The sequence below is a fragment of the Vicia villosa genome, unplaced genomic scaffold (assembly GCF_029867415.1).
Source record: "Vicia villosa cultivar HV-30 ecotype Madison, WI unplaced genomic scaffold, Vvil1.0 ctg.001605F_1_1, whole genome shotgun sequence".
In the NCBI taxonomy this organism is placed as follows: domain Eukaryota; kingdom Viridiplantae; phylum Streptophyta; class Magnoliopsida; order Fabales; family Fabaceae; genus Vicia; species Vicia villosa.
In genome coordinates, this window is record NW_026705673.1 from 41,243 (window position 1) to 113,331 (window position 72,089).

At 36.3% G+C, this 72,089-nt stretch overlaps 2 protein-coding genes and 1 long non-coding RNA gene across 3 annotated transcripts; 2 read left to right on the forward strand and 1 right to left on the reverse strand.

The window, feature by feature from the left end:
* Positions 1-24,580: 24,580 nt before the first annotated feature.
* Positions 24,581-28,737, forward strand: LOC131635987 (serine carboxypeptidase-like 51). The gene is made up of 13 exons (XM_058906621.1): positions 24,581-24,825; positions 24,926-25,020; positions 25,108-25,215; positions 25,478-25,727; positions 25,891-25,934; positions 26,361-26,428; positions 26,548-26,653; positions 26,822-27,036; positions 27,139-27,208; positions 27,458-27,508; positions 27,766-27,818; positions 27,905-28,037; positions 28,368-28,737. Exons 1-13 carry the CDS (start codon positions 24,699-24,701, stop codon positions 28,434-28,436), a joined length of 1,389 nt encoding a protein of 462 aa, XP_058762604.1. The 5' UTR covers positions 24,581-24,698; the 3' UTR covers positions 28,437-28,737.
* A 14,405-nt stretch (positions 28,738-43,142) lies between these two features.
* Positions 43,143-45,416, forward strand: LOC131635995 (uncharacterized). Its single transcript, XR_009293925.1, has 3 exons — positions 43,143-43,357; positions 44,013-44,137; positions 45,091-45,416. It is a non-coding gene; the product is annotated as an uncharacterized LOC131635995 (long non-coding RNA).
* A 22,307-nt stretch (positions 45,417-67,723) lies between these two features.
* LOC131635979 (uncharacterized) lies at positions 67,724-68,738 on the reverse strand. The gene is made up of 3 exons (XM_058906614.1): positions 68,547-68,738; positions 68,365-68,448; positions 67,724-68,272 (listed from the first exon to the last, which is right to left on the reverse strand). The coding sequence occupies exons 1-3, from the start codon at positions 68,736-68,738 to the stop codon at positions 67,724-67,726; spliced, it is 825 nt and encodes a 274-aa protein (XP_058762597.1).
* Between the last annotated feature and the right edge of the window lie 3,351 nt (positions 68,739-72,089).

Genomic DNA, 72,089 nt, shown 5'->3' on the forward strand with positions numbered 1-72,089 from the left:
CATGGTTCTGGCCATTTCTTGTAGAGTCATATTCTTTCGCTCTACAACTCCATTTTGCTGTGGAGTTCTAGGGCAAGAGAAATCATGGGCAATACCATTTTCTTTGAAATAAATCTCAAAGAACTTGTTCTCAAATTCGCCACCATGATCACTTCTGACCTTTATGATTTTACACTCTTTCTCAGATTGGATTTGAGTGCAGAAGTCAAAGAATACTGTATGAGACTCATCCTTGTGTTTCAAGAACTTTACCCATGTCCATCTGCTATAATCATCTACGATGACTAATCCATATTTCTTCCCTCTGACAGATGCTGTTTTGACTGGGCCAAACAGATCAATGTGCAGAAGTTCTAGTGGCCTAGAGGAAGAAACAACATTCTTAGACTTGAATGCAGGTTTAGAAAACTTCCCTTTCTGACATGGTTCGCAAAGAGCATCTGATTTATATTTCAGATTAGGGAGTCCTCCGACCAGATTTTGTTTGTTAATCTGAGAAATCTTTCTCAAACTAGCATGGCCTAATCTTCTGTGCCAGACCCATTGCTCTTCACTAAAAGACATAAGACAAGTTACCTTCTAATTCTTAAGATCTTGAAGATCAATCTTGTAAATGTTGTTCTTTCTCTTGCTTGTAAATAGGATTGAGCCATCCTTCTGACTTACAGCTTTACAATACTTTTGATTGAAGATTATGTCATAACCATTGTCACTTAATTGACTTATGGACAATAAGTTATGAGCTAATCCATCTACAAGAAGTACATTAGTTATGGAAAGAGAGTTACCAATACCTATGCTTCCTGAGCCAATAATCTTGCCCTTCTGATCTCCTCCAAACTTGACTTCACCAGCGGACTTAAGCACCGGGTCTTGGAACATAGGCCTTTTTCCCGTCATGTGCCGCGAGCACCCAGAGTCCAGGGACCATGACATGTTTTGCTTTGTCTTCTTTGCTGCCAAGGATATCTGCAACAGAAATTATCTTCTCCTTAGGTACCCACATTTTCTTGGGTCCTTTCTTGTTAGTTTTCCTCAAGTTCTGATTGAACTTGGGTTTAGCATGATAAACAACAAGAGGTACAACATGATATTCCTTAGGTTGAGCAACATGATATTTTCTATTTTGTGTCACATGCTTCTTAGTGTGTGTAATGTGAAAGCTTTTAGCATGTGAGGTGAGCCTAATATTATGGGAGTGGCCATACTTGAACTGATCATACAATGGCTTGTATGTGATTTTCATATCATCTATAGATTCAAGTTTGTATGGGGTTTCACCCTCATAACCTATGCCAACTCTCTTGTTTCCACTAACAGCATATATCATATAGGCAAGTTGACTTCTACCAATACCTCTAGATAAGAACTTCCTGAAACTCAAGTCATATTCTTTAAGAATATTGTTCAAGCTTGGAATAGATTTTTTTGAACCAAAAGATGACTCAGCAACTTTTGATAGTTTTAAAACTTTTTCTTTGAGTTCAGAATTTTCTAATTCAAGCTTCTTAGTTTCAGATACAAAGAGCTTTCTCAGCTTTTTGTATTTGATACTAAGCTTAGCCTTGATTTCAAGAATTTCAGCTAAACTGGAAGCTAGCTCATCTCTAGATAGTTCAGAAAATACCTCTTCAGAGTTAGAGTCTGATTCTGATGTAGATTCTGATTCAGCATCCACAGTAGCCATCAGCGCTATGTTGGCTTGCTCATCTTCAGAGTCTGATACTGATTCTGATGAATCTGAATCATCCCAAGTTGCCATAAGACCTTTCTTCTTATGGAACTTCTTCTTGGGTTTTTCCCTCTAAAACTTTGGACACTCACTCTTGTAATGTCCTGGCTCCTTACACTCAAAGCACGTGACCTTCTTTTTACCAGATCTTCTGATTCCAGAAGATTCTCCTCTTTCAGGCTTTTTAGAACTTCTGAAGTTCTTGAACTTCCTTTACTTACTCTTCCAGAGTTGGTTTACCCTTCTGGAGATCATGGACAGTTCATCTTCTTCTTCTTCTGATTCTGATTCTTCAGAATCTTCTTCTTCCGCCTGAAAAGCGTTAGTGCATTTTTTATTCAAAGATTTTAAAGCAATAGACTTACCTTTCTTTTGAGGTTCATTAGCATCCAGCTCTATGTCATGACTCCTCAAAGCACTGATCAGCTCTTCCAAAGATACTTCATTCAGGTTCTTTGCAATCTTAAATGCAGCCACCATTGGGCCCCATCTTCTGGGCAAGCTTCTGATGATTTTCTTGACGTGATCAGCCTTTGTATATCCCTTGTCAAGCACTCTTAATCCAGCTGTTAGAGTTTGAAATCTTGAGAACATTGTTTCAATGTTTTCATCATCCTCCATCTTGAAGGCTTCATACTTCTGGATCAATACAAGAGCTTTTGTCTCTTTGACTTGGGCATTTCCTTCGTGAATCATCTTTAATGATTCAAAGATGTCATGGGAAGTTTCCCTGTTTGATATCTTCTCATATTCAGAATGAGAAATAGCATTCAGCATAATAGTCCTTGACTTATGATGATTTTTGAATTGTTTCTTTTGATCATCACTCATTTCTTGTCTTGACATCTTTGCTCCACTAGCATTTACTGGATGTTTGTAACCATCCACAAGCAAGTCCCATAAATCACCATCTAGACCAAGAAAGTAACTTTTCAATCTATCTTTCCAGTATTCAAAATTTTCACCATCAAATAATGGTGGTCTAGAATATCCATTTCCATTTCCATTGTTGTGTTGATCATTTGAAGTAGATGTAGAAGTGGATGTAACAACATCAACCATATTGACTTTGTGTTTTTCTCACCCTGAATCTTTTTCTAACACGGTTAAGTGGTTGCACCTAGAACCGGTGCTCTGATACCAATTGAAGGATAGAAAAACACTTAGAAAGGGGGGTTTGAATAAGTGTGACTTTAAAAACTTTTAAGATAAAAACAACGAACACAATATTTTTATCCTGGTTCGTTGTTAACGAAACTATTCCAGTCTACCCCCTTAGAGTGATTTACCTCAACTGAGGATTTAATCCACTAATCAATCTTGATTACAATGGTTGTCCACTTAGAAACACTCTAAGTCTTCTAGAGTATACTGATCACACCTTGATCACTCTAGGAAATCAACACTTAGAAACTTCTAAGTCTTATAGAGTCTACTGATCTCACTGATCACTCTAGGAACCTTTTACAAATCAATGTAAAATAAATGTTTACAATAGTATTCAAATGCTTCTTAAAAAGCTATAATCACAACTGTGATATTTCTCTTAAGTTCTAAGCTTATCACTCACTAAATATTACAATGAATGTGAGTTTGAAGATGAAGTTTGTAAGTATTGATTTCAGCAGCGTTTTGGTATTCTTGCAAGAGTTGTTCGTAATTGCTTCTGATCAGAACTTCATATTTATAGGCATTTTGAGAAGATGACCGTTGAACTGCATTTAATGCGTTACGTGACTGGACAGCTTTGCATTTAATGTTTTCACTGTTTTGTCAACTACCTTAAGCCATGCTTTTCTCTACTTTTACTGACTTTACCTTTTGTAGCTTCTAACGTTCCTTTTGTCTGTCAGAGATTAGACTTCATAGCCTGTCATCTAGTACTAACTTAAGATCTCAGATTTTGTGAATACAACGTTTGAATAACCAGAATCAGAGTTACAGCTTGGTGCAGAGCATCTTCTTGTCTTCTGACTTTGAAGTGCTTTAGCGTGATACCATAAGAACTTCAATGCTTCTGCTTCTGATCTCAATTTCTTCTGATGCTTCATAGACCATGTTCTGATTCTGCTTGACCATCTTCTGATGTCTTGCGAGAGCATGTTCTGATGTTGCAATCCTGAACCTTCTGAGTCAGAGCTTCTTAGCGTTGAATTGTGCATACTCCTTATATATTTCCTGAAATGGAAAAGGCATAGGATTAGAGTACCACATTGTCTTATACAAAATTCATATACATTGTTATCATCAAAACAAGAATATTGATCAGAACAAATCTTGTTCTAACACTTTTTTATTTACACGTTAAACTTTGCAAACGACGGATCAGACCTGTTCTAATGAGTGTCAGGAATACATTAGTGAAGTTAGTTCGAACTAAAACGCAATAGAAATCATAATAAGAAAAACACAAGTATGGTGCAATATGGGCTCGTGATATGTATGATTCAGGGAATTTTAGCCATGAATAATGATCAATTCTTAACCTACTATACCTCAGGACCGTGAATAGATGATTGTAAATGCTTGAGGACTGCTGCAACTTGTAATGAGAGCTTGCCTCAAACTTTGAGTTTTTGTTGAAAATTTCTCTAGGTTTTTTCGTGGCAGCCAAACCTTAACCCTTATGCTGAGTCTCTTGGCATATATATAGAGGTAGCATTGGGTCAAACTATGTTGGAAAGAAATCATTTGATTGATGATTGAAAATATTGGAAAATTTGATTTTATTTTGTATGAAAATTGGCCAAATCTTGATCTTATTCTTCCATCCTTGATGGGCACGAAATTCAATCAAATATATGGTCCACTATGTGATTGAATTTGATTAGAAGATTTGACCAAATCAAATCTTTTCATATTTCATTGATTATTTGATTTAAATCATATTTTTAATGAATAAAAATTCAATAAAAATCAAATAATTGTCAACATTTCCTGGAATTGGACTTGGAGCTTCTAGATGACTTGAGGAACAAGATTGGATCACAAAAGATTGGGCCTCTTTGCAAGAAAATTCATTTTGAACCTTATTTCTTTCACATTTTTCACCCAAATTTGTCCAACTTTGACAAGGCATATCTCTCTCAATTTTTAAGATATGGAAGAGTTCTAGGACTTTTTGGAAAGTCCAAGATGTCCTCTATAAGCCACTTTGGAACATATTTTGCATTTGAAGATTTTATCTCGAAGATATGGCTCCTGAAAAAAATAGCTTTTTGCGAGCTTCTAGAAGGACCTGTAATGTTTTGGCTCATATCTCTTAGGCGGAAGCATTTATTGACCTTGGGCCCAACATCAAAGTTGTAGAGAATTGAATTTCCTTGAGAATGAACTTTGGTTGGGGAATTTCTGATAAAGCATGAGAGAGATATGATCAGTCAAAGTTGGGTTGACTTTCTCCTAGAAACCCTAATTTAGTAACTGTGAATTTTGTTGATTTTGAAGCTTTCCTTGATGAATCATGATCAACCCTTGATCAAATGATGAATGTGACTTCAAGATGTTGATGTTGACCAAAAATCAGGAGTTTTGACTATGATTTGACCATAGTTGACTTTCAGGTCAATTTAGTCGACTGTTGACTATTTGAGCGACTAATTGAGCATTCTTGGGAATCAGGGCTTGAAACTTGGCATAGAGGTTCTTTGAATCATATGGGAGGTCATGGAGTACACTTGAGGTATCAGAAGTTGATTCCTCCTTGAGAAGATCAAAACCCTAGTTGGAGGGTTGTTGTTTGGGAGAGTGCTCATTCAGTTAAGTCTTGAGCTTTTGACATTCAGATGAAAATGTGGCGGGCAAATTTTGGGGTATGACAGCTGCCCCTGTTCAATCTTCTTATACCTGAGGATGTAGATTGGCATGTATGCCTGTCGGAATCTGAAGGTAGAAGAGGATTGAACATTAGAATACCCAAGAATTTGCCCTAGCTAAAATAGGGACTTTTGTCGGAGATGGGCTTGAAGATGCCTTTCAGGTGTTTGAAAAATATGTATGATACGGGCTTAAAGATGCCATCCGATCTTGATAATACGAGAGTCAGATTGAGGCGTACATTAGATTGTATCTGAGCTCGATGTATTGAGAGATGTTTGCTGGAGATGGGCTTAAAGATGCCATCTAGCTTGATAAGTTTGAAAGTCAGAATACGTCGTACATTAGACTGTATTTGGAAGGATATACTTAGGATGAGTCGTACGTCAGACTGAACCCAATATATTGATAAGTATCAGAGTAAGCCATACGTTAGGCTGTACTTTAGGAAGAATCATACGTTAGACTAGGTCCAATTGCATCGATAGATGTCTGGAAAGCCGTACGTTAGACCGGATCCAATTTGCATTGATAAATGTCTGGATAAGTAAGCCGTACGTTAGGCTTGCTTTACTTTAGGACGAGTCATACGTTAGACTGGGTCCGATTGCATTGATAAATGTCTGGATAAGCCGTACGTTAGGCTGTAGGATAGGTTGTACGTTAGACCAAGTGCCTGTGTTGATAGTGGTCAGAATACACCGTACGTCAGGTTGTATCCTAGGATGAACCGTACGCTAGACTGAATCCTTTGTATTGAGAAGTACCAGAATGAGCCGTACGTTAGGTTGTATCTGAGCTCGATGTATTGAGAAGTGTTTGTTGAAGATTGATCGTGTCAGCACCGTTCGTAGTAACTGAATTAGATCTTGGAAAGATGATCGTGTCTACACCGTTCATAGTAATAGAATTAGATCTTGGAATATTGATCGTGTCAGCACCGTTCGTAGTAACTGAATTAGATCTTTGAAGGATGATCGTGTCTACACCGTTCGTGATGATAGAATTAGATCTTGGAAAGATGATCGTCTCTACACCGTTCGTGATGATAGAATTAGATCTTTGAAGGATGATCGTGTCTACACCGTTCGTGATGATAGAATTAGATCTTGGAATATAATACCATAACGGGTCATACATTAGGCCATATATGATAGAGGACGTCAGAACGAGTCATGCATTAGACCATATCTGAATGAGAATATTAGATCATATCTGTTGGAGGGTGTCAGAACGAGTCGTACATTAGACCATATCTGTTGAAAGACGTCAGAACGAGTCGTACATTAGACCATATCTGTTGGATAATGCCAGAACGAGTCATACATTAGACCATATTTGACTGAGAATACTAGAACGAGTCATACATTAGACCATATCTAATAGAGAACGCTTGCTTGTTAGAGTTGATAAGTTATTTGATGAAGTTTTGGAATGTAAAAAGACTTGTCAGAATGAATCTTCAGCTTGATTATATCTGAGAGGAGTGCTTGTCGGGATGGAACCTGAAAACAAAGTTAGAAATATGCAATGTCACGATGCATGGTATGTATTATGTAATGATTGATTATGAATGATGTATGTATGTTAAATGTTGTCAATGACGATAGCAAATGTTGTCAATATAATTAATTGTATTAATTAAAATATATAATTCAATATATACCATTATAATCAAGATATAATAATAATAATAATAATAATAATAATAGCCTCAAAATATTTAAATCAACACATTATTTTTATATAAAAATAATTAAAGAAAAAAATTATAATTAATTATATTAATTAAAATATATAATTAAATATATATCATTATAATCAAGATATAATAATAATATTGCCTAATAAATATTTAAGTCAACACATTATTTTTATATAAAAATAATTAAAGAAAAAAGTATAATTAATTGTATTAATTAAAATATATAATTAAATATATATCATTATAATCAAGATATAATAATAATATTAGCCTAATAAATATTTAAATCAACACATTATTTTTTATAAAATTAATTAAAGAAAAAAGTTAATATAAATTAAAAATTTTAATGTTAATAGAAAAATATTTTTAACATAATAATTTCATTAATTATAATATATAGGCTAAATTACACTTTTGGTCCCCCTATTTTGTCCAACTCACGATATCAGGCCCCCATTTTTTTTAAATAGTTTTAGTTCTTCATACCCATTTGTCAACAAAAACCGCTGAGGTGTACCTTTCTTTAATTATGTGGCATTAAATTGGTTGCCATTTCATTTCTAAATAACTAAAAACAAATTAAAAACACATAATTGTAAGTAAATTGCAATATATTGATGTTGAAACCTAAAATCAATTTCCATCGATCTCTTCTCTAATTTTCATCGTTTCCTTCTCCAATTTCCATCGTTACCTTCCAAGCGTAAATCAAAATTTTCCCTACCGTATCTTATACCCTATAGTATATTCTTCCAAGCGTAAATCAAATTCTCCCTATTGTATCTTCTTCCCTTTCCTTTGTAATGGATTCTGAATTTATGCAAATATCAAGTTTGTCTTCTCATTCTAGAAGGAGAAGGATGCAATGTTATTGTGGGTTAGATTCCCCACTTGCAACTTCCTGGACAACTCAGAATCTAGGTCGGAGATTCTATGGTTGTGGGTTATATAAGGTATAGTAAGAATCCCTAATTTTTAGTATTGTTCATCTTAAAATTCTGGGTAATTTCTAAATTTCATGTTATTTTACTTTTAATTTAGTTGCATGGAAATAAAGGATATTCCTTTTTTGATTGGTATGATGAGTAGATACCAGACCGCTCACAAGAAGTGATTAACTCTCTATTGAATAAGGTTAATGAGTTGAAGAAGAAACATGGTTTAATAAAGAAGAGTGATGATGACCTAAAGAAGAAGATCAAGTTATTGAATATTTTGTTGATTATGTCTTAGATTCTGATCATCATGTTGATCACAAAAGCATTTGTTTGAGTATTGTCCGTAACAAGATTATATGTTGCAAAAGTCATTCCTAGCTCAAATCTCACTTCTTCCCTAGAATCAGACATTTTAAATTTGGGATACCTATGTTAATCACCTCCATCTTCACTTCCTAGGGGAGTATCAAGCTCATCTGAATCAATTTGTTTGCCTTCATTAAAATTAGCTGCTGTTGTTGGTTCTTGGTTTGAAGACACTTGGTTTCCAACCTTCTATTCTTGCACAAAGGTATGACTAGGTACTTCATGTGCCCAATCCCAATCTTCTTCCTCTAAGTCATCGAATTCAATATCATCCAAGTCATCATCATCTTCCTGAATAGAATCTGAATCCTCTTTACTAACATATCCACTTTCATCCATTTCCTCAGCCTGCATTTCCCCCTTTCCTCAGTCTGCACTTCTTCCCTTTCCTCTACCTGCACATCTTCCCTTTCCTCAACTTGCACATCTTCTTTTTCCTCAGCCTGCACTTCTCCCCTTTCGGTCTCGTTAGAGTCAATAACGATTGGTTCTTGAATAGGTTCAACATAAGCCCTTAATTCATCTTCCATTATAACGTCTGGTTCATCTACCACATGCTCAACATATATAATTGCACTTTCATATCCAGACATAATTTCCCCAAATTTCAAAACATCTTTGTCATTATTTAAAGGTTTAAGACCATGCTCAAATGAATATTTAGGATCATGATACCAGAGACATTTGAATCTTACATAGCCCAAATTCTTGATAACTTCTTCAATTTCCATATATGACATTATATCAATATCCCATTTCCAGTTCATATCTTCAACCTTTCCATTTACATAAAGCTTGCAAGGATATTAAAGTAATGTACCCCCATGATTAATTGTCAACCTTACTAAATTAGTCTGAGATGATCTAGAACAAAATAACAAAAAAAAAATACATCAACATTAAATTGTTTTTTTCAATATTCAGTAAGGTTAAAAACATTCAGTGAAAGCATATGTTTTAACAAATCAACATTTCAGTTCGTGGTAACAACATTCAGTGCAGTAATCAACATACCTCGCTACAAATTTTGGGTCTTAGTAATGGACGAGGGTTGCCCATAAGTGATAGACATTTCGCAACTGTTACTGATTCACAACAAATGAAAAGAGGGAAGGTATAGGGTTTCAGTATCAAAATATATGAAATACATTTCACAATTATTACATAATCAGACACATACCTTCGATGTGACCCCTGCAATGGAGATGTTCGATTGTCTTCCTCGTATCGTCTTCTGCAGAAAAATGGAACTTCCTCTTCCTCGTTCCTCTTTCTCATTTCACGTTTTTGTTTTCCAAAAAAGTGATTTTGCTTTTTAACTTAACATTACTTTTCAATATATTATTTTTAATTCGAGTTAAGTGTTTTTAATTTAATTTTAATTTATTTTAAGTTATTTTCTATGACATGGCAACTATTTTAATGCCACGTAATAAAAGAAATGTACACCTCAGTGCTTTTTGGCTGACAAATGGGCACGGGGGACTAAAATTGTTTTAAAAAAATAGGGGGTCTGATATCGTGAGTTGGGCAAAATAGGGGGACCAAAAGTGTAATTTAGCCTAATACATAATATTGTAGTCATTTAAAAAATAATTATTATAATTTGTGACAAATAAATTATTACAAAATTAAAATTTTATTTAATCTCTTTATTCCTTATTTATAATAATTTGTATTTAAGTTATTCTTTATTAATAATAATTCACTTTAATTATATTATAAATAAATATTTTTTAAAAATAAAATTAAAATAAATTTGGGATTTTGGTTAATTTGGGAATGTATATCCGAATTAATCAAAAATTCAAAATTTTTTGGGATGTCGTCAAATATGTATATCCAAAATAATGTAAAGTGAAGTGTTTTCGAATATGCATGTCCAAAAGATATTTTAAGATTTTCATGGATGTTTTCCCCTTTATTTAAGTGAAATAAGAAATTTCTTTTGATAATTCATAAATGACAAGATTCAAATATCAAAAGCCTACTCATATGTCTACACTTGCATTGATCATCTCTCAAGTCTTCTTACAGGTAAACCTTTCAAAACTTGCATTTGGCTCCTCTATCATCGAGTTTGTCATTCTCAAAGCCTTCAAGGTTAATACTCACCATTTTAGAACTACATAATAAAGAAATTTTAGGAATCATTTTTACTTTATGAGACTCTAAGAATTTGCTATCTATTGCTTTAAAATATTTGGAAAATCATTTTCTATATGTTGTGTAAATATGTTTTGTTAATGTAATCTAATTAATTATATCATTTTCTATATGTTGTGTAAGTATGTTTTGTTAATGTATTCTAATTAATTATATATTTATGTTTCATTAATTTAAAATTTGATATACACGATTGTTAAAATTATATTAATTTAGATTTTCTTTTAATTTTTATAAGAAAAAAAATTCAACTAAAAGTAATCAAAATCGATATTGGTATATCAATTTTAAAAGAAAATATAAGTAAATGAACGTAGGCTCAAATAAAAGGTTCACTACAAATATAAAATAAATATAATGCTTTAATTCAATTGAAATGGCGTAACACACAAATACTACTATATTCTTTGTACATTTTAAAGGAAAAAAATTGTACTAAGGTTATAGATTATTTTACAACACTAATAAATTATTAATGATATTATTTGTATTATGCTTTTAAATATTTATTAAAAATATTTTTAAAATTTTTAAAAATTGTTTTATTTTATTAACAAAGAATAATTTGTATAATTTTTCACATATTTCATACATTATTGATTATATTTGTTAATATATGTATAAGTAACTAAGCAACTTATATTAAATAATGGAATTAATAATATCTTTCCTTCTCTTTTTACTCAACATATAAATAATACTTCTTTGGTTTGTTTTTATATATTATTTTTTGATTTTAATTAAATAATTGTATTGTTATAATATTATATTCCCTCTAATTTCTAAAAAAGATATTTTAAACTACTGTACTTAGTTTATAATTTTATTCTTTTAAGAATAATTTTATTAATAAAATATTTCATTTTTTCTCGACAATAAATATTTAATATTGTAAAATTTAAAAATTTAAAAATTAAAACTTAAATATAAACAAAAATTGTATGAGTGTAATAAATAAAACGATATTGTTTCTATGCCAATTAAATATTAATTTATTCAATGTTTATTATTAACAAAAATTATTTTTTAAATTTATAAATAATGTATATATCATGTCTAGTTATTCATCGAATATAAAAACTAATTTTTTTCTAACAGAAATGAAATATATTATTAATTAATTAAGAATTTTAAAATTTTACTTAACCAGAAACTTTAAATACACAAATATTTTATAACTTGTAGATATTGGAGATGAGTAAAATAAGCTGGGTAATATTTTTGAAAATTTCTTTAGCCACCTCCCTATGGGGTCACCCCAGCGAAAATCCTAAAATACCCTGCTTCGGAAATGAAAAAAAAAATTTCCACAATTCGGAAGTGCATCTCCGAAAACACCTCACGGGGGGTGTCTTCGGAGATGAACTTCCGAAAACACCTCATGGGGGTGTCTTCGGAGATGAACTTCCGAAAACACCTCATGGGGGTGAATTCGGAAATGAACTTCCGAATTATGCAGAAACTGTGTTTTTTTTATGCTTTTTCTTAAACAGTCTCGCATTTTAATTAAACGCAAACGCCAAATAAAATAAGCAACAGATAAACTGAAAATACTAATATGATAAATCCAATCCAAATAATATATACAAACCGAAAATAATAATAATACTGTGCGAAAGATACAATCCGAAATCAAAAAATAAATAAACCCGACCACTACTGGGTGTGCCTAACCCTCTCACCCTGGGCCCTCCTCTGCCGCCTGTACCCCGCCGCACGGCCCGCATCAGTGACGATCATCTCCATCACGGCGACTGCCTCTGGACCGCCCTGATCAACGATACCTCGATCCAACTAGTCCCGCCCAAGCATCTCTATCTGCTGGCAGATCGGCATGAGATCAATGGCGTGGTCATCCTCGGCCTGCGGGTTCTCCAGGATCTCCTCATGTGCTGGCGTAGGAGTGCCGGAAACGTCGGGTCTCAGCAGAGGATGGGACACCCGGTAGAACCATGTGACGTACCCCTCCTCACTGTGCCAGTCCTGGGTGACCCGAGTGAGACGGTACTCCTCTGGTACCACATGATGCTCCCAGTCCTCCCATATGGCAGTGAGCTGCACTCGGGTCACAGTGTCGGGAGCAGCCTCAAAGGGTGACCTGAGTATCCGCTGCACGAATCCGAACTGACGCATGCACCGCTCAGGGAGATATCGAACCATGATGCCGGTCCCGCAAGCCAACCAGCCTGAATATAGTGCAATGCCGTCAAAGGGGACAATCTGAGCGTAGTCGCTGAACGGCCTCCATGTGACGTCGTCATGCATCGTGCGGTCCAAGTACAGACGATATGGTCCCACCGCATCGTTCCCCCTCTGGAGAACGTATCTGGCGGCCCTGGGCATGGCGTCCACGTACGCATGATCGAAGTGAAAGTCGTGGATGCGGGAGAAGTATGAGATGATCCATCTCTGAAACAGAAACACGATAATGTATTAAAAATAAATACGAAACATAAATAAATAAATACGATAATGTATTAAAATAAAACGTACCGTAAGCAGTGTGCAGGATCCGACCAACTGCCTCGTCCTCCAGTTGGAGGCCTCATTCAGCTTCTGGTAGAGATATGCCAGAGTAGCTGACCCCCAGTTCCACTGGTGAACGGTATCCAGGTCCATGAAATAGCGGAGGTAGGTCACGTCGACGTACCTTGCACTCTTGTCCACAAAGCAAGCAGCGCCTACCACATGCATGTACCAGCACCGGAGAGCGCAGCCGCGGTGGTACTGTGTGAATAGGTCGTCACCCGCCTGCTCGGCATCGGCCGCCGCGTCCAGGTGGTGCTCGAAATAGCGGCTCAGTGTGGTGAACCGGATATGAGGCCCAGAAGTCGTGATGCACTTGAAGTCAGCAACTTCGGGCTCCATGCCCAAATAGAGCGCCATCCACTGACTGGCCTCGACCCTCTGGATCCGGGAGTGGTGCAACAGCGGCCCCTGATGGGCAGGTGGAGAAGACACTGCACGTCATGCAAGGTGATCGTCATCTCCCCCATCGGCAAGTGGAAAGAAGACGTCTCCTTGTGCCAGCGCTCCACAAATGCCCCCTGCATGCCGGTGCTGATGGTGGTGTACCCGGTCATGCAGAGCCCGCTAAGCCCTGAACCTCGCACATGGTCGTTAAACCACTGAGCTGCTGGTTTAAACAGACTAAAAATCTTCCTGACGTGGTTCACCATTTTCAATGGCTCTCTCTTTTGTTACAAAAAAAAACAAATAAGTGACATATATTAAATAAGCGACAAATAAACGGTAAAATTATAAAAAATGGTGACAAATAAACGGTTAAATTAAAAAAATGCCTCTCCCTCCCAGATCCGCCGAGCGACGTGATCGTGGTAGTGAATCAGCACGGAAGTGTCAAAAGGCCCTCCCGGATAGCTGTCCCCCTCCTCATCCTCCTCCCCGGCTGGAGGGTCAACATCCGGTACCCCCTCCGGCTCGTGGTATGGCACTGGCATCTCCTCCTCCTCCTCATCCTCCTCCTCTCGGTGGCGGGAAGAAGATACCCGAGCCAGCCTACTCCTAGACCCTGAAGCTGATTTACCCTCTCCCACGTCCTCGGGTACTCGCACACGTCGTCCCCGGCCCCGCCCCCGTCCCTGTGTCGACGCCAGCTGCGCCGCCGCCCGCTCGCGTCTAGCCGACGCAGTCTGGGTCTCCCTACCCTGTCTGATGCGTGCTGGTTGGTTGCCTGACATGTTCCTGTAAACAATTGAAATCGATTAATAAGCGAGACAAAATAAAAAACTAAAAAATTTGAACTTCTGATACAATTCGGAAGTTCATTTCTGAAAACTGGGATGGAGGTGTTTTCGGAAATGAACTTCCGAAACACCCCTGCGATGGAGTTTTCTGCAACTTCCATGGCAGACCCCAAAATCAAACATAAAACCAATTCAAAAAGCTTCTAAACAACCTAAATACTACTAACAACCAGTCCCATATATCATTTATGCAATTGAAACCCTAAATAACATGCATTTGAATAATGAATCTAACAAATTCAAAACTTACAAATTGAGTGATTTGAGGGCTTTTGAATGTTGTTTAGCAATGTGATTGGAGCCTTGATGCAGCCTTGAAATTCTGTTTGCACAAATTTTCGCCTTTGCTTGTTTTTTATTTGAGTTAGGGTAAATGAATGGGGGAGGGGGAGTGTTTTGATAAATCTGCAGAAATCGCAGTATTTCGGAAGTTCACTTCCGAAATGTTGTTTTCGGAAATGAACTTCCGAAATAAGACAATTTTTTCAAAAAAAATGCGCTTTCGGAGATGCATCTCCGAAAACACCTTTTTCTTGCATTTCGGAAGTGCATTTCTGAAATTAGGGGTAGTATGAGGTTTTCACCAGAGGTGGACTAGAAGGTAGGGAGGTTGGCAAAGAAATTTTCATATTTTTATCAAGTTTTCACCTCATTTTAATAGTTTTGTCCAAAAAATAAATAATTTAAATAGTCAAATCATGTCAAATCATTAAAGTAAAGTTGCATCGATGATTATTTTAGTACTTACCTTTTTGACTGACTTTAATCATATTGATTAAAATAATTTACGAGTTTTGTTTCACCAACTCATATGGTGAAAAAAATATTTATCCTCTTTATATATCTTTTTACTATAAGAATCGGTGTAACAAACATTAAATATATTTTATTCACCTAAAGATTAAACTCTACATTTTCAATAATTATAAAAAACGAAAAATTACAAAAAAAAAAATCACAATATATATATATACATATATATATATATATATATATATATATATATATATATATATATATATATATATATATATATATATATATATATATATATATATGTATATCTGTGTGTGTTATTTTAAAAGAATTATTCGATTGTACTATATTTCAATCCAAATAAGGAACAAGTAGGTGAAAGAATTTAGTCACAATTTAAAGGTGCATACATGAGACAAGAATTTCACAAGATTGCATCACCCTCTCAAAATAAAACAAACATTGATCTTTAGTCATTATTAGTTTATTACGTTTCCAACACGGCACTCTATTTTAAAAACGTGTATAGTACACTCCTACACTATTATTATTACATTTAACAACTTTTTCTTTTTTAAGTTATTATTAATACTCCTTCTGTCTCATAATAAATGTCCTATTTGAGCAATGCGCGGATTTTAAGAAAATGATATATAGTATTCATATACTCTTTTCATACACTATTCCAAAAAATGATGATTAAAGGTTCATAACATTTTCCCTTTTTTTTTCATATAAGTGACCTCTAATACATTATCTTTATTTTAGGTGACTCTGATTTATTTAATCTAAAACGACATAATTTTCAATTACAAAATTAAAAATTGTATTTGTGAATGTTTTTATGGGTCTTGTTAATCAATCTACTCAAAACACTCTTTAAACATATTAAATAAAGAAAATAGTTTTTATAAAAATTATATTTTAATTTCTAATATATTTTTAATATATTAAATATATGTATTTTATTAAAAATTTATTACTTTAATTACTTAAAGAATGTTCTAAGAGTATTTATTAACATTTCTGATGTTATATCTATGTTATATCTAGGGTTAATGAACTTTTTCGTCCCTTTAAATATTTCAAATTTTGTTTTTAGTCCCTCCAAAATTTTCCTTCAAGAAATCGTCCCTTCAAAATTTTCCTTCTGAACTATTGGTCCCTAACGTCAAATTTCGTAGCTAATCGGTGGCTAGAGTCGTAGCTAATCTCTAGCAAATTTGACGTTAGGGACCAATAGTTTAGACAAAAAAATTTGAAGGGATGATTTCTTAAAGGAAAATTTTAGAGGGACTAAAAACGAAATCTGCAATATTTAGAGGGACCAAAAAGTTCATTAACCCTTATATCTATCATGACTATTGACTATTCAATGCCATGTGTTTGGGTCCCCTCCCTCCCATCAACATGATCTTTTATAGTGTGTTTGGTAAAGTAGAAGTAGGAAAGAGAGAAATAGGTGAGAGAGAAGTTGAAGAGAGATTGGTAACTTCTCTTGTTTGGGAAGAAGAGAAATTGGAAAGAGAGATTAAAAAAGAGTGGGTCCCACAACTTTTCCATTTCTCTTCAAATATGAAGAGAAAGTAAGAAAAGACAAATTAATAGAATGAAATGACTATTTTGTCCATTAAATTATAAATATATATTTTAAAATATTATTATCATAAAGGCAATATAGTACTTTTAAAAATATACAACACTTCTCTCTTCTCCATTTCTTCTCTCTTTCTCTTAAAACAAACAATACCTCAAATCTATTTTATTTCTCATATTTTACTCTCTTCTTACACTCTCTCCTATTTATTTCTCTCTTCACAACTTCTCTTTTATACCAATCACACCCTTAGTAAAAGGAGTTTCCGCCACACAAAAAATTTCAATGGTTTATTTAAGGTTTTTTCTTTACCCACCTCTCTACGGGGGTCACCCCCAGCGAAAACCCCACTTTACCCTTGCTTCGGAAATGCATTTTTGAAATATTTTTTTTCTAAATTTTTTCAGATTTCGGAAGTGCATTTCCGAAAAAATCCCAAAAATTAGGATTTTGATTAATTCGGAGATACATTTTCGAAAAAACAAAAAAAATTAAAAATTCCAAAAATTAATTTTAGAATATTAATTAATTCACATTTATAAATTTGATATAATTTATGACTAATGAATAATAATAATTATATATTTTGATATAATTTATGAGTTATGAATAATAATTATTATATATTTGTATTCTGATTCATATTTTAAAATTTAAAATAATTTTAATTAAAAAAATTAAAATAATTTCACTTATAAAATGAGTTATAATTTTTTATTTATATATTTATAATAATTATTATATATTTACAAAAAAAATTAAAAAATGAGTGTTTTAATTTATATATTTATATAATAATTATAATAATTATTATATATTTATAAAAATTATTATATATTTATATATTTATATATTTATATAATAATTATTATATATTAATTATAAATATATTTATATATTTATATAATAATTATAAAAATTAAAAAAATGAGTGTTTTAATTTATAATAATTATTATATATTTATATATATTATATATTTATATATTTCACTTACAAAATTAATAATAATTATTATATATTTCTATTCTGATTCATAATTAAATATGAGTTATAATTTTTTATTTAGTTTAAAAAAATTAAAAAAAGATTTTGTCTTAATTTTATTTAATGAATAAATTTTATATTTAACTCTATATAATTCAAAATTTACTTATGAAATTAAAATGCTTTTGATTTATATAAGTTAGTAAAATAATTTTTAACTTTAAAATTGTTTAGGAAATTTTGATTCACCTTGATTTTATTGATTCACCTTCATTTTATTGATTCACCTTAATTTTATACCTATTAATTGTATTGATTCACCTTGATTTTAATTTTTTAATAATTATTGAATTTTTTCAGAAGTGTATATCCGAAACATTCCAAGACCAATTTGGTCTTGGAATATTTCGGATATGCATCTCCGAAGACACCCCTCTCGCAAAAAGGGGTGTTTTCCGAAATGCATATCCGAAAACTCAAAAAGGGGTGTTTTTGGAAATACATCTCCGAAAACAACTTTTTTTCGTGTTTTCGGAAGTGCATTTTCGAAAATACTTTTTTTTCAATAAAAGTACGTTTTCGGAAATGCATTTCCGAAATAAAGGGTATTTTGGTAAATTCGTCAGAGGTGACTAAGAAGATTAGAAGGTGGGTAAAGAAATTCTCTTATTTAAAGCATGTCCATAAAATAATACTTCTCGTTTATTACTATGGTTTTTGACTAATCAATATTTTCAGTTTATATATTAGATATATTAATTATATAATAAACTTAAAATTATTTATTTATTTATTTATTTATTTATTTGTAATATAGATTAAAGAAAGTATTTCTTTTTCAATTTTATAATAATTATCGTATTTATAAAACATGTTATTATTAAAAAAACGTGATTAAAATTTTTCACCTTCACTGTATGTTTTAAGGTTATGATTTAAATTCTTTGATTTTAAGAAAAATTACGGTCACTTCTCCCGATATTTGTTAAAACAACAGTGACATCACCCTAATATACATTGGCCTCTCCTAAATATACACATATCAAATGAATTTTTTAATGGTAGAGACTAAAAAGCATAGATAAATATCATTTATATTTATGATTTTTTATATTTGATTTAAAATTATAGATGTTGGTGTTATTTTAATAGAACCTCAAAGGAGGTAAGTAGATATTTAAAAATTAGAAGGCATGTCAATCTCATTTTAACATATCTAAATGAAGGTGAGTATAATTTCTCCTTGATTTTATTATGGGATTAACTTTTAATTTGATAGAAAAAAATTTAATAAGTATTTTTAAAATTGAAATATCTTTCAAATAAATGACTTTAGTAATCAATCATTTTTATTTTGTTCATTAAGGATTTATTTCAACTGTATGACTTTAAAAATTATGCTTTTCAAATATAAATTTGTGTTATAATTATAAAATCACATTCATAACTAAAATAAATTAATTAGTAAAGTTATCATTACTTATATGATAGTAAATTCTTAATTACTCTCATTGATTTATTGAGCAACCATATTTAAAATTATGTGGTTCATTAAGTATTAAACATTTCTTACACTAACTTATTATCAATTTTGGAATATGACAATTGAAGATATTTTATTGCCCATTTAAACTAGGCAACTAAACGTTATAGATACCATAAGATATTTAATTGTCCATTTAAACTAGGTAACTAAACGTTAACTATACCATAATGTTTATCTATTTTATTTTCAATGTAATACTACTTTAATTATCAAAATTTCACCTTTTAAAAGTGTCCCGATACAGTTACATCGCTGGCGTCGCAATCTCATATCTTTGCAGTTACGAAATATATCTTTATGAAATGAAATATCTATTTTGTAGATTGTTTCCAAATTCATTTATCTCTATGTTCCAATCTATAAATAAATATACACTTTTGATTGTATATGTTTTTGGAAGAAAAAAAAAAACTATTTGAATAAAATTCCAATAAATCATTGCATTTTTAAAATTATAAATGAATAATTTTTCTTCCATTTAGGGGACGTTTGTTCATGAACTGTAAAATTATTTTCATGAATGTAAGTTGGAATATTTTCTATTCATATGTTTTAAGTTTTGATAAATTATGGCTAGAAATTTTTTATTCCAAGAAACTTATTTTACACATAATATTGTCCATTTCTATTCCCATAGGGTGGAAATAAGAAGTGAAAATTTCTTTAGCCACCTCCCTATGGGGGTCACCCCCAGCGAAAATTCCAAAATACCCCTGCTTCGAAAATGAACTTCCGAAGCGCTTTTTTTTTAAAAAAATTTTCATAATTCGGAAGTGCATCTCCGAAAATACCTCATGGGGGGTGTCTTCGGAGATGAACTTCCGAAAACACCTCATGGGGGGTGAATTCGGAAGTTCATTTCCGAATTATGCAGAAACTGTGTTTTTTTTTATGTTTTATCTAAAACAGTCTCGCATTTTAATTAAACGTAAACGCCAAATAAAATAAGCAATAGATAAACTGAAAATACTAATATGATAAATAAAAAAATACTAATCCGATGAAAATAATATATACAAACCGAAACAAATAAAAATAGTGTGCTAAAGATACAATCCGAAAACAAAAAATAAATAAACCCGACCACTACTGGGTGTGCCTAACCCTCTCACCCTGGGCCCTCCTCTGCCGCCTGTACCCCGCCGCACGGCCTGCATCAGTGACGATCATCTCCATCACGGCGACTGCATCTGGACCGCCCTGTTGAACGACACCTCGATCCAACGCGTCCCGCCCAAGCATCTCTATCCGCTGGCAGATCGGCAGGAGATCAATGGCGTGGTCATCCTCGGCCTGCTGGTTCTCCAGGATCTCCTCATGTGCTGGCCTAGGAGCGCCGGGAACGTCGGGTCTCAGCAGAGGATGGGACACCCGGTAGAACCATGTGACGTACTCCTCCACACTGTGCCAGTCCTGGGTGACCCGAGTGCGACGGTACTCCTTCGGTACCACATGATGCTCCCAATCCTCAAATATGGCAGTGAGCTGCACTCGGGTCACTGTGCCAGGAGCTGCCTCAAAGGGTGACCTGGGTATCCGCTGCACGAATCCGAACTGACGCATGCACCGCTCAGGGAGATACCGGACCATGATGCCGGTCCCGCATGCCAACCAGCCTGAATATAGAGCAATGCCGTCAAAGGGGACAATCTGAGCGTAGTCGACGAACGGCCTCCAGGTGACGTCGTCGTGCATCGTGCGGTCCAAGTACAGACGGTATGGTCCCACCGCATCGTTCTCCCTCTGGAGAGCGTATCTGGCGGCCCTGGGCATTGCGTCCACGTACGCAGGATCGATGTGAAAGCCGTGGATGCGGGAGAAGTAGGAGATGATCCAGCTCTGAAACAGAAACACGATAATGTATTAAAAATAAATACGAAACATAAATAAATAAATAAATACGATAATGTATTAAAATAAAAAGTACTGTAAGCAGTGTGCAGGATCCGACCAACTGCCTCGTCCTCCAGTTGGAGGCCTCATTCAGCTTCTGGTAGAGATATGCCAGAGTAGCTGCCCCCCAGTTCCACTGGTGAACGGTATCCAGGTCCATGAAGTAGCGGAGGTAGGTCACGTCGACGTACCTGGCACTCTTATCCACAAAGCATGCAGCGCCTACCACATGCATGTACCAGCACCATAGAGCGCAGCCGCGGTGATACTGTGTGAATAGCTCGTCACCCTCACCCTCGGCAGCCGCGTCCAGGTGGTGCTCAAAATAAGTGCTCAGTGTGGTGAACCGGACATGAGGCCCAGATGTCGTGACGCACTCAAAGTGAGCAACCTCGTGCTCCATGCCCAAATAGAGCGTCATCCACTCAATGGCCTCGACCCTCTGGATCCGGGAGTGGTGCAACAGTGGCCCCCTAATAGGCAGGTGGAGAAGACACTGCACGTCGTGCAAGGTGATCGTCATCTCCCCAACCGGCAGGTGGAAAGAGGACGTCTCCTTGTGCCAGCGTTCCACAAATGCCCCCTGCATGCCAGTGCTGATGGCGGTGTAACCCGTCATGCAGAGCCCGCAAAGCCCTGAACCTCGCACATGGTCGTTAAACCACTCAGCTGTTGGTTTAAACAGACTAAATATCTTCCGAGCGTGGTTCACCATTTTCAACGGCTCTCGCTCCTGTTGAAAAAAAAAAACAAATAAACGACATATATTAAATAAGCGACATATATTAAATAAGCGACAAATAAACGGTTAAACTATAAAAAATGGTGACAATTAAATGGTTAAATTAAAAAAAATACCTCTCCCTCCCAAATCCGCCGAGCGACGTGATCGTGGTAGTGAATCAGCACAGAGGTGTCAAAGGGCCCTCCCGGATAGCCGTCCTCCTGCTCATCCTCCTCCCCGGCTGGAGGGTCAACATCTGGTACCCCCTCCGGCTCGTGGTAAGTCACTGCCGCCACCTCCTCCTCCTCCTCCTCCTCCTCTCGCTGGCGGGAAGAAGATGCCCGAGCCAGCCGACTCCTAGATCCTGAACCAGATGTACCCTCTCCCACGTCCACGGGAACTCGCACACGGCGTCCCCGGCCCTGCCCCCGTCCCTGAGTCGACGCCAGCTGCGCCGCCGCCCGCTCGCGTCTAGCCGACGCAGTCTGGGACTCTCTCCCCTGTCTGATGCGTGCTGGTTGGTTGCCTGACATGTTCCTGTAAACAATCGAAATCGATTAATATGCGAGGCAAATGAAAAAACAAAAAAAAAATGAACTTCTGGTACAGTTCGGAAGTTCATTTCCGAAAACTGGGATGGAGGTGTTTTCGGAAATGAACTTCCGAAACACCCCTGCGTAGACCTTCAATACAGCCTCCAATGGCAGACCCAAAAAACCTAAACCAAAACTACTTTTATGCCTACTAAACATCCTAATATCAGTACTAACCTATCTTAATGTGATTTTTTCAGTTTCTAAACACCCTATTAGAGTTTATTCAAATAGATCTAAAACTTGAAAAAACAATGATAAACTTACCAATTAGTGTTTGATGATGAGTTTGGTTGAGTTTGGAAGAAGAGTCTGGCTACTTCACACTTGCTTTTGCAGATTTTTTGCAGAGAGTTTGAGTTTGGAAGTGTTTGATGATGATTAGGGTAAATGATTAGGGGGAGGGGGGCTGTTTTGCTTAATCTGCAAAACGCGCATTATTTCGGAAGTTCATTTCCGAAATGCTGTTTTCGGAAATGAACTTCCGAAATAAGACAATTTTTTCAAAAAAAAAAGGCGCTTTCGGAGATGCATCTCCGAAAACACCTTTTTCTTGCATTTCGGAAATGCATTTCCGAAGTTAGGGGTAGTTTGGGTTTTTCACCAGAGGTGACCAAGAAGACATGGGGGTTGATAAAGAAATTTTCATAAGAAGTAACCACCCATAACTTCTCATTCACAAACATTTTAATTTATTTATTTTTTATTTTAAAGATTAAATTAAATATATTTCATAAACATTCTCAAAAAAAAATTATATTACTCACCAAATACATATGTGAATAAAATTCTCAGTAATAATATTCCCAAAAATAATATTCCAAGGATTATAATTTTAATCCTTGAAACAAAAACACCCTTATAAAATATGAACAAATATTCTATGTCAAAGAACTACATATATTATCTTCGGAGATACATCAAATAAAAACACCCTTATAAAATATGAACAAATATTCTATGTCAAAGAACTACATATATTATCTTCGGAGATACATCAAATAGGAGAAATTCAAATAAGAGATAATAGGATTAAATCTTAACTATTGAATGTGATAAATGATCTTCATGTAATTACATTTAGGGGCGGCAAAACAGGCCGTGGCTCGCGCACCCGCTAAAAAATGGCGGGTTGGGTTTGAATTTTAGGCCCGCCGCTCGTCAAAGCCCGCCGCCTTCCATAGTCCGCCCCGCCAAAGCCCGCTGTCCGCCAAAGCCCGCCCATCCTCCAAAATTCTCTCTTTTTTAGTTAATTATAGTAATTACAATTCTTGATGGTTTATTTTATATATTTATTTGTAAATATATGTAATATTTTTATAAGTAAAAATTGTTAAATAGTTAGCTTTTATAAAAAATTATTTTAAAAAATAAGTGAAAAGTTTAATTAAAAGGAAAAAATAAACATATTAATCTATTAAAAAAATGAAAAAAAATATAAATAAAAATGGGCGGGCAAGCCCGCCGTCCGCCACCCGCCATCTTGGTGGGGCGGGCATGATTTTTATGCCCATTTCACTTGACGGACATACCCGCCCCACTCATTTTTTAGCGGGCTTAAGGCAGGGCGGGGCGGGCGGCCTGTTTTGCCACCCCTAATTACATTCATGCAATGACAATAAAAGTCCTTCTACTATACATCCTCGGTTCAATCTCAAAAATAAATAAAAGTTTATAAAATTGATACATTTACTTTAAAAAAATGTTTTGAAATTTGTGTAACTAATTTCCTTTTATTTTTAGAATTTTTCATCACAAAAATCCTTTTGTAAAAAAATACCCTAGATTCTTACTATAAAAAATATCATTTTTTAAAATTTATTAAATACCAAACATATATAATCATATATGAAACAAATATATTAATTATTTAACAAATTAAAAAATATATAATTTGAGATTAAATGTAGTGCACAGTATTTTCAAACTTAAAGCGTGACTTTAGGGGATAAAAAAGTAGTAGTATTAAGCTTATCTGCAAATTTACTGATTTTCCTCTGCTTCCATCCCCTGCTCTGACCACCGTATCATTCAAATACTCCCAAAACACTCTTCACTCATTCTTCACTATATATAAACCAACACTCTCTTCTCTTTCTTCTACGTTTCCAATGGAAAACCTTCTTCATTTCCATATCATTCTTCTCCTTCTCTCTTCCCTTTTCCTTCTTCAAAACGTAACGTCTTTCAAAAACCAAGATGATTCAGAAGAATGGGGTTACGTTCAAGTCAGACCCAGTAAGTTTTCTCTCATTTTTTGTTATTGCATAGCTTGTGTTTGTGAAAAAGTTAGAGTGAATTTCATTAGTAAATTTCATTGCTGTTATTGTTATTGCAGAAGCGCATATGTTTTGGTGGCATTATAAGAGTCCTTACAGAGTAGAAGATCCTTCCAAGCCATGGCCAATTATTCTGTGGTTGCAGGGCGGGCCTGTGAGTAGAAAAAAAAATGCGAATTTTGAATAAGAACAATCATTTTATGTGTTTTGTGTTTGATGAGATTTTTGAAACTTTGAATAGGGTGCTTCTGGAGTTGGAATTGGAAATTTTGAAGAGGTTGGACCTTTGGATACTAACTTGAAACCAAGGAATTCAACATGGTTGTTAAAAGCAGATCTCTTGTTTGTGGTAATCACTCCTATAATTCATCCATCATCCATCATGAACATGAACATGGACTTTTTCTTTTGCTTTGCTTTGCTGTAACATTTGCTTTTAGATTTTTATTATTTTTTGTAATAGTCAAAATTAAAAATGCTTTTGAATATATGATTGGTTGTGATTTGTTGAGATAATAAAACTTTTGATAGTGATTGTTTTCATCGAAATTAAAATCTTTTTTTTTACTATGTGGTTCTAAATTCTAATCACTATTATCTTAATAACACAGGACAATCCAGTTGGAACAGGATACAGTTTTGTGGAGGATGAAAAAAATGAAAAACTTTTTGTGAAAACAGATGTGGAAGCAGCCACAGATTTGACAACCTTGTTAATTAAATTATTCAATAATGATGAAAAACTCCAAAAGAGTCCTCTGTACATTGTGGCAGAATCCTATGGTGGAAAATTTGCTGTCACTCTTGGATTATCTGCTCTTAAAGCTATTGAAGACAAGAGATTGAAGCTTACACTTGGAGGTAAGAGTTTTGTCTTGAACTGTTCTCTCTTCATTTGCCAGATCTCAGATTGGTGAATGGGATTAGTTAACTTGTTTTCTCCGTTAGTTAGGAAATTATTTTGTATTAAAATATTTTTTAACTTGAAGAAATTTATGATTTTGGGAATCTTTTTCTTGTGTAGGTGTGGCATTAGGAGACAGTTGGATCTCACCAGAAGATTTTGTGGTGTGTGATAAATTGTTCTACCAATAAGTTTATTTTATTGAACATTGGTTTTAAATTGTAGTTGTGGCTACTGTGCAAACTTTTTATATTACAGTAAAATGATACTGGTGTGCTCTAAAATCGTTATATTGCAGCTGTAATTGGGTTGTGATTTGCAATTTAAGTGTATGTTTGGTTGCTCTCGAATAAAATTGATTCTGCTTTTCATAGTCGATTTTAATTGAAGTTAGGATTAGTAACTTTTGAGTATAAACGTGATTTTTACACTGAATTCAAGTCATTTTGCAAGAATTTATCCAAACATAAATCACTTTACCGGCTACTCACTTTTAGTCTGAATCAATTTTACATTTTCACCACAAAACCCAAACACAAGCTAAAACCATTTGAACTTATACAAATTTCATGTTTGATCTGAATTTGCAGTTTTCATGGGGTCCTCTCCTCAAAGACGTCTCAAGACTTGATGAGAATGGACTGGAAAAATCAAACAGGTAAATATGTTTACCATTTTCTCAAATAGAGAAACAAAATGCACAGCAAAAAGTGTTATTCTATAATTTATAGAATGACCATTTTCTCTCTTATCTAATACACATATTTTGGAGATCAGTTTAGCTCAAAAGATCAAGAAGCAACTTGAAGATGGTAAATTCGTTGAGGCAACCGACACATGGGGTGACCTTGAGTCAGAGATTTCTGCTAGCAGCAACAATGTGGTAACTTTTCATTCAACTTCTATTTTTCCCTTAAATGAGTTCTTTCTCTAACCAATTTGTTTTCTCAAATTATTATCGGTGTTGACCTGCCAGTGTGAGTGTCGTGTATGGCGTCAATGCTTAATAGCTCTAACGTAAAAAAGTATGATTTTCTTTTGTTGAATATAGGATTTTTACAATTTCTTGTTGGATGAGGGAAGTGATTCAGCAACCATATCAGCATTGAATCTGGGATTATTCAAAGAAACATCAATAAACCGGTACTCCAAGTATCTTACTTCCAAAAGGACAAGATCTTATACTCCCGGTGGTGATAATGATCTTGGCACTTTACTAAATGGTGTTATAAAGAAGAAGTTAAAGATCATCCCCGAGAATGTCACGTAAATCTATAATTCCTTAATCACGAATCATAAGTTTTGTTCACAGTTTCATTGCAAAAAATTCATCACATGATTGCTTAATAACTGTGTATTTGATATCAGATGGGGAGGGCAGGCCGATAAAGTTTTCACCTATCTTGCAGGTGATTTTATGAGGCCAAGAATTGATGAGGTAAGAAGTTTTTTAACTATGGTTTTATTTTAATTTTAAACTTCAATTTAAATCCATATATCATATCATAAATGTTCGAGCTTAAAATAAGATCTAGTATATACAAACATATTTCTGGATGGAAATGTGTAACGCAGATACTAATCTCGAGTGACTGATCAATTGATTATTACTAATTTTCACAATTGTACAAACTTTTTCATTTTTTTTCTTGGATTTTTGATGTCATTTAGTGTTAAAAATTTGCAGGTTGATGAGCTATTGACTAAAGGAGTCAATGTCACCGTGTACAATGGACAGGTAAGAGTTCCTTTCCAATGTTAGTTTCAATAATAATAAGAAAATAGATAAGAATACTTAATTGTATACATATATACATATACTTATATTCTACTCCAATTGTTTGACATGTTGACTTGGTCTTAAAGTAATCAAATTTTCTTGTTTACCTGATTGGACAAACATGATTTTTCTTTACGTTTAATCATATATGACACTTTTACTTGATGTGTTTTTTAATATAAGCAATAACTTCATAGAGTATCTTATTATTATAGGTTGATCTGATTTGTGCTACCAAAGGGACTGAAGCTTGGGTTGGAAAACTCAAGTATGCATTCTTTTTCTCTCTTTTTCTTTCTTACTTTCCTGCTAATTGCTACCAAAGGTTAATTCTCTTTTCTTTATTATGTATAGGTGGGAAGGACTTAAAAATTTCTTAGGGAAAGACAGAACAGCCCTCTACTGTGGAAATAACAAAACAACCAAAGGCTTTTTTAGGTCCTACAAAAACCTACAATTCTATTGGATTCTTGGAGCTGGCCATTTTGTAAGTCAACATTTAAACAACTTGCATAAGTTTTCATTCATTAGTAAATCATAAGGTACTGAAAAATGAAAATAATATAAGAAATTACAGTATAAAGAAAAAAGTGAGACAAAGGCATTTATTATAATCAACATGTACCATCATTTTCAGAATATATATAAAATACAGTACTGACCAGTGACAGTGTGTTCTTACTTTTGAAACTCTTGAGCAAAATAAAATAATCTGTCTTTCTGACCATGTTTGATTTTGTTCTGTGATTGATTGAGTGAGTGAGTAGAGTTCATTAATTTTATTTATGATTTGTTTGGTTGTTGATGCTTGATGTAGGTACCTACTGATCAGCCTTGTGTTGCATTAGGAATGATAGCTTCAATTACAGACTCACCAGCTGCTTGAAAAGAGAAAAAGAACAGTACTATCTGTAGAATAAATTAAAGAAAGAAAAATTCATTGTGGATCAGGAAAAGAAGAACAGCAATAAACTCATGGAAAAGAAGAGAACTACAGGGGTGTTATTTATTGTTTCTTTTGTCATTCTTTTCTCTTGTCCTTATTATTAGTATATAAATGAATAAACATATGTACTTTTTCATCTGAGTTTGGAGATTCATGCAAGTCTTTGTTTTCTGAATAATAAATGTTGAGCAAGGCAAGTGTGTCATTTTTTTATGGTTGAATGATAGTTATATTATATCAATTGGCATTCATGATGAGAAGATACCTTTCATAGGTGGATAGTTGACAACATAATGATGACTATCCCAATGTAATAATGAGCACAAACGACCACTTTTGAGTCTTTAAAATACTTTTTTTTTTTAAGCCGTCTAATTAGTTTGGATTTACTAGTTTAGTTTTGGGATGATATCATAGATTAAAGTCATTAAATTCTCTATCAACAACTTATATTATTAAATTCAATTAATACATCGGTTGAAGATAAAATAATATATGTTTATACATATTTTACAAAACTATGAAAATAATAGTATGATGAGTAAGGTATATGCCATTCCAAAATTTTGGAGCTTAATACAAAATGTTGATAGAAGAATATATCAATTACATCTTAAAGAACTCTATTTGAATTATAATTTGTATGCCACAATTCATATTTAATTTAACTTAAATTTACATGAGGTAACTAATAATTTAAAAGAAAAGTTAGTTCAATGGAGTTGGCTTATTATAGTCACGGTATTATCGGAGTGGATCAAGACAACATGCATCAATTTTTCTTTTAAGAGAATCTCTTCTAACAATCATCTTAACCAACTTACTTTAGCACTAACAATTGTAAGAGTCTGTCATTACTTTATCACTAACAATTGCAACAACAGTCATTTCTATTTTCATAAAACATAGAACGTGAATAATTTGTTTCTTAGAATTCCAAGAGACTCCTACTTCATTTATACTAAACATGTAAATGCTAATTTGTTTGAAATCATATGACAAGGTGTTCCAATCACCATCATTGTACCCCCTCAAGATCAGCAAAACACTTTTGATAATGTAAGACGAGGTTCACAATCCTTTTAAGTTACCGTGTGACTCTTTCAGTAGTTTGTCAATGCTCTTCTATACTATGTCTACTAGTAGACTTGCATAACAACCCTACCACATTGGCAATGTTAGGTATTATACAATCAATGACATGCCTAAGACCGCCAATGATGCTCGCATACTGATATTGTCTTATGTACTTGCTAAAAAAGTACATATGGTAGCAACCCTATGCGGGTTGGGGTTGCTAGAGATTTTAGAGTTTGCGGTGGTTAGGGCAAGATAACAGTAGTGAAAAGTCCTGTTTCAGAGATGTTTTTTGTGGTGTTAAAGCAAGCTCGCGAGGGTGAGAAGCTATGCATTTAGGATATTTTTGGTGAATAACGGATTGTCCTCCTCAACCTTAGGTTGAGGTATTTATAGAGGCCTATGGGTAAGGATTTAGGGTTTCTTGGAAATATCAACTGCACACCCTAGTAATGGTAATGGACCGTTGAATCCATATTTCCAAGGGAGACGTGATTTATTCTCTTGATCCCTTTTTTGCATTATATCTGACCTAGACACGTCACTTCACTCCTTTTCCTATATTTGGGCGAGAAGGGTGTGTCGTGGGCGATATCTTTTCCTTATGGGCCATATGATCTCGTCGCCCCTTGTGGGTAGTGAGATCTCATCGCCACTTATGGGTCCTCATAAATATATTACTACACAATCCCTCAAGCACGAGGGCTTGATAAAGGGCAAAGTGCTTAAATGACTTTGCATCAGGGGAGCCTATGACTTTAGGTGATGCACTTAGATAGCCCTACAGGATGAGACTTAAGTCCCTTAGGCGGGATGTTTAGATGAGTCTGTCTAATGAGATCTAAGTCTCTCATACGAAGCGTTTATATGAGCATGTCTAATGAGACTCAAAGTCCCTCGGACAAGGCGTTTAAATGAGCCTGTCCGATGAGACTTTAAGTCCCTAATGTGAGACTTTAATCAGAATCTCTTGGGCTATAATTCAGTCAAGTTCCTTAGACGAGACTTTTAATTTATGCCTATCTAAAGGGATTCTAAGTCCTTCTAGTGAGGCACTCAAATAATCCTACTTGATGAGACTCTAAGTCCCTCAGGCGAGGCATTTAGATGAGTCTTCCTGATGAGGATCTAAGCCCCTCCTGCGAGACTTTAAGTGGAGTTTCTTGGGTTAGAATTCAGTCGAGTCCCTCAGGCAAGGCTTTGAAGTTGGCTCTGTCTCACGAAATTCTAAGTCCCTTAGACGAGGCGTTTAGATTAGCATGTTTGATGAGACTTTATGTCCCTCAAGTGAGGCATGTATATGAGCTTTCCTGATGAGGCTCTAAGCCCCTCAAGAGAGACTTTAAATGGAATCTTTTGCGCCAGACTTTAATCGAGTCCTTCAGATGATACTTTAAGTGGAATCTCTCGGGCCAGACATCAATCGAGTCCCACGAAATAGACTTTAAGCTTAAACTCTCAGTTATACTTTGATCGAGTCCCTTAAGAAAAACTTTTAAGTGGAGCCTATTGGGCCAGACTGTAGTCTAGTCCCTCAGGCGAGACTTTAATTTGGGTCTGTCTAACGAGATTATAATTCCCTCATGTGAGGCGTTTATATGAGCATACTTGATGTGATTCTAAGTCCCCAAGGCAATGCGTTTATATGAGCCTACTTGGTGAGACTCTAAGTCCCTCAGACAAGGCATTTAGATGAGTCTACTTGATGAGGCTCTAAGTTTCTCAGGAGAGACTTTAAGTGGAGTCTCTTAGGTTAGAATTCAGTCAAGTCCCTCTGGTGATACTTTAAATGGAGTCTCTTGGACTAGAATTTAATCGAGTCCCTTAGGCAAGAATTTTAAGTTCAACCTGTCTGATGAGATTCTCAGTCCCTCAAGCGATGAATTTAGATGTGCTTTCCTGATGAGATCTTAAGTCCCTTGGGAGAGGCGTTTAGATGAGGTGATCCTTCACTAGTAGCGCATTTGTATTTTCCGTGAGGGAGAAAAAGATCTTTCTGTGAAAGTCTAGCATACTTGTATTGCCTTAAGAGGTGGAAAGAATCTTCCTGTGGAAGTCCAACATGTTTATATTTCCCTGATAGGCGGAAAAGGATTATCTTGTGAAAGTTCAACATACTTATATTACCTTGAGAGGCGGCAAGGATCTTTCCGTTAAAGTCTAGCATAATTGTATTGCCTTAAGAGGTGGCAAGAATCTTCTTGTTGAAGTCCAACATACTTAGATTACCTTTAGAGGCGGCAAGGATCTTCCTGTTGAAGTCCAACATACTTATATTGCCTTGAGAGACGTAAAGGATCTTCCTATGGAAGTTCAACATACTTAACAGTAAAACCAATTCTAGACCCAACTAAATGGAGTCGTTGTCGTAAGGGTAGGCTCCGATGGCGTCACTACTAGGAAAATGATTCTAGACCCAATTACATTTCGCGTGACTTTGGAGATACCTCAAGATATTACATTCGCATCCAACATCTGCCTAAGGTATTTTCTCCAGGAGGAACTGTAATTTCATTCGCCGGCAAAACCTACGGCAATGGTGTTAACCATGAAGCTTGGATATTTCTTGTCCATTTTCGAGAGAAGGCAGTGAAAGTATGGTAATAATGGAAGGTGTGGCCCATATTAGTTTTACCAAAACCCCATTGTGGGTGCCACTATACTTGCTAAAAAAGTACAAATGTGTAGCAACCCTACGCGGGTAGGGGTTGCCAGAGGCTTTAGAGTTTGATGTGGTTTGGGCAAACTCACAGTGGTGAGAAACCTTATTTCTGAGGTGTTTTCTATGGGGTTAGAGCAAGCTCACGAGGATGAAAAGCTATGTATTTGGGGTTTCTTGGAAATAGTAATTGCCCGCTCTAGTAATGGTAGTGGAGCGTTGAATCCTTATTTCCATGGGAGATATGAGTTATTCCTTTTACCCCTTTTCTTCATTATCTCTTACAGAGACGTGTCGCTTCCCATGTTTTCCTATATTGGGCGAGTGGGGCATGTCGTGGGCGATATCTTCACCTTATAGGCAATATGATCATGTCGCCTTTTGTGGGTGGTAAGATCTAATTGTCCCTTGTGGGTCGTTATAAATATATCACTACATCTTACTATATTACTAGTGTTCTTAAAGAGTAACACTTGTATCATATGGGGTGCAAACAAGTTTACAGTCAAATTAATAATATTTCTTTAAGATCTTTTCAACATTGTGAGATTAATATGTAAAAATTCTCTTTTTTAACCTAGTAATCTTAATACCATGGATTACACTCACTTCTCCAAGGTCTTTCATTTCTAATTTATTTCACAATAACGATTTCACATTATTTATGGCATGAATGTTTGTACCAAATATGATCATTTCGTCTACATATAGATATATGATAGCTCAAATTCCGTTTTCAAACTTGTAGTAAACACATTTGTCACTTCATTCACCTTAAACTCATCCGAGATAATCAAATTGTTAAAAAAATTCATTTTAAATAATAAGAGAGACTTATCAATGTGAATATTGTGTCTATATTTTCAACAAACATATAATAAGTTATTTAATAAGAACTTCATTTTAAATAATGAGACTGGCGAACTCTAGCAATCAAAATTGATTGACGATAATCTCTCACAATCTTCGAAGACGTAGTTTAAAGATAGATCGACTATGTTTAATATAAAAAATGGAAAATAGTGCAGAAAGTATTGCTGCAAAGCTTATTTTAATTTAATGAGAAACTAATGTTTTAATATAAGAAAAAATAATAACTAAATGAGAAATAGTTCTTCATAATTTTAACAATCACTTCTAACTAAGTGGAACATAAATAGGAAACTAATTACACCTTCTAGTCATTATTAAAACCAACAAAAAGAATTTAGGTTCATTGAACAATTGATGTATCTGATATATAATAATGACCGGATACATCATTTATTCAATGAATCTAAAAAATATTTTTTTCCTTATAATAACTGAAAATAGAAAACTAAATTTTCCACTAACAATAAAATAATAAATATTTTATCTTGACTTATTCAAACTAAAAAATAAAGCATCTAAAAATATATTTCAACACTCCTCTTTGCCTCGTAGGATGCAAATTCCTAACTTTTTCTTAAAAATTCAAATTTACTAGGTGGAAACAACTTAGCAAACATTGTCATTTTCTTGCATCTTCTATTTTACAATAAACCAAACTCACATTGTCATTTTTTTGCACTTATCTTAAGTAAAATATCTTGATATTAAACTGTTTGGTCTTCCTATGAACTATTGAGTTTAATGAGATTGAAATAGGGATTTGATTATCAATAACAATTTGTGTACTTTGCTCTTGCTTCAGACTCAAATATGCTAAGATATTCCTTAGCCAAATAGCTTATTTTAGTGTTGTTGATGCAGCTACAAACTCAGCTTTTGTTGTTGACAAAGCTACAACTTCTTACTTCTTTTAACACTAAGAGAAAGTACTTGAACCTATATTGAAATTTGAAACAATATCCTAACGTACTCTTCATATCATCCAAGCTACCATCCTAATCACTGCATGAATAGCCAAATAATTTGAAGTTTCTGACCTTTTTGTACTTGATTCCATAATGGTCACTTCCTTTAATGTATTTTACAACTATTTCTGTTGTCTTCAAGTGCATTTTACTAGCACAATGCATGAACCTTGACAATAAACTCACTAAGAATAAGATGTCGGACCTTGTAGATGTAAGGTACATTAAACACCCAATCAAGTTTTTGAAATGAGTTTCATCAACTTTATCAACTTCATCCTCCTTTATGAACTTCTTTTTTAGAATCATAGGAGTGTTCATTGTTTTGCATTCATCAAGTTGAATTTTTTTAAATCTCTTTTGCATTTTTCTTACAAATAAAAATCTAATTCTTCTTTTGAGTGATTTCCATACCAAAAAATAAATCATAAAATTGAGATCAGTCATCTCAAAGACTTCTTTCATTTCTTGTTTGAATTCTATAACTAATGCTACGTTGCTTCCTGTTACTAAAATATCAACATCATGCTTGTATAAAGTTTAGCTTCATATAGGCTCATTTTAAAGTTCAAGCGCAGCAAATGATGATTAACTATGTTTTATCAAACTCTTAGGGCTTGCTTTAAGTCATATAGAGCCTTTTTAAGCAAGTAGACTTTTTCTTGGCCTTTGATCACAAAACCTTGTGGTTGCTCAACATATATCTCCTATTAGTAGAAAATCATTAAGTAAAACTAACCTAACATCCATATGAAACACTTGTCACCCTTGTTGTCCATTAATGAAAAATAGTATCTTTATTGTTTCATGCCTTGCTTAGGAGCAAAAGTATCTTAACAGTCAATTGCAAATATTTGAAAATAGTCCTTCACAACAAGTCTTGCTTTTTGTTTGTTTATAAAGCCTTCGAGACTGAATTTTGTTCTAAATAAACATTTCACTCTAATAACCTTTATATCATGAGGACTTGGAACCAACTTCGAAGTTAAAATTTTCTCGATCATGGATAGATCCTACTGCATCGTAGTTATGCATTCTCCTCTATGACTACTTGTTTAAAATTGGTGGGTTCAAATACATCTATGTTACACATTGTTGCGTTGCTTCTTTGATATATATATATATCAAAGACTAGCTTTCTATTATGAAATGGTAGGTCATCTATGTTATCTTCAAGCTCCAATAAATCATTATGATTCTTCTTTGGAACTCTCCAACACCAATTTTCATCCACCGTGAAGTGAACGCCTCTACTTACAAAAAAAATCAATACGAGGATGAAAAAATTTGTAAGCTTTTGAAATTGTGTTGTAGCCAATAAATATTCTAAGTTCAGCCCTTTTTTTTAAGTTTGCATGTTTAACCTGACAAAAATGTAAGTAGAATAAACCACCAAATACTTTTAAAAATGTAAGAGAACGTTTAAAATCAAATCAGATCTCAAATGGAGTTTGATTCTGCAAAGCTCGTGTTCTGTTTTGAATTAAAAACAATAGTACTTGCAGCTTTAGCAACTTCTTTGGCAATTCTTTTTTATGAAGCATACACCTAGCCATCTCCATGGTTGATCTATTTTTCCTTTCACTTACTCTTTTTTTTTTTGGAGAGTAAGGGGATGTCTATTGATGCTCAATCCCTGCTTCTTCACAAAATTGTTGAAACTAATTTGATACATACTTTTTCCTATACATACTCTTTCCCATTATCTATCCTCAAAATTTAAATACGGCAATTGCTTTGATTTTTAACATAAGTTTGAAATACCAAAACACTATTAATACTTCTGATAAAATTGTCAATAAAAGAAATATAATAAAGACTCACATTTAGTGAAAGAGTTCTTTGGGGTCCAGCAAGATCCGTGTGAATAAGTTGGAGCTTCTGGTTTGCCCTCCAGCTACTTGCAGAAAATAGCTTCCTTGTTTGCTTTCCAAATTGGCAATCTTTACATTCGGTTAAATTTTCTGTTTAAGAAGGAACTCTATGAACCAATTGATTTTTCAGCATATATTTCATTCCCAAATGATGTAAATGGCTCAATCTTTTGTACCAATTCCAAAGATCAGTTTCAGTTGTTGTAGTGAAAAATCACATTGCTCCTTTTTTTTGGATCAAATGAAAAGCTCTTGCATTTCATTTTGACTTTGAACATTTTTTGGTTTATTGGGTCCTTGATTATACAATTTTTATCTTCAAAACTAACATTGTATCCTTTTTCAAGTTGTTGTCGAATACTAAGAAAGTTTTGATTAATTTCGGATACTTATAGAACATGGCTGAGATTTTTTTACTTGAGTAGCTTGTTATAGCTACTGTTCATTTTCCTTTAACTGGAATGTGTTCACCGTTTCCAATTTTGATCCATTTGACTTTGCTGCCCTCCAATTTCTTGAACAAATTTTTGTCGTAAGTCATGTGGTTTGTGCAAACACTGTCTATCATCCATGATTTACGTGAGTAATTGCTTGAAAACATATTGCAACAAAGAGATGGTCTTCCTCCTCCTATTGTGAATTTTCTACTTCAAGTGCAACTTGTTGAATTTTAGCTCTATAGTTCACATCTTCATGACCCATCACGTAGCACTTGATGCACTTTTCATCAAGCCTTCTCGAACACTTAAGTGGTGGGTGACCCATTTTCTGCAGTGTTAACAAGTAGGATGACTTTTCTTTTTATCCTTTCCTTTATTATATCTATTTGTAGCATTTTCACTACTTGTTGGATGGTTCTTCATAGAGTTTGATTGATGGCTATTGGATGGTAAAGCACCTTTAACCCTATGATCTTGCCTCATAAGCCTTCGCTGCTCTTAGGCTTGCAAGGCATTTATAACTTCTGCTAAGGTAATCTTACAAAGATCCTTTATTTTCTCTAAAGAGGCTAGAGATGCCTCATATCTTTCCAGCACTGTAACTAAAACAAATTCAACAAATTTGGAATCAACAAAGTTAGTTCTGCATAATATATTGGAAACACTTAGTCTGAGTATTCTTTGAATGTCTTTGACTCTTTCATTCTTTCCAATTCAAATTCTCTCATTAAATTCAGTACTTGAATTCTTTAAATTCTCTCGTCTCCTGAATATTCTTCCTTCAAAGAGTTGCATCTTCCTTTTGATGTTTTGAGGGTCATGATTCTAGTGAAAGTTGTTTCTGAAACACCAGAAGAAAAAAAACATTATCTTGCCTTTGCCTTTCTTATTTTTTTCTCCTTGTGATATTTTATTTGAGTCATAGAAGGATTATTCCGCAGTGGGGGAACTTCATAATCCTCTTCTACGACTTCCTAGAGGTATAAAGATTCAAGGTAAGACTTCATTCTTAATTCCAAAAGATTATAGTTGTACCTATCAAAAAGAGGAGGATCAACTTTTGAAAAACTTGAATCTGTATCAATTTGACATGTCGCTCAAGAAGAGAGCTCTTGATACCAACTATAGATTTTTGTTTTGAATAAGAAAAGGAAAATGGCAGAGAAGGAGTGTGCATAAAGTATTGGTGCAAAGCTAATTTTATTTAATGAGAAACTATTGTTTAAATACAAGAAAAATAAAAACTGAATGGAAATAGTGCTCCATAATTCTAGCAACCACTACTAACTAAGTGGAACACAGATAGGAAATTTACTAGTATGATGAAAAAATAGGAAACTAACTTGTCCACTAACAATAAAATAATACTCTCTCTCATCGTATTCAAACTAAAAAATGCAGCATTCAAAGGCATATTTCAACATCTTAACCCTTAAAGTTTTTAGGGGTGAAAGTTGGTGATAGTCCTTGAAAATTGCATATGGGGAAGGATGTCATTAGCAACATCAGAAATAGATTGACATCTTGGAGAAGTAGATATCTTACTTTAGAAGAGAGGGTAGTGCTGATTAACACTGTCTTGAATTCAATTCCAATATACACTTTGTCTTTTTACTAAGTCTCGATTAGGGATTTGAAAGAGATTAGAAAGATTCAATCTATTTTCTTATGGGGAGGGTATGATATTAAGAGGTCGATCCATTGGGTAGTTGGGACTTTGTATGCAAACCTAAAGAATGTGGGGGACTCAGTATAAAAAAACTTAGAACTTTTTAATATACCTCTTTTGCTCAATTGGAAGTGGAGAATATTAAAGGATAAGAATGCTTTATGGAATGGGATTTTGATGCATAGGTATCATAATTTGGCATTGAAGATGTTTTTCAATGATGGCATGATGGTCAGTAAAAGAGAATTTATTTGGTGGCAGGATCTCTTAACGGTGAGTTTTAAGAGTGATGTAGGGCAGGTTTTTTCTCTAACAAAATCTTTTGCAGGTTGAAAGAAGGAAGTTGTATCTCCTTTTGGTTTAGAAATTGGCTAGGCAATCAAGCGTTGAAGGATGTATTCATGGATGCGTTCAAACATGTTGTTGATCCTTTCTCTTCTGTGTCAGATGTTGGCTATTAGGAAGGGTTTGAAATTGAAAGTCAGTCATTAACATGGACAATTCCTTGGTAGAAGCAATTCCTTGGCGGATGATCAGGAGATTTTTTCAGTAAAGTCTTGTTATGAAGTCTTTGATATCATCCTTGTAGAGGTTACAATAATAGTGAAAACATCTATGCGGAACCTATGGAAATTAAAGGTTCCTTCTAATATTCTCGTTTTTGGATGGAGGGTGATTCTCAATCGATTACCAACGAGAGACCAATTATACAAAAGAGGTATTTTAGTTAGTGATAGATATAAATGTTGAGCTTTTAGCTTCCAGGAAGATGAAGACAATACACATTTATTCAAATCATGTGTGATGTCAAAAAGGATTTGGGAAACTGTAGATGAGTAGGTGGGGTGCCATGATGGACCATATTTTGATGGCTTTCCGAGTTTTATTTTGAGTTGTCATCAGGTGAAGAATGAGAACATGTAAACCAAAATCGGTGTGATTTGGTTGGTGAGGAATGTCATTATATTTCAAGATAGAGTTTTCAATTTTGAGAATTGAATGTTGTCCATTAAAATTATGTCGTGGAAGTGGATAGGTTTGAGTTGTGATTCCACCTGTGTCTATAAATTTTACGATTGGTTTACCTCTCCTTTAAATTGTCCTATAACGAGGGGATAACTTTCTTTGGTTGTGGGTTAGAGTATCCCTATACTATGTTTCTTTTGATATAAATCATTTCTTATCAAAATAAAACATCTTCAGTTATTTAAAAGGAATTTCATTTTGAATAATGAGGTTGACGGTCTCTAGCAATCCAAAATGATTGACGACATTCTTTCACAATTTTCAAAGAGGTAGTTAAAAAATAGACAACTATGTTCAATATACATCAAATTATATGACAAAAGTCTTCGTTATGATTCTTATGAATATTTATAATCTATAAAAAAGTTTAGAGAAAAGAAAAATAAAAGACAAGGTCTAAGTTAAAATTATATAATCATAAAAAGTCGAGAACTAGTGAGAAATATATCTTACATATTTTATTTATTGAGAGTATTAGATCAAAATGTAAATCAATCAAGTAGTTTTCAAGGTGACTTCTAGAGTGATGGCTCAATTAAGTCTCTCACTTATGTACCACTTAAATGGACCATTGGATTAAACAAACATACATGATCTAAAAATTCTTTACCGCAGTCTATTCACTCTCTTTATCTCTCTCAACAAATATCTCTCCCAATCGTCTGCATTCTCCCTGACCTTTCTCCACGGTCTACAAATAGTTACCCATAAATTGATCTTTTTCTACCATAAAAAACATAACTTTATTGGTGTAAATTTGGGATTGGGGAGAATGAAATTGACTTTCACGGGCAGAACATCAAAATTTTAATGTTTTTTTTTTACCATTTTCATCTCATGTGTAGAAACAAATCGTATTTTCATTTCATAGGTTGTGTTTCAATTTCAGATGCCATAATCTAAAAGGGCCCAAAATCATTTCACCATATAAGCACTTGTGAATAAAAATCAAAGTTTAGAATAAAAAAACAATACAATTGCAAAGTTTTTTAAAATACCTATATCATTATTAGTGTGAGAAAAAAAACTCATTTACAAGTTAAGAATTTTTCAAGTGTATAGTTATTGTCATCTTCTCCAATAAATTTTTCTGGAATTTTTTATTTTATTTTGAAAATACATTTTCTCAAGATCCAAATCTACCGTAAAAGACTGATGGGTAAAAAGGGATTGAATGGTTGTGATGTTGGAATTCAAATATTAGTAGAAACAATAAGATATGTGTTGATGATCCTGGGAGTTGTTGTTGTCATGTGGTACCGGAAACGGATGAAACTCAAAAGAAGGAGAGAAGATACAAGAAGAAAATGAGATTCAATATAGTATGGTGTATGATAAAATTTGTCAACTTATTTAATTTAATGATCGTTAAACATGATTCATGGTGAGGGACTTAATTGAGTCATCGCTCTAGATGCTACTATTTTTGACACACTTGAATTGCTATAGGATTTAAATTCAAATATTTTCTTTCTGAATTTAAGTTTCTTATCTTGATTTTGTATCAAACTTAGATAGAAACTCACATTCTTGCAATTCTGCACAATACTAGCAACAAATCTTTTGTAAATTTGAAAAAAATAAAAAATAAAGAAACAAGTAAATACTTTGTTCTTCAACAATGACAAGATGAATTCTAATGTTGTTTGAAGAGATAGAGAAAAAATTATTATAATTATAATAATAATAATAATAATAATAATAATAATAATAATAATAATAATTATTATTATTATTATTATTATTATTATTATTATTATTATTATTATTATTATTATTATTATTATAATAAGGATAATAGCTAAAGAATATTTGTTGGTGAGACAAATATAAAAATGTTTATGAATTTGATTGATTTATTCAAAAGATTAAAGGCTCTTTGAAAAATGATGTATGAGGAAGTTTCTAAAATAGTCAGCATAAATTCAAATTCTCGCTCTCTTGAGTTTTTCAAAATCTTATGGGAATTTTTTTTTGAATAACAAGTTTTTTTTAAAAAAAATTCAAAAATAACAAACTTTTAAAAAAAATTACAAAAATGACAATTTTTTGCTATTTACACCACGTTGTCGCCAGGGGGGATGGCGACAACAATCAGCCCAAAGAGCAGTCGCCAGTGGGCCTGGCGAATTCCTTCTAAAATCAGGTGCTGTCGCCACCCCCCCGGCGACAACACCCCCTTTATTTATTTTTTTCATTTTTTTCAATTATTTTTTTTATTAACTATCTTTTCTCATTTATTTTTTTTAACTACAATTTTTCCATTATTTTTTTATACTGTTTTTTATCTTTTTTTTAATTATTTTTTAAATTTGTTATTTTTGAAAAAATAACTGAACATCAAAATATTGTTATTCTAAAAATATGTCTTTTCTAAAATAAAATTGAATACAAATTACACTGTTGGACTGATTGTTTTAAATAATGAGTGAAAAGAAAGACATGCATTTCACAAATTACAGAAATATTCATATATAAGAATGAAAAATGATGTATTAATTTTTTTCCATTTTCTATTTTATCTATCTTTCATTCTTTTTTTTATTCTTCAATTTCGAGGGGAAATATTTATTAAAATGGATATCTTTCATTCATACTTTTTCCCAATTTTGAGAGGAAATATTTTATAAATGAATCTCATTGAAAATATTTTTTCTCTTATTCTTTTTCTGTTTGACGAAACATGAAACAATATATGATACGTGGCTGTAATTCTTTTTCATTCAATAAAATAAATTTTTAAAAAAGACACAAAAATAACAAATTTAAAAAATAATTAAAAAAAAAGATAAAAAAACAGTATAAAAAAATAATGGAAAAATTGTAGTTAAAAAAAATAAATGAGAAAAGATAGTTAATAAAAAAAATAATTGAAAAAAATGAAAATAAAATAAAGGGGGGTGTTGTCGCCGGGCGGGTGGCGACAGTACCTGATTTTAGAAGGAATTCGCCAGGCCCACTGGCGATTACTCTTTGGGCTGATTGTTGTCGCCACCTCCCAGGCGACAACGTGGTGTAAATAGCAAAAAATTGCCATTTTTGTAATTTTTTTTGAAAAGTTTGTTATTTTTGAATTTTTTTTTAAAAACTTGTTATTAAAAAAAAAAAATCATCTTATGGTGTAAAGGTCATGGACCATTAAAAGTTTTGATATCCCATAATCACATTTGAAAGCATAATTAAGATACTATAATATTCCAAAAAAGAAGAAAAAACATTCCAACATTTCAAGACATAATAAAGCAAAGTGTTATAATTGAAGTACCTTAAAGTGTAAAGGTCATTGACAACTAAAAATATTTTGATATCTCATAATTAAATTTGATTCTATTTTTAACCTAGTTGGTTCAGTGGTGATTGACGCTGAATTTGATAGAAAGGATTACGGTTTGATCTCCCGCAATTTCGATCGGAGGGGGCTGAAACTACTTGATGCCAGAATTGACTCCCGAACAGGATTATATCAGTGGTGATAAGTCAAAAAAAAAATTGATTATATTTATTATGATTTTAAAAAGATTTCTTTAGAAATTTTGTTTTTTATAAGCTGTTTTTATTTTCTTGTACTATCACCTCTTATGATATTTTGAGTTTTGATATTGTTACTTCTTACATCATTAAGAACGTAAATATAATGTGATAAAAGATATAACATTCCAAAAAAGAAGAAAGAATATTCCAACATTTTAAAGCATGATAAAACATTTAAAGCATAATAAAACAAAGTGTTTTTAAATTATAACATCTATCAATATCGCATTTGCCAAGAAACTATTTGACGGACGGAGTAAACTTGAGTCCGTGATTAGCTTTAGCAGATAAGACACGGGACTACTTCTATGCCACGAGTTCTTATTCAGCATAAATTCATCTGAATCAACTATCTGACTAAGAATAAAATATACCACCAAACACCCTAATTTACCCTTAATACAAAATTTAATTACTCTTACAAAAGCCCTTTTTGGTAATTTACTAAATAAAAATTTGATTCCCACCAATCAAATGTCTACATTACTACAAATGGCACTCCTTTTCCATAATTCTACAGGGTGATTGTTAATATCCTTTGGTTTTTCCCTCCACCCTTTCAAAAGTTTGAAAAACAATACATTTCTTCAGCTTTGTATTCTCTATATTCATTTCTTCTAAACACATTTGCTTTTGTTTTTCATTCTCTCTCTGCATTCATACTTCTCTCTCCCTTATAGCTTTCTCCTCCGCCTTTCCTTCTCCATCCCAGCTTCCTCGTCCGCAAATCATCCTCCCTGTACCTGGGTAAGTCTCCCTTTCTTCCGTTTTCCCTTATATTTTGTTTTTCTTTTGTATTTCTGCTTCTCCAAGATTCCGATTTGATGTTCATAGAGATTCTCCAACATTTCCTCATACTATTCTTTATGTTTTTCTTTACAACAGAATGAGGTTTCAAATTTTTTTCGTTTTATATATGTTTTTGCCATAAAGATCATGTTTTTAATCATATTTTTGTTTGTTAGGTTTTTACCTAAACAAGTTTTCATTCAACAGTCGGATTATTTGGTGGTTTATTCAACTTTTTGGGTTTTTTTGTCACAAAGATTCTCCAACTTATCCTGATACTATTCGTTGTGTTTTTCTTTACAAAAGAAACAAGTTTCAGTTTTTTCATTTTATTTTATATTGGACCGTTGGTGATATGGAATTGACGCCGCAATCCCAACGAAACTCCTCACTGCAGCACTTGTGGTGTCCACGATCCTTCCCTCTTTTATGCTTGTATAATATGGAGCTTAGGTTTGTGGGGCTTCTTAAGTGTCATGTAAATCTTGTGTGTTATTGTTTATACTTTGTTTATTGGATTTCTCTATAGATTGGTTATTGGTGGTGCATGAATTTTAATTTAATACATGTAGTTGTTGTAAGTTAAGCTCTTTAAGTTGTTGTTATGTTTTAGTTGGTGGCAGCATGCTGCCAAGTCCAACCTTGCCAGCTATGAACAACAGGATGCACATGAATTTTTCATTTCCATGCTTGATGGAATCCATGAAAAGGTGGACAATCATAAGACACACAGTGAAGGTACTACATTTTAATATATTCACTCCAGTTTCTCATTCATATATTCCTTGATTGAAAAGCCTTTTATCCCCTAGATGTTAATTTCTCATTCATATATTCCTTATTGCTCATTTGGCATCATACAAAATTTAGTTTAAATATTTGTTTGTTTTTGATATATGCAGTGAAATCAGTTTGCTAATAATATTTTGGCAGAGATATGTTGTTAGTCCTCCACAATCATGAGCTTTCAAGTTTATTCCCTATTAAATTTTAGTCCTTATTAAAGTTTAACCCCTGCTTTAGTCTTGGATTTTCAATTAAAATTTAGTTTTCCATGGTATTACATCTTGTAAGAATAGTTCCTATTACGAAAGCTTTTCACAAAAAAAAGGATACTTTTAGTCCTTCAAATAGTCCCTAAAAATTACAAATAGTGACCAAAATATGATAATCCTTTTTAGGTATTAAACTTGAAATCTTGTGATTCTAGGGACAACATTAAGTAGGTTTTAACAGCTCTTGAATTGCTACTTTCTAATGAGCAAAACAAGTTTTCAACCCTTTTTCTCGTCTGAAAGTTGAAATGTATGAATTTGAGAAAATATCATATTATTGTTTGTGGATTATCTTTGATATATGAAAATGCATGAATGGCTGCTTTCCAATGAGCAAAACAAGTTTTCAGCCTTTTTTCTTGTCTGAAAATTGAAATATTGTTTGAATGTGAGAAAATATCATATTATTGTTTGTGGATTATCTTGGTATATGAAAATGTATGACAGTCATTATCAGCTTTGAGTGTTATATGCTGATGAGTTTTCCTGGAACACAAAATTACATATCTTAGATTTGTACCCCCTGCGGTTCTTGTCGGGGGTCAGAAATAACGCCGATTATCATATAATGTGTATGTGGATAACAATTGCTTTTGGTATTCACTGTCATTCGTCACTTTTGTGTAAATTTTCCAGGTTGAAATCCCTATTGGATTTCCTTTTGAGATTGAGGACAATCCTGGAGAAAGAACTATTAAACTAAAAAGACAATGTGAGGATGAAATTATCACAGTTCAAGTTGCAGCAGGTATGCATTGCTTTGCTGCAGATTTTGTGATATAGCCTTAGCAGGTCCGGTGTCGGTTTATTATATTACAAGTTTTGTAGTTTAGTGAATCATGGTGTTGTATCACCTTTGATAGGATACAGAATTTGGACCTTTTGCCAAATGCATTTATCAAATAAAAACATAGTACTACTCCTAATTAATGTGTTGTACCTTTACATACATGCTTTGAAGTTATCGCAATAAACAATACCTATGCAATGCAGTATTCACATTACTTTTCCTTTGACTCCTGTATTTTAACTTTTTTTATTACATAATTGCTACCAATTGATTGTATCGATGCTGAATGTCTAATTTAAAAATAAAATTGCCTTGTACCTCCTATATAAATCCCACTCCTCATTGAGTGTCTTGATTACAGAGCCTACTTTTTATGTACATGTATCAGAAGTTTTGCAAGTCACCGTATCTTTTAGCCTGGAATTTCAATATCATTTTTCTGGACAGTCATAGCCCTGCGAAATATTTGCTCTATGTAGTCCTTCTATAGTTTGATCTGTACAGTCACATGTCAAGTCGATGAAAATAAAGTGTTGCATAAAATGCTGATGGTTAACTAAAGAAACATCTTGTCCGGCGTTCCAGTATTTTTAAGTTACATTTGTGCAGCAGTACAGTCACATTGTTAAAGTCAAACGGGAAATGAAATTGTATTCTCACATCCATGTTGTAGTACTTATCTTTATTTCCAAAATGATGTTAAAGTTTACAATTCATGCATCAATAAGGACAAAAACGTGTTGCTTTAATTTGAAATATTTAATGATTTTCTGAAGATGTCCCATATCAATACATTAGCATTATTATTATCCTCTTACTAACAACTGCATTTGAGGGATATGAAAATGCTGTCATTATATTTAATCGATTTAATACTTTATCCTTGTGTTTATCCTCTTACAGTGTATTACATTTCAGGGTGATAAAAACTATTACATAATATTCTCTCCGACGAAACTAATTGTTGTCATATTATTTACACATAAACGTACTTGAAGTGTATGATTGGTCATATGTTGTGTAGTTATGAATTAAGTGCTAAAACATAAGTCTCAATATTGTACAATATTCTATTACAATTGCAAATTATAACATACTTGAAATTTATGATTGGGATTAGTCCTGTGCTTTGTATTTGTACTCAGTCAGCGAGATTTTAAATTGCATTCATGGTCATGTCACAATTCTTAATTGCAACCAAACACGACCTTAATCATGGTCGCAAAGACATGACATGAAAAAATTCTCTTGGTTTTTAAGAGTTTTAATTTCAATCTAATAGGACTACGCGAAATGGTCGTCGACGGCGAGAGACCGGGATCCATCCTCAAGTTTATGTCTACAAGATAGTGTTGCATGAAGATTTTACCATTTAGTCTTAATCTGATAGTGAACCATGAAAGTGCAACAAAGTTTTGAAAATGAGATGATAATTCTTAATATATTGTGATTCGGATAGTAGTAACATGTAATAGTTTGCTTCAATATTCATGAGAGATGTGATTATCAAGAAATATGTGATGCTCAATGCATGCTCAATGTCAAGTTATAACAGTTTTGAATTGAAAGTTATAGTCTAATTTTTAGTGTTTTGCTTTACAAAGTCAAGGTGAAGCAGTTTTGTATTAAAAGTTTTAGTGTAATTTTTGACAAATGTTCATGAAAAGCCTTTCATATGAAATAGTTGAAGTTGGAAATTATAAATATACAGTATTTATTTTGGAGTAATTTTTGTACACGTTTTTTTAACAAAAGTCTAAGAAGTAGTTTATGGTGTTTAGGTTTAATAGGTTTTTCTATAAGCTTTAGTTTATCATTTCTTCAATGTTCATAATGGTTAGCAGATTAACTTTTTTTAAAAAACTGAAATTGTTTTACACATTGGTAATCACTTAAGTTTTTGAATAATTTTTTATTAATTATTTAAATAATTTTTTGTTAAAAATAAACATAAACTTTTAAATATTTTCAACTCTGGTCTCATTCAAGATTTATTTTGTTTAGATTTAATAGGTTTTTCTATAAGCTTTATTTTATCATTGAAATTCACTATTTTCACGGGTCGCTATCACCATAATACATTTTTTGCTATTGTATTTCCAACTTTTTATTTATTTTTAAAATAGCTAATATATATATAGATTCATTACATCTATATTATGGTTTTTGAATCTTAATTTAACATTTCTCATTCGAGTTTTTGAACTTCTTTTTATGCGTTTGTAATACATTATTCATCTTAAGATTTGATTTACCCGTGCGGACGCACAGGTCTTCTACTAGTTAACAAATAAAGTAAGAACGAAGAAATCAATCCAATGGCTTAAAGGAAGTGTTTATGAGGATATCTTAAATTTAAGATTGTGATATGATCTATTGGGAGAGATGTCTTCAATACGTAATTTCCATTAATTAAAAAAACACATGACTAACTTTTTTATTTATTTAAGATCAAGTATGTTATACTTATATCATATTCTATACCTACATCTAATTCACTATTCACAAATATGGTGAACACTGACATGAAGAGTGAATAGTGACATAATTAGTAATGTGAACAGTGGTTTGAATAGTAATAATAACAGTGAATAAATAGTGGTAACGCGAAATTGGTTAATTGAGTGTAAAAAGTTGGTTAATATAGTTTATTGTTTGGTTAATAACGCTTCATATATTAAAAATAATTTTTAATAGTAAAACAAAGTTTGTTAATAATTTATAAAATGTTGGTTAATAAAGTGATAAAGTTCGTTAATAAACGCTCAAATATTAAAAATAATTTAGTAGTGTAAAACAAAGTTGGTTAATGAAGTGTAAAATGTTAGTTAATATAGTCATAAAGTTGGTTAATAAGCACTCATATGTTAAAAATAATTTTTAGTAGTAAGATAAAGTTAGTAATGAAATATAGAATGTTAGTTAATAAAGTAATGAAGTCGACTAATGACACAGTTTTTATATCGGTCTCCTTTAATCCAAAAAAAAAATATTTAAAAAAATTATTATTTTGAATAAAAGCATTGTTCACCGTATTGGTGAACAGTAAATACGGTGTAGTGTATGTTTTGGGTGTAAGAATTGCATTTTTCACTTAAGATGTCTTTGGGTTTGAGTCGGCGCTCATTTTATAAAAGCCAAATAAAAAAGGAAATCCGAATAGTGAAAGATTAAAACGATTCTCATTACATCAGAGAACGTCGAATTAAAGTAAGAAGAGGTTTAAAAACATATGTTCTCGAAACAGAATTCTCCCAAGAGAAGGTTATAGGGTTTTAAACTCTAGATCCCTACTATAAAGGTCTAACGAAGACTTCAAATTCATGTACACACTAATCTAATCTCAAATATCTCTCGCATCGGTTGTCGTTGACTTAAGCGTCTAAGTGTTTGCAGATACCTATGTCGTTGGACGTAAGCATTGGGACAAAAATCATACACTAGAGTTCACCATCAAATCCAGGTTTACCACCTTTTTGTAAACCATGTTGATTTTCTCAAGATCATTGGTATCGTTTATGGGAAAATTTTGTCGATGATTCCACTCCATTTCACACCATGATGGTGAATTCCGATGAAAGGGATTCTCCAGATAATCCCTTCGAAAACACCATAAGTCGACATAGTACAATCGTGATCGAGACAACTACACAAAAGAAATGGAGAGAAAGAGAAAGAGAATGACTCAACTCCCTTCCCGTTTTCCACTCTCTGACTTGATTTTCAACTATTGGAATTATATTCACATAATGTTCTACGTCGCAAGACAACTATGCACCTTTTATGAGAACTTACCTATAAATGCTCCAGTTAGATATGTAGAAGAAAATCAATCCTAATCTCTCATTGTGTCAGGGGATCTTCTCCGCTCATATAAAGAGATATGTTGTTCCCTCAAAGGAGAGCGTGAAGAAGGCACAGATGTCGGAGCAACATCAGGAGATTCATTGTCGAATGGGAGACCTTGCATATCGTTATATGACAAAGAACTAATAATGGCGTGCCAAACCACCATGTATCTATACTAATAAAGGATGTGATGGTTGGTTTTGGGATCCATCATGTATTGGTGGACCAATAGAGCTCATGTGACATCTTGTACGCAAAAATCTATAACAAGTCGAGCCAAGAGATTCCCCGTTTATTATGGGTATATAAAGTGTCGCCTCATTCCTCCAACATGGAGAGACATTTTTGAAATTGCAGTCGATATCATCTTTTATTTTAATGTTCTGTTAAATTGATCTGTCAATACTTGATTTATCACCATTTATAATTTGTGTAATTCATTATTTTTGGATACTTTATTATGATTGTACCAAGGGCTACCCTCACATTTAATAAAATAGTTTTTAAATTCATCACAATATGTTTTTTAGCCAAAGCAAGTTGGTCAGAGTCAATATGTTAAATCTATCTTGAATCATAAGTTAGAAATCTTGAAACAATTATTTGTTTAAACTTGATTTGAAACAGGCCATCTGGTGATTCGAATCATACATCATGATGAAATAATTTGGGCATGTCAACCTAATTCGAATTAGGAATATCTGTGATTTGAATCATAATATTCCTTGACTATAACCACAAGGACTTTTGATTCGAATTGTGACAATCAAGGATATTTTAAAATACAACTATGATTTAAATCATGCTTTAGCTTGATTCGAATCATAAATACAAATCATGATTCAAATCAAAATGAAAACTTTCACAATTTACTACCTTGATTCAAGTTATTCATTCTACTGATTTAAATCATAATCTCATGATTTGACTCGAATCATTTTGTTGTTTCCTTCATCTTTTTGTGTCTAACCTCTGCCTCTATCTAAACCTTAAGTATCTTTTTTTTAAAAAGTGGTGTTAAATTTTTCAATTGACGTATGCGATGGCAATATGGAAAATTAGTCTCATAAGGAGATTCTTCCATAGAAAGATCTAGTGAGATCAAATCCATATTTTTCGAAATGCTTGAGAAAACTATGAGAGTTTTTCCTTTCACATATAATTTTCCTCCTTGATTCAACTTTGTGAAAAACTTCCTAGAATGTTGATATTGTGAGATCTAAGATATGTTGTGCGAAATTCTTTTAATAACCTTCATCGTCTTCAACCTTGACCTAAGAAACCATTTTTGTGGTGCTCAACTCTAAAGATTAAATGTGAGTGGTAGATCCAAGGTACATTAGGGAAGCTAATATTTTTTGTGAAGTTTTATTGAAGTTTTGATCAACTTTAATTTTTTATTAATCAACCTTTGATACAAATCAATTTTAAGCTATGCATAAATTTATGTTATGATCAATATTGAATTGCTTGTCAAAGCAATTTAAATCATCTAAGTTATGTTGATTCTTGATTGTATTATGTAACTGTTTACGGTGATTTCTGGTAAACAACCGCTAGTCCTTCAAATTATAAATATACTTTGGTTACTCGCAGGATCGACTAGATTGATCCTAGGACATAGTCAAAGAGTTGTTTTTCAAGATAATTTGGTTCATATTCTCTTGGTCTTTCGTTTCGTTTTGAAAACTTGGTTGTGGTATGAACATATAAATAACTTGCGAAATAAACTAACAATGTACACAAGTAAAAGTAAATTTGTTACAAACGTAAAGGAAACTTTGACGAAGATGTAAAAGAATGTAAGTTTCAGAAATATAAAGTGCAAGAATGTAACAACTTGACGAAAGAAGTAAAGATACTTGAATCAAAAGAAATACTAGGCGAAAAAGTAAAGGAAATTAAAAGACATTTCGATTTTGTAATAGAAATACAAACATATTTAAAGTGTTGGTGTCATACGTACATTTCTCAGCGAACTCTTTCTTTTAACACTTGATACTTGAGTGATTTGTGAGTGATTTGTACAAAATGAACACCCTGGATCCTGATACTAAGACCCTTATTTATACTAATTCGACCCTAACGGTCCTACGCTAACGAAATGCCACGTTGCCCACATGCATGTGTTTCGAATCCCTGGGGCGCCATCTGTCCTCGTTGGTTTAATCAGACTATTCGAAATTCAAAACCTCCCGCCTGAATCCTATTTCGATACGTGGCAACGTGCTCTTTGTGAGAATGCAGCGAAATACTTCAAGTTTCAGTACTCTTGTATTTCAGAAAACCATTTAAGTCTTGAAGACAGCCTATCTCGATTCAGCTTCGATTTTAGGAATCTTCATCATAAATAACATCCTCGGAAATAGCCATCGAAAGCCATTTTCTTTTCGAACCTTAAGTCTTCGAAAAAGCATATTTAACGATCGAAATCTCCAGCTAACAAATTGCCCCCAATAAATGCCTGTTTCGGAAAGATAAGAGAAATAGGCGTTTCTTGCTATAATGAGATTTCGATATCCTCATTTTTTTTAGTTCCAAGACTCTGACTAACGTCACAATCATTTATGACTCCTCTTTCAAAGATGTCTTGTCATTTTCAAAAATGTCTCTTCAAAACGTGCGTTCCCACGTTTCATCATTACTTACGATCATTGCTCCTAGATAATAGGAGTAAGGCTAATAACTGTTCGACCGCCCGACGAATGAATCAGCTCCCGACGTGTGTCCCATTAACCTTTATTCAAAACCTAAAATTAATTTGAAAAGTTTTCACTAAACCTTTAAATACCAAGGTTTTATCATTCAGGATTCTTTCTTCTTCACACATCATTGTTTCTTCATTTTCCTGAACGCAAACACGCACAAAAAACCCCTTTTTAGGTTTTAACTCTATTTCTTGAAGCAACCCACTCATGGCGTCTTCCACCGTCCAAAACCCACCATCGGAAACTTCAAACGCTCTTCAACTTGTTCAACAATTTCAACACCCTACACAAGTGGGCAATCAGCAGTACATCCCAGACCCAAACCTAGAAAAATCTCGTGCCATTTATGCTTCCCAGGTAATCATCCCTTTTCTTCTTTCTGAAAAGACTCATGCTTTTATGGGTCCTTTACCTGGTGATAATAAACCTTTTCAAGACAAATTCTTCCCTGTTTATTACAAAACTAGGCCTTTAGTTAGTAAGAACAAAATAGACAAAGTGGGTAACCCACTCTTAGCTGAAACCACCAATGTAGACGGTGCTTCGACTGAAGTCGTTGTAGTTCCAGAAAAAATTAGTCTAAGTTACATGACCAATTTTCTCAAAGTGTTTAGAGCGGTTCCTTTAGCGAAGGATCCTGAACTTTATTATGCTTGGTTGGCTAAGGTTGAAGCCAAAAAAGCTCCATTCTGGAAGGAGTTAGGGATTTATGACTTGATCCAATTATCTAAGACAGGCTTAGAATATAACAAAACCATGTTAGTAGCGTCTATATATTTCTGGGATGCTTCTCATAATACCTTCCACCTTCCTTGTGGGATGATTACCCCAACTCTTTTCGACATAGCCGCTATTACAGGGCTTCGACCAACACGGGAAATCTTCGATCCCAACTTCATGGATATAGATACCATACAATTTAATGAAATCAAAGCCACTTTTACTCCATTCATCATGACACAACGACTGACGAAGTATCAGACAAAGAGTATATTGCATTTATGGCACTTTGGTTTTCGAGATGTGTTTTATGTTCGAGGTCTCTTCAAGTAGCCAAAAGGTATCTTTGTATGGCTAACCAGATCAATGTTGGAAAGAAATTAAACTTGAGCCAGCTAATTCTAGGGTACCTTTATGGAAGCCTTGGTGAAGCAACAGATCTCATCAAAAACTACAAAACTGGAACTTCTCTTCTGTTTGCTGGACCCTTTTGGCTTTTGCAGTTATGGCTCAATGCCACCTTCGAAGCTTTCCTTCCAAGTAAAGGAATTGTTGATGAAAGAGACCCAGCTATTCGGAACCGAACCGTTGAAGGAACTAGGCTAGCTCACCTAACCCCTTTAGAAGAAGGAGGAAAACTGCGCGAAACTTTCCGAGCATACATCATGATGTTTTCTAAATGTTATCAATTCAGCCCTTCTATGGCTCCATTCGTGAAAAGAGAATTGGGTCTCGATTGGTTTACACGAAAATTTCCTGCAACCTCTCCAGATCAACAAGCTGGATATATGGTTATTTGGGAAGCTTTCTTGACGCCTAAACTATTGTATCATCGACTACGGTACCCAAAGAGTCACTGTTGTCTTCTTTGCTACCATCCTAATCTCGTATCGAGACAATTCGGGTTGGTCCAACTCAAGCCTAAATGCATGTACGAAAAAAGAAATCACATGTGTTTGCATACTATGAACTCATCTGAAGAAGATTATGAGTCTAAGATCTCCAAATATGTTGGCATCACGACCCTCTCTCCCATTTCTTCCGAACCTGCCTTCTATTCCACTATAGATTTCCATCAGTGGTGGACAGAATATTATAACAAACAAATCTTCGACGCGGATGGTTTCTCGCAAGAACTAACCAAAGCTTTTGCTGATGTGCATGCGAACTTCAAAAAAGGTACTTCAACCCATATTAAAGAAATTCAAGCTTTTCAAAAGTTTTTTGAAACTATCTACAGGCCTGATGACCTTAGTCGGACCGTTCATGAAGCTGCGGTCACTTTACGTGAAAAGTTTTCCAATAAACTGGATAAGCTGAAATTGCCCACGTATGTTCGACCTGAACAACTTTATGAAGTGGCTTTCAAGCTCTATCCTCCAAAATTCCCTCCGCTACCTAGTGCTGACTTCGGTGTGGCTTTAAGCCCTCCTTTTCCAGACTGGTTTGTGTGTGGGAATGTCCCTAAAATTCTTCGCGAACAATCCAAAAAACGCGTTGAACGAGTGGTTCCGACTAAGCATACCTTGGATAATTTCAAAGGACATCTTCATATAAGTCTCGAGCACGTTCGTGTTCTGAATCCAATACTTGAAGGTTGGGGCCTGGATAATCTTTCGATTATAACCTTCTCTTCATCTGTGTACTAACTCTTTATTTTATTCACAACTCAAGGTCGAAAGAAAAACATCAAGGAGGCTGTTGCGCAAAAGGAGGCTGAAGCTTCGAAAAGCAAAAGGGCAAGTGGGGATGACTCTTCCGACACTGGCAAGAAACCAACGATACATATTCTCACACTTTAACTTATGCTTTTAGTCTGAATATCGCTCAAACTCTGAAACGGAAGCCTTCGACTACTAGTGCTGCCAACGCTTCAGATGATGAGGATGGATCTCCCCCTCATACCAGACAAGCTGCGAAGAAAAGACAGAAGGCCGCCATTTCTTCAGCTAAAGGAAGAGGATCTGGGACTTCAAAACCCACCTCATCAAGTGACAAAGTACTTTCTGACGAACAACTTTTGAAGACCATTGGCAATGCTCTTGTTGTCGAAAGTCATAATTCGAGCCCGGATAATGTCCTAACCAAGGTATCGAATCTTGGATTCTAATAATTCATTACACTTAACTTTTAATTCTAAGTTTATATTTTACCTTGCATTTGTAGGATGATGTAGGCACAGCTACTTCTGATCTCAAAGCTTCATATCTCAATCTTGATCTTGATAACCTTCAAGGTATACACTTATATCCCTTAAGTCTATCAACAATTCTTTCATATCTTTTATCTCAACGTATTATGATTTTGTTACAGGTATCCCTCAACGAAAATCTCTCGTCCTTTCTCCAGTTCTCGAGGATGATGAACCTACCGCTAAAGTTCCTTTCCCTGAGCATATTGAGGGTACTCGTTCGAATGATGCATCCCCCATTATCAATCTGGACGAAGATATGGAAGATAACCCTCAACATTCTAACACTAGTGAGGTATTTGAGCAATCTACCGGGAGTGAGGTTACTAACCCTGAAAATGAGACCATGGATGAAGTCTACAATTTACCTCAATCAGGCAATAATGAAACTTCGACCTTTGGGACGATTGTTACTCCTGCAACCACTTCGACCAAGATTCCTCCTGTACTTACTTCAGCCAAATTAGAGCAACTTAAGAATATCAATCCTGTAAGCTTCCTCAAATCTATGATGAATGCCAAGAGTGTTTCGTCCATCATGGGTGAAACTCCTTCGAACACCTTTGTGGAAAACGGCACGGAACTCAATACTCCAAACCTTCTTTGCCAGATAAAGGAGAAGTTATTTGGAACTGATCTTATCGAAGTTCTAAGGAAAGATTCCACTAGCTGCTTTGGGCTAAAAAATCTATTAAAGAAGGTGGACTTACTCCAAGTCTCTGATGAAGTTTCACAAGTGATTGTCTCACTAAGTTCTTTACTTGATCAGCTTCAAGCCGATAACCTTCGAAAGCAAGAAGTTAATCAAAAACTCAGCACGAAAGTAGCTACTCACAGCTCTTCGTGGAAAGCTGCTAATGAGTCATCCGCCAAAGTTGATGCCCTCGAGCTTGAGCATTTGAAGCGCCAAAAAGAGTATGAAGCTTGTGGGGTGAATATCAAATCTTGGGAAAAAGAGATTGAGCGCCTCCAAGAGAAAGTGAAAGCTGCCAAGTCTCGTCAGGAGGAAATCCAGCAATTAAAACAAAAAGAATTGGATGAAGTGGTATGATCGTACCTTATCATAAGGATCGCCAAGGCCTGCTCGGAGTTGGGTCTTTGAGAAGTGAAGGGGGTTGTACCTGCAAGGTACTCCAATGCCAAAGTAAGAAGACGAGCAAAGGAGTGCAAGTACGAGCTAAAGGTTAGAAGAAATTGAATACCTATCCCTCTAGTGAAAGAGGGTATTTATAGCCCCTAGCGCTGGGCCATAATCTCGCTACTAGGCTGGATTCCCAGGCCCAACTAGGAAACTGTCAGGTTTCTTAGACGAAAATATCGGAGATGCGTGAGTGCTCTCCGTCCAGGTCAACCACTCCGAAGTTTCAGGGAGACGCGGTCTTTTAGGGACTACGTGGACTCCGTATGATTCGGGTGGGTTGGGTGTGAAGGAACCCTACGAGGAGTAGGGTTCTCGGCAGAGTAGGTGCTCGCGGGGAGCGCGTGCGCCGGGCACCAGATAGCTCACAGGGAGCGCTTGTGCCGGGCATGGTGTAGACGAACACTTGTTTGCCCTTTGTGGGCCATGGGATGGTTTGGACCCCCAAGGTTAAGTGGGCCGAAAGTAGATTGGGCCAAATCTTGGCCCAATCCACAACAGGATCCCCCCAAGTCGGAGTTTTGAGCAAGGAGCTTCGACTTTGCCAACACTCGGCCCATGTTCAGTTGGTCCTCGTCTATTGGTTGTGCTCAGATGGAGCCGTTTGTGGGGGGAGATGAGAAATCGCGCGTGATCAACGCTCGCTGACGTGGCATGGAGTAACGATTTCCTAGGGGTAGATGGCGGCGCCTAAGGAAGGATGTGTCAGCCGACGCGAAGTTTCGTATTCCGACGTTTTTTCTATAAAAGGGGTCAAACCCTCTTATTTGGGGTTTTTCGCTCTCCGTTTACGTGCTCGGATCCAGATTGATTTTCCCAGATCTCCATCGTTCAACAACACTTCCTTGAAGAACCAAGTTCAAGTTTGTCGGAATTATGTCACAATCAGGTACGATTGAGGTTTATCTCTTGATTTCAAACGCCTTTCTTTGTTTTTAGGGGATTCGCAGAGTGCGTCCCCGCTGTTTTTATCGTCTAAGTCGGCAGTTTCTCTTCGTGAGATTCAAAAGCCATAATCATCTCCTCGGGTTATTCAAGCGATGCACGGGAGTGGTTAATTATGTAGTTGATTTTTTTCGTTACTGCCCGACGCCTTCATGATTTGGCTCGTCAAACCCATGGGTTTAGTCGGTGCATTCATGCTTTTCATCGGCTTACCCATAGTCATGCCCGGCATCTTCAAGAATTTTCCCGGTCATGGTGCGTGGGGTTAGGGCGTGTATTGTGCTTGCTTCCTGCTAAGTCTTATTGGGGTGAGTCCTTGGCTGGTGGACGAGAACGTCCTTGAAGAGGGGTTTAGCCGGGGGCTTCACTACCCGCCGCTCTACCTTTTCACTTGTATTGCGGTGGAAGGGTGGATTTGATGAAGTGTCGAATTCATGTTTTCCATCTGCATGCAGGTGAATCCAATTCAGGGTCTAGCTTGGGGTCTAGCTCGGAGTCTAGCTCATGGGCTAGTTCGCGGGATACAACTGCGAGTAGTTCAGATGTCGAGGTGATCGAGGTTGAGAGCTCGCATCTCACTGCTATAGACGAAGGGGAAGAATAGGAGGGTTCTCCCGATCCCAATGCCGAGGAAGAAGTTCCACCGACTCCACTCTTTGATTATGAGTGTGACGTTAACTTTGATTGGGTGGCCAACGAGCCTATGATTGTGGTTTCTCGATACACTGAGTCCCTTAATGGGGCCTTCAGGGAGGTCGAAAATCGAGGGCCCAGTGACCCTATAAATTTCCAGGTTGAATGACCGTCCGCAAATGATCGGATTTGTTCTCGTTTCACCGGGGACAATTTTTCTATGTACGAGCATGTGTTCAAGGAGCTCGGGTTTCGTCTTCCTTTCACCAGTTTTCAAATCGCCTTGCTGGCCGGTCTCAGTCTGACTCCGTCCCAATTGCATCTGAATGCTTTCTCCTTCATGCGTGCTTTTGAAATCGTTTGCGACTATTTGGGGATCGGGGCCACTATTGCCCTTTTCGGCTGTTGTTTTCGCGTCCTTTAGTTGGGTCTCCTTCACAAACACCGACCGTAAACTCTTCCATATCTATGTCGACTCGGTAAAGGACTTCAAGGATCGTTACTACGTTGTTCGTCTGCAGAGCCGGGCAGCGTATACTTCGCTGGCCCAGTTGGTGACGGTCCGTGACGAGGATGGGAATCTAGAGCGGGACGAAACGGGTGCGGTTAGGACTAAACTCTGCAGCGTGTTCCCGTTCTTCTAGTGGGGAGCCCATTTCAATGTTCCCCCTAAGAACTATGCTTGCGAGGACGAAGATTTAGACGAGCACGACACGACGTCTTATGCGATCCTGTGTAAGTATGTAGACAGCTTTTCTCTGGCCCAATGGGTGACGAGGAGCGGCGAACCTATACTGGACGAGGAGGGCGTGGCGAAGGTTGAGACGCGAGCTATCAATACGAAGGAGCTCCTGTCATGCAAGACGCCCGAGGAGACTAGAGCGTTGCTAGGTGGTGTTTAGGATATTTTTCTTTGGTTTCCTAATTAATATTCTCTGCTAACTGTCTGTTTTGTTTTTCAGATGCTATGCCGCCAAAGGACAAGAAGCTCCTGAAGGTGACCCAAGATGCCAAGAGGCTCCGGGCGAAGAACAAGAACCGGACAGCGGTCTCGGGTGATAACTCAGGGTCGGTTGGTTCTCCTCAGGTGATTGTGGAGGGGGAGAATACTCCAAAGAGGGTGCGCCAGGCTGAGACGGCTCGAGATGAACCGTCAAATTTGGGACCCGACCGGGGATTCTTGCTTCATGCCTACTTCAAATAGGGGCAGTACTTTGAGAGGTACCCTCTGTCTGTCTCCCCAGACGAAGCTCGGCGAGTTGAAGGGATGACTTCCCCTGCCTGCCTCAAACAGCTTGCTAGCGATAGCGCTGCTGTTATGAGGGTCGTGGAGATGGCTCAGGTGCTCGCTAGGGGGGCACAGTTTCTGCTGATGCTTTGAAAAAAGCGGAGTCTGACAAAAAGGTCGCCGAGGACGAGGTGGCCAAGTTGAAAGCTGCTCGAGAAAAGACGAAGAAGAAGATTGAGGACCTCCTGAAGCAGAAGGACGACGAGATGGAGGCGGAGAAGAAAAGGTTCGCTGATCTCGAGTTGTCCTGGGCGCCGTCGGGAGAGGAGTCTTCGGATGTGGCTATGCTGAAGTCCAGGGCCGAGTTTGTTGAGAAAATCGACAACCTGAAGCTCGATCTTTCCGATATGGCTGAAGCCGGGTTCAAGTGTGCAGTTCAGCAGTTGAGGCTTCTGAACCCAGGGTTGAAGACAGACGACATTGGGCTCTCGTCCAAGATCGTGGATGGACAGGTTGTGCCCGGCACTCCCGACGAGGATGAATGATCTTTTTGGCTTTGATATTTTGGGTCTGCGTGCCCGTGTTTTCTCGGCCTACGTGCCATTTTGTTTTTTCTTTCTAGATTTTGGGCTTTGCCCGACATATTTTGGGGGCCTGCGTACCCGTCTATTTTTTGTAATATTTGGATACCACCGGCCAATTTGGTTGGCTTTTAATTACATTCCTGTTTTACAATTTTTGTTCGTGTTTTGACTTTCTTCTGTGTGCCTAGAATGTTTATTGTTTCATGAAATTTTGTGATTGGATTACGCTTGGCAATCCGAGCGATTGACATTATACTTAGAAATATTTGTCAGTGGACTGTGCTCGGCCACGGTTGATCTTTCGGGTGTGTGGGGTACGACCCGGGTGCGCAGAGCAAGTGTGCGCTATGAGCGAGTACGAAACCGCGGTCGGGGCTAAGTGATCGCGGCGTGAACGGTCCCATCGCGAGCTGGGGTTCTGCCGTGCAGGTACTGTAACAGTGGATCTAGGCGTAGGTTTCCCCGTATAGTCGGTTTTTTGCCTTGGCGCGGAATTCCGACTGTCGTTGTCATGGAGCGCTCGCGTTTGTACCATGACGCGCGTCCGTGCCCGATCACTCTCTCGTTTTCGGGGTGAGTGTTCGGGGAGAGTTAGCTGTTTCTAGCTGTAATATCGTCTGAGTTTTTTAGCATTCCAGGATCGGGCAAGTTTTTCACCGAGGAGATTTTCGAGGTAGTAGGCGCCATTCTCGGTTTTATCGTAACTCGGTACGGGCCTTCCCAGTTTGGGGCAAGTTTGCCCTCGCGCGAGTCTTTCATGTTTCTGCGGAGCACTAGGGTGCCGACTTCGAACTCGCATTTGATGACTTTGGGGTTATGGCGCAGAACTATCTGTTGCTTTAGCTTGGCTTCGGGGAGTGAAGACCTTGTTCGGATCTCTTCGAGAGGTGACTCGGTCCGACGAGAAGGTTCTAGAATTTCCACGGGGATGACGGCTTCGATGCCGTAGGTTAATCTAAATGAGGTTTCGCCAGTGCTCGAATGTGGTGTCGTCCTATACGCCCAGAGTACGATGTGCAGCTCCTCGACCCAAGCTCTCTTAGCTTCGTCGAGTCTTTGTTTCAGTCCTCGGAGAATGACTCGGTTCGCCGCCTCGGCTTGTCCGTTTGTTTGGGGGTGTTCCAACGAAGTGAAGTGCTGCTTGGTGCCAAGATTGGATACGAACTCTTGGAACTTTCTATCGGTGAATTGGGTGCCATTGTCGGTTATTATTGCCTGCGGCACCCCAAATCGAGTGAGTATGTTTCGTTTATAAAAACGGAGCACGTTTTGGGTTGTGATCTTGGCGAGCGCTTCGGCCTCGATCCAATTAGTGAAGTAGTCTACGACGACCACCAGGTACTTGTTTTGGTATGATCCTATCGGGAATGGTCCGAGGAGATCCATTCCCCAAGTGGAGAATGGCTAGGGTGATGATAGGGATTTAAGCTCGTGTGGGGGAGCTAGGTGCATATCGGCGTGGCGTTGACACTTATCGCACTTCTGGACATGTTCTTTGGCGTCTTGCTGCATGGTCGGCCAATAGTATCTGGCTCTGAGCGCGTTTCTTGCCAGTCATCGACCACCGAGGTGTTGGTCGTTGATCCCCTCGTGAAGTTCCTGCAGTATCTCGAGCGCTTGGGAGGCGTCGACGCATTTGAGAAGAGGGATGGAAAATCCTCGCCGGTATAGCTTGTCCTCAACGATGGCATATGAGTAGGCCCGTCTTTTTATTGTGGAGGCCTCCTTTACGTCTGTCGGCAGTTCGTCCTTCCTGAGGAAATTATACACCAGGGTCATCCAGCAATGGTCGTCGCCAATGGCGTGCACTTGCATCAGGGGTGCATTCTTATCCACACTTGGTTTTGAGAGGATTTCTTGGATCACTGACTTGTTCACGCCTTTCTTTCTCGTGCTCGCGAGATTGGAGAGAACGTCGACCTGGGAATTATGCTCCCGAGGTATGTGCTCGACTTCCGCTCTTGCGAAGTTTTTCATTTTCTCTTTGACCAGCGCGAGGTATTCGACGAGGACATCGTTTTTAGCCTGGTAGTCGCCGTTGACTTGGGATGCGACGAGTTGGGAGTCAGTGTAAATCTTTACTTCTCGAGCGCCTACGTCCTCCGCGAGTCGCAGGCCGGCGAGGAAAGCCTCGTATTCGGCTTGGTTGTTCGAAGTGGTGAAGGATAAAACCAAGGATACCTCAATGACGAGTCCTTCATCATTTTCCAAGATGACGCCGGCTCCGCTTCCTGAGCTGCTGGAGGCGCCATCTACGTGTCATACCCCAAAATTTGCCTTTCTTTGTTCATCTTAAACGGCTCAGGGCTCAATGGTTAAACTCAAGTCACTCTCTCCTAATCAAAGGCTCAAACTAGGGTTTTTTAACTAATGGGTCAAGAATTTAAACACATCCATGACATATATAAAAGGCCATAAAATCATCCTCACAATTTTGGTATTTTTTATTTATTATTCATATTTATTTGAATTTAAAAGCAAATAAATGGAATGAAAATATAAAAGTATTGAATCACTTCATATGGTTTTGATTTTAATCATTGGATGACCCAGATAAAGAGCCCTAAATCCATTCTTCTATTCTCTATTATTTTTATTTCTTTTATATTGAATTTTATTCAATTAACTTCAATTTAAATTAAATAAATGATGGAGATATTTTTTCACTCAAGTCATTATCATAATATCATGGAGATAAGTTTGGTTTTATAATAGAAAAATATGGGATAAAAATAGAGGAAAATCATGAGATTTTTATCAATTTTCTTTCTCTTTTGATAACCTAATATCCAAGCCCAAAAAGAAACCCTAAGAGAGCCATATATATTCTAAAAATATTGAGGGATCAGGGGGGGACGAAAAACTAGGGGAGGAGACAAAAGTTCCACGATACAAAAATAACAAAACTAGGGCACGAGAAAGATTTGTTGGCAGCGACATTCAAGCAATTCTAACGACTGCATCTTCTTCCTGAAGTCTCCAGGAATCCTCCTCAGCCATCATGCAAGCAAAGACGCCCCGGAACTCCCATACTCGTCCTCCTCAAGGTATGTAGATTCAAAACTTTAAACTCCTTAAACAAAGCGTCATTAACTGGTTTACTGCGTGAATTTAGGTTCAGGGATATATTTGGGTTCACCTGGACGTATTACATGGGAATGTTTGGACCAGACTCATCTCCTGCCATTGTTAGGGCAAGAGAATTTGTCTTCTTCGAATAGGCATTTGCAGGCGTTTTTAGGTGAAACTAACATCACCAGTGGACTCGTAGGGCTCGAATTAGTAGAATAGGGTCTTTGTTGTGCAAGTTTGCTCGACTTTTGCAGGATCCGGTGGCCATCCCGTCGGAGAAGATGGAAGTAACTTCCATCAGCAGTGGTTTGAAACTCTCAAGGGGAGTCAAAGGCAAGCGTGGCAGTCTCCTCGTGCGCAATTGGCTAGTCAATTCGGCCAGATTCTCTTTCCACCCTATTGGTGCATACGCATCTCTTTGGGCCCCGCTTTGACTCCAATTTCCATTACCAGGTTGATTTAATTTTTATTTCTTTTTTTTAGAAAATTGCTAACAGCATATGAGTACTGGTCGGATGGCAAAACGTTGAAGCTGGGAACCACATGTTCATGGGTTCGAACCAGACTTCTTGCAAAATTTTATTTTTTTTTGATACACAGCTTGCCTACAACATCCCATGCGCCCAGCCACTATAAGACTACCACGCACCTGCAGGCAACCACCATTGGATCTCCAATAATCCTTATCTAACGTACACCAAGCTGAAGGTTCATCATGCACCCTCAAGACTTCAATGTACAGGATTTCTATCCAGGTTTTTATATATTTTATTTATTTACTTAAATATTATTATTAGATTAAATTGTTGTTTTAATTAGGTTTGATTCAATTAATTAATTTAATTAGGATTAGAATTAGGATTAGGTATATATTGGGTTTTAGGAATTATATTCTCTCGATTATTCCGATTATTCGACTATTTGCCCGATTAATTAATCTAATTAATTTTAATTATAATAAAAAAACCCTTATAAATACATTAAGATATTAGGGTTTGCTCCATCCCATTTTCCCAAAGTATCAAAGATATTAGGATTTAATTTATTATTCGTTCCGGCTAAATCTATTGGTCGCGATGGTTAATAATCGATTAATTTAATTAATCAAATCCTATAAATTAAAATTCAAATAAATTTATTTTGCTAAATGGTTTTAACCATCTTATTGGTTATGATGATTAGCATATTTCCCCTTATCAATTCGTTATTATTTGTAATCGAAACTATCGGTTATGAGGGGTAACGATAAATTAATAAATCAATAATAAAACATATTAATTCATTATTAGTGATAATCGAATCAATCGATTTGAATTGGTAATGATGCAAAACCCCAATCTTTTAACTATGGTGATCAAACCTATTGATCATTGCGGTTAATTGTGCCAAATCAGGGTTGTACGCCCAGAACATCTAAAACAACTTCAAAACACTTTTCAAACACCTTTCAAACTTCAAGTTCAAAATACAGATTTTTATCTACGATAGGCTATTCAAAGCCTTCAAACCTTCAAATCAAATTTCAAACCTTAAGGGCGTACAACCCGTCCCCCGAACTACGTTGACTCTGATTCTCCCTAAGGAGATACGTAGGCACTTGGCAACAAGGCGAGTCCCCCTCTTCAAAATTCTAATCATGTCATTATAATTCTGTTTGCCATATTTCTTTATGAACCCTGCCATGAAACCCTGATCTTTGAATATTAGCCTTTAGGAAAGGGTTGAGGGTGCCTAACACCTTCCCTCGACCTGAATATAGTATCTTACCCCGATCTCTATACTGCGTAGGGTTTCCTATTCGCCCTTCAGAATAGGTGGCGACTCTAAATATTTAATTTTTAGGGCAGGTTGCTACACTACGTAGATGGTCCACTTATTCTCGACAGAAGGAGGGGAGGAGGTGATCGAGGTCATCTCGGCCACGAAATCGACCAGTGCCTGAGATTTCAGTGCTTTCCTGCTTTCGTATTGGATGTCGAATTCGGATAGCTCCAGGGACCATTTCAGCATTCTCTCGGCCATGTCCGGTCGGCCGAGGAGTTGTTTGATTGGTTGATCGGTTCGGACGACGATGGTATGGGCGAGGAAGTAGTACCTCAACCTTCAAGCGGCGATTATTAGTGCCAACGCGACTTTTTCGATTTGCTGGTATCGCTCTTCGGGTCCTTGCAGGGCCTTGCTGGCGAAGTATACGGGCTTCTGCCCGTCTTCGGTTTCTCGGATTAAGGCCGCGCTAACTTCCTCGTTCGAGACGGCTAGGTAGAGGTATAAAATTTCATCGTTTCCTGGTCGGGATAAGACGGGCGGTTCCGAGAGGACTCGCTTGAGGTGGGATAGTGCTTGTTCGCATTCCTCGGACCATTCGAAGGTTGCTTCCTTGCGCAGCAGTTTAAAGAATGGGAGAGCGTGTTGGGCGGATTTTGCGACGAGCCGAGACTGCGCCGTGAGCATCCCATTTAAGACTTGGATTGACTTCTTATTGTTGGGTGTTGGGAGTTCCGAGAATGCTCGGCATTTGTCCGGGTTGGCTTCTATTCCTCTTTCGCTCAAGTAGAAACCGAGGAACTTTCCTGCCCGGACGCCGAAGGTGCATTTTTCTGGGTTGAAACGCATCTTGCAGGACCTGGCCTGCTCAAATACTCATTCGAGATACGTGGTGTGGTCAGTGTCTTCTCGGGATTTGACGATCATGTCGTCCATGTATACTTCGAGGGTGTCTCCGATCTCTCCTCGGAATACCTTGTTCATCATCCGCTGGTAAGTGGCTCCGGCATTCTTGAGTTCGAAGGGCATTACATTGTAGTAACAGTTGCTCGACTCGGTCATGAATTCCGTGCACTGCTTGTCGCATCTCGCCATGGGGATTTGGTTGTAACCTGAATAAGCATCCATAAAAGATAACAATTTATAACCGGCCGAGTTGTCGACCAGTCTGTCAATGTTAGGCAAAGGGTAAGCATCTTTGGGACAAGCCCTGTTAACATCAGTATAATCAACGCACATTCTCCATTTTCCATTAGATTTTTTAACTAGTACAACGTTTGGGAGCCAAGTTGAATACTTGGCCTCGAAAATAAAATTTGCCTCTAGGAGGTCTTTTACAGCTTTCTCGGCAGCCTCCGCTTTCTCGAGAGACTGCCTACGCCTACGTTGAACTACTGCCTTTGTGGCTGGATCAATGGAGATATGGTGGCAGGCGACCTCGGGGTCGAATCTGGGCATTTCAGCTGCGCTCCATGCGAATAGGTCGGTGTTGGCTCGAAGGCAAGCCACGAGTTGTTTCCTCGGAAGATACAGGATGTCTTAGCCAATCTTCACCGCCTTGTCAGGGTTGTCACCCAATGGGATGAGCTCAAAGTCGCCGTCTGGAATTGGCCGGACGGGGTGAGTTGTCCTCGGTTGCGGATCTTCGCCGTTCTTCAGTTCTTCTTTCGTAAAACGGGCGTCGAGGTCGACTGAGCTGACATTGGTCGGTTGCTGAAGGTCTTCCCGAGCTGGCTTGTCTTCGGCTCTTGGCTTCTTGTTGGCGCTAGAAGGAGGGGTGATCAGCTGTAGTCCTTTCATCGACGCGTCGAATATCCTTCTGGCCGCTTTGATGTCAGCGTTGATGGTGGCTACTCGTCCCCTTTTTGTGTAGAACTTCATCTTGAGGTGCACGGTCGAGGGGACGGTCGTGAGTTCGGCTAGAGTGAGCCGCCCGACGATGTAGTTGTAGAGAGTTTTGCAGTCGATCACCAAAAGTCGCGTCTTGACTTTCCTGGAAGCTTCTCCTTCCCCGAAAGTGACGATCAGCTCGACGTAACCCCAGGGTGTGGTGGTGGTTCCGTTGAAGCCCTGGAGGTCGGAACCTACGTATGGAGTGAGGTGGGAGTTGTCCAGCTTGAGGGTTTTGAAAAGATGGGAGTACATGATGTCGGCCAAGCTTCCCTCGTCGATAAGGATGCGACGGACGTCAAAATTAGCCATCCTTGCTCGAACGAGCAGGGGAATCGTGGCGTTTGGGGCTCCTCCAGGGAGCTCTTCGAGGTAGAAGGTTATTGGATCTGATTTTCCCTTGAACTTCTGGAGGGTTGGATCGAGGTCTGAATTGTCGCTGATGAGCTCGTCAAACTTTCTCTTTACCGAGCTGATCGTGAGAGAGCCCGGACCTCCGCCGTTAGAGATGACCATGGCGGTTGGGAATCCTTCCCATGGGCTCAGAGCGGAGGTCGCTCCGACCGAGGGTATGAAGTCTTCTAGTCGGGTGACGGACAGAGCAACCTGCACTGGTCTGCCATCTGGTGAATTATCCTCGTCAGAGTTTCTTGGACCTTCTCTCCGGAAAGATTCTCCCTTTTTCGTATACTTAGAAAGGAGACCTTCCTTAATCAGAGTCTCGATAGCATCTTTGAGGTGTATGCATTCATCGGTCAGATGCCCGTGGCTCTTGTGATACTTGTAGTATTTGGATTTGTCAGTCCCCGGCCTGGTGGGATTTGGCTTCGGGGGCCTGACGTTGGAGTTTTTGAACTCAGTGCTCCTCCACTCGGCTAGAATGCGTTCGCGCGAAACATTCAGGGGAGTGTAGTCATTGAAACGACCAGCTGGTCCTTTGTGTTCCTTTGTGTCACGGGGTCTGTCATCTTTTCTTTTTTCGTGGCCTCGGCGCAAAAGAGAATAGTCTTGGCTCGAGCTGCGGGCAGTGTCGTTGCCTCTTGAGGCTTTCTTTACAGTCGCTTCACCTTCTTAACTCCTTCCTCCAAACGCCCAAGTTCTGATCAATGAGCTCACTAACTTTTGCATTTGAATCTAAGCCCCTCTCAGTGTCAGAGATTTTAAAACCCGCATTACTAGGTATCCAACTATCCTTACAAGTAGTTACTTTCTCCCCATCACCGATTCTCAATCTTGCTCCTTTATGGACCAAGTCTCTAGCACTTAAAATAATATGTCACGCATAGCTGGAATTAAAGCCAATTGAACTCTCTTCAATAGAGCATCTTGGATAGTACCTTCCCATAAAGACCTTACCATCAGATTATTATCACCAGACCACATCCGCAAGTAGTGCTTACCTAGGAGACTCGTGTCGAATTCACTAATGCCCCTGAACCTCATTCCCCCTCACATTTACCGTTCGCCATTTTCTCCCAACTCGTCCAGCGAATTTTCCGCTTCTTGTGTTTAAAACCCCATCAGAAGCTAGCTAACATGGCTTCAAGTTCATGGCAAATTGTCTCCGGCTACTTGCAACAACTCATTATGTAGCATGGGATAGCTTGGGACGCAGAAACAGAACAGAACAGAAACAGCAACTCAAGAAATAAACCCCATGTATTGAAATATTGTATTTTGGCTAAACTACAAATATGGCTATATTTACACACCATAATACATGAACAAAATGACATTTACAATAAAATGATACCTAACTACGTAAATGAGCTAAAAAAATTATCGTCGGCCAAATCCAACGGTGGCACCCCTTTTGACTTTTCTCTATTTTTTTCTATTTCAATTTTGTTCAACTTGTTGTATTCTTGCGTCCTTTCAATGAATTGGTATGGCCAGGTCTCGGACAGGATTGTGAAATGAACAGTCCACTTCAGTGATATAGGTGGTATATGGCATCCCGGTATCAAATACACTTTAATAAAATGTCGCGGATTTGAAACCCACCCAACACAAATGATATGATCATTGAGATTTGGTGTTGGAGCAGTGCGCAAAGGGAAAAAAGTCTCCGAGAAACCGTATCTTGTAAGATTAATACATATTCTCTCATACGCACTTGTTGTTAGATGACCCATATCAGGGAACCGCGTCCATTTATCCTCCCGTGTGAATCCACTCACGCAAGGTACAGGAGCGTTATATATTTCTTCAACTTCCTCTTTACTCCCAAACACACGTGTGTATAAATCTCTATTGCCCTCAACTCTTTGATTAGGGTATGTCGGACAATATGGTAATCCTTTTCCCTTTTACCGAGCAAACCGGAAACAAATTGAAAACCACAGTTACTATCACCCCCGAAATTGACGATCCATTCAATGTACTTGTTCATAAAAACCGGCATGTGATCGATGAATGGTATTTTTGATGGAGCCGGTGTAGTAGGTGGTTTGCTAATACGGGCATCTTTGAAAGAATTTTTCTGAGATTTTAGAGTAGGTGAATCGGGAAAACTTTGTCAACGTGTTCAAAATATGAAGAACTCCTCATAGTTGAACTATCTTCTGGTGTCAGTTTCACCTTCTTAGGTTCCCCTTTAGTTTTTACCGATTGAGATGGTGGTTTCAAGTTTGTGGTCTCCGGGAACGCAATCTTCCTTAATTGCTCTTTGATGTGAAGTTTGGTGGCGGCGTCGGCTAAATCTTTCTTGTATCGCTTCCCACTCAGCGAAGATGGAAATACTTGATTTATCGTCTTTCGTTTTACCGTCATCTTCAAAAATGAGTCTCTTCCAATGACTAGAGACCTCGTCCATATGTATCGGGAAATTGACTTTCATCTTTTTAGATATGACACAAGCACAAGAGAGACCATACGTTTCCGCAATTGTACAACCACACTTTGAGTTGTCGAAACCGACATTAAAAGCTTGTTTAGCTTCGTGAAAAATATAATTCAGAGTTGCCCAAGACATATTATTGACCAACTGAGAATATAAGAAGGTGTCTTTGAACCTGAGTTCCAACACTGTGATACTACGACTGTTGATGTTCTGCTCTGTAGAATTGTCTTATTGGCATCCATGCTTGGCTAAAACATAATAGCAGCTGAATGTAATATTATATAAGTCTTGCAAATATGAAAAGAACAAAACAGGTACTAAAGCAAGATGTTATATGGAATGTCATGACTTCAACCATGACATCGCGCCTGCAGAACTAAGGAAGAAAGATTCAGTTTGGTTCAAAACAGATACAGAATATTCTATGAGAATATTATGTAATCCTATGTGGCGCATATTTAAAGGTCAAAGAATCAAGTCAGAATATTGAAGAATCAAATCTGAAGATTGAAGATTCAACGGTTTCTAATTTAGGAGATAAATTAGGAAACTTATGATTAAAGACCTTATTTGTAACAGCAAGAATGCTGTGATTTGTAAGCCCAAGTCCAACTGGGATTAGGTTATAAATAGAAACCTTTGTAACCTAATTTGGTGAGGCTGATAGCTAGAGCTAGGAAGATGTAGTCTCTAGGGTTAGCCGTGTAGGTGAACCACCTGATGTGTGGGATGGTCACTGATATGTTCCTCAAAGCCTGTAGGTGAGAGGTTTATTTTAATCACTCAGAAGCTGTGAAGCAATGAGTGAAGTTTTGTTCTTGGAGGAAGCTTGTAAGCAACTTCAAGTTAAGGTTGTGTTTGTTTGTGTTTAAAGTATTGGGAGTTAGGCTATCGATGTATTGGCTGGGTTGTTGACTGCTAGACATCATTGCTATGATTGGGAGTGGAATGGAGATATTCCATATCTAGGGAGAATCTAGGTAGAGATTGCATTGGGTAGGGTTTAAGTGCGAAGTTGTAAACGGGGGAGTTTAGCTTCAAATTAAGACTACTGATAGTGGATTTCCTTCCTGGTTTGGTTGCCCCCAGAGTAGGTTAGTTAGAACCGAACTGGGTGAACAATTCTCTGTGTTGTTTATGTTTCTGCATTGTTTATTTGTTCAGTTTGGATGCCATAACATCGTGCATGACATTAGTGTTTGGTTTAATGACTGTGCTATCACAGAACCTCTGCAAAGCAGATTTATGTGTGTTAACTGAACTAATATGATCCTGGCACTCGTGGACTTCTGCATGCAAGAAGTATTCTAAATTTGGGGGATCTGTATGTACTGACTCAGCTAAGCTGATGACAGAAAAGGTGTCGTGACATTGTGTATGACATACTGAGTCTGTCTTACCAGATTTTCAATTGGTATCAGAGCAGGCAACCTGTGTGTTTCTGGATGAGATCCATAAGGGATACTTTCTGGTTGCTGAAGGTAGAAGATTTTTTGAACAGTCCTGTTCATATTGTATGGTCCCTAGAAGTGGGGGATGGACCTATGTGTGGTAGACTAAACCAATCTGATCAACAGGTGTACTCTCTTGGAAAGAGAAGATGGTGTTGCTGGATTCAAGGATATCCAAAGGTTTCATGCGGGAGTGAAGAATTTGTATTTTTCTATTCAGCATATAGCAAAGTACATAAGAAGAATATCAAAAACTTCATGGGGGAGTGAAGTTAATGATAAGGTAATCTTTGTGCTTATCTGTTTCTTTTTGGTCAGAATACTGGTTAGGTCTTGTTGTGTTGGATTGTTCAGCTTCAATCCTTAGTTGTCATGCTTACCACTGGTTCGTGGAGTAAGTAGTGTGTAATCTCTGTTGATATATGACTACTTTCTGCTGCATAGCATCTGATGCAAAATCCTGTCTTTGAAAGAAGATGTCTAGGGTTGTATGGTTTTCAACAGAGTTTGAAGCAGATTTTTCAGCTTTAGTGCAAGTGTCAAAGATACTTGAGATCTCTCTCAAGTCCACTCATAACGGCATGGTTATTAAGGTTGAAAAGGTTCAATTGATCATTGTTCCTCATATTCGTCTGCAAAGTTGTTTGATGATCTTCAAGATTGCCAAGTGTTGTGTGTTCCAAAGAAAAGGAACTGATGGTATACTGGTATGCAGCTACCAGTTGAAGAACAGATGTTCTGGTGCTAAAATAATGTAGTGTGAGTACATTCGTTTGGAACCTACTCCTGATCTGGAAGAGGAGACATATGCCTTGTGTGTTGATTGATCAGAATACCATCAACTGAACCTTCCATCCCAATTGTCAGTTGATTTCGGGAATATATATGGGAATATGGAATTAAAGCTCAGTGCAAGTAAAAGGATTCATTCGGGTTTTCTTTAAAGACCTATATGAGTATTTAAGATGAGCTTGTATCTGGTATTCTCTTCTGATCAAAGGAACCAGATATGTGGAATGTTTTCTTAACCATAGAACAGTTAGTGGTAAAAACTGAATACTGTGTCTCTTTCACAGTGAAATATGGTTTTGAATATTGTGTGATGACTTAAGGGAATCAGATTGCTGTGAAGAATCTGAGTTGTTTTCAAGTGTTATGTCATACTTAAATTTGTTCTAGAAACCTTATTGAGGGAATCTCCTCTGTAGATACAAATTGTGACATCCATTATCTCTAAATCAGAATGAAAGTCTGAAGAAAAGTTTATTGAGATATGGCATATATTATCCCTTAATCATGACTGATGTGTAGCTGAGTTTATGGTATGTGTCGTGCTTTCTCTGTCTTTCCCCAAGTGTCATAAAAGAGATGTTGAGTGTGAAATCCAAAAAGCCTTAATGAATGATGTCTTAACAGATGTTGAAACATCATTGCCAAGAAGAATGTTCTTATGTATGAAGAAGAAATAATTTAGAAGGATCTGGTGTGAGCAGTAAATTCTATATGAGTGTCTAATAGGTGCTTTGACGGGAGACTTAGTACTTATTGGATGTACAGCCTGAATACAATACTCATATACTCTGTCGGGAGCTGAGTATGTGTATAAAGTATCCGTGGTCTGGTTTGAACTATGTATCAATTGTAGTTCTGTGTTATCTTCTCTTAAGCATTAAGAAGGGCAATGGTTGGCTGTAAAGTTTAGGTTCAGACCTATCTGTTAAAGACAAGTTCAGGGCAATTCAGAAGTTTCTTCTATCTCAAGGTACAAGAAGTGGCAGTTTGGATCTTGTGTAGCAAGTAAACTAAGGATTCTAAACTTGGAAAGTGTGG

What these genes read in the sequence shown, in the direction of transcription:
- LOC131635987 (XM_058906621.1), top strand. Translation starts at nt 24,699, where the DNA reads ATGGAAAACCTTCTTCATTTCCATATCATTCTTCTCCTTCTCTCTTCC. An exon ending in TCTCACCAGAAGATTTTGTG is followed by an intron (nt 25,935 to 26,360) that starts GTGTGTGATAAA and finishes CTGAATTTGCAG; the next exon opens with TTTTCATGGGGTCCTCTCCT. An exon ending in TCACCGTGTACAATGGACAG is followed by an intron (nt 27,509 to 27,765) that starts GTAAGAGTTCCT and finishes TTATTATTATAG; the next exon opens with GTTGATCTGATTTGTGCTAC.
- LOC131635979 (XM_058906614.1), bottom strand. Translation starts at nt 68,738, where the DNA reads ATGACGGTAAAACGAAAGACGATAAATCAAGTATTTCCATCTTCGCTG. An exon ending in CTAAAGGGGAACCTAAGAAG is followed by an intron (nt 68,449 to 68,546) that starts GTGAAACTGACA and finishes CTAAAATCTCAG; the next exon opens with AAAAATTCTTTCAAAGATGC. An exon ending in CATTCATCGATCACATGCCG is followed by an intron (nt 68,273 to 68,364) that starts GTTTTTATGAAC and finishes GCTCGGTAAAAG; the next exon opens with GGAAAAGGATTACCATATTG.